At 48.3% G+C, this 70,534-nt stretch overlaps 1 protein-coding gene across 1 annotated transcript; it reads left to right on the forward strand.

Moving 5' to 3' along the window:
* The first annotated feature begins 9,977 nt into the window (after nucleotides 1-9,977).
* Nucleotides 9,978-34,557, forward strand: METRNL (meteorin like, glial cell differentiation regulator). Its single transcript, XM_027715708.2, has 4 exons — nucleotides 9,978-10,255; nucleotides 15,933-16,321; nucleotides 32,815-32,874; nucleotides 33,587-34,557. The coding sequence occupies exons 1-4, from the start codon at nucleotides 10,143-10,145 to the stop codon at nucleotides 33,901-33,903; spliced, it is 879 nt and encodes a 292-aa protein (XP_027571509.1). The 5' UTR covers nucleotides 9,978-10,142; the 3' UTR covers nucleotides 33,904-34,557.
* Nucleotides 34,558-70,534: the final 35,977 nt, after the last annotated feature.

Here is a 70,534-nt window from a genome sequence, read left to right on the forward strand (position 1 = left end):
CTAATTCTGTTTCAGTTCTGTTTAATTTTCAAGGCAAGACTGTTTTACATCTTCCTGTAAATGCCAGCTCTTCACACTCACCCTGGTTATGAAATTGAAAGTTCTTACAGGTTCATGCATCTTCAGTAAAACAGATTTAACAGCTTCATTAAAGTTAATAATACTGCTGCTAATACAAAGGCCAGTATAGTGAGCAGCTCACTCCCTTACAGCTGTACTGGCTGAGCGTTGTAAAAGAGAAGTAAAGATGTGATTCTTGTCAGAAAATTGACCAGATGTGAGCAGAGCAGAGGCAGGAAACTGTTCTCTTTCAGTGAAAAGCTGTTACTCCATCTTTATGTCCTTTCTTTGCTGAATGTAACTCAAAGGCCAGGGAGGCCTTTGAACAGCCTGACAAATATGCTGCTAACCTGGGGACCTCCAGCTCTCTGAGGAAAGGAGCCAACAGGCTGTTAAATGGTATCTGTGATGGCTTGTTACTGTCTTATCCAGCAGTGCCTGTGGCTCCTGGGCTGTGGGAGGGATGGAGGCAGAGCCTGGGTGTGGGATCATCTGCCCTGACAGGGACATCCTAGTGTTGGGCCACTGAGCCCAGCTGGAGGAAGAGTGGGATGCTGTGGGGAGCAGGAGGTGGTGGCACCACCGGGCCCCTGGGATTGCACAGCTCTGCTGCTTTTCCCTGGCTTCAGTGCAGCATTAAGGAAAGTATTCAGTGCAGCTTTCAGTGCAGGATCAGGCAACCTGAGAGGGAAAGTAAAGGAAGGTCTGGAGCCCTTTAGACCTCAGCAAATCTGTCTGTATAATGATATTTTCTATGGACATTATCAATTCACAATAATTTTCTGTGAATAAACTGACAATTTTGTCAAGTTTGTGTTTTCTAGGTAAGGTTGTGACATCTTCAGTGACATTATAGACAGAATTTGGCTATCAAAACTCTTTTAGGAATAGGCCTATGGAGACTACATTGTTGTGCTAGCAGGATAGAGGAGATGACAGTAAATTATTTGATTGTGTAGAGGCTCCCTGGTAACGTCATCCTGATGCCATTAGAGCCTGCAATAAACCACCATGCACAAAAGACTCTGCACCTCCCTCCCTGTGACAAAATCCTTACTCATCTACTTCTTGTTCTTTCCGTAATCAACCCAGTTACTTAACCTCCATCTAAACTTTCCCTTCCTAAATAAGGTACTACTTTTTTTTTTTTTCCCCTGCTGCAAGAGAGAAAGAAATTTTATTTCACCATCTGGGAAGCCAAGATCCTCATTTTGACGTCAAGTGAAAGCAACTAAAAATAGCCTTTTGCTAACACTGCTGCTTGTCCCTGCTGAGACAGAGTTCAAACACGTCCAGGTTTCCAGCTGCATTGATAGCTTTGGCCTAGAAGCAGATCCTGCAGGTATTTAAATACTGGGATACCTCTATATGCCAATGGGAAGCTTCATTTTGTTTTAAAACCTCCAGCTTCATAAAGTTGTGTTTGTTAGTTGGGCTCTCAGATTATTTCTGCAGCCAACAGCCCATGTGCCAGTTGTGGTTGTTGTGCACGTAAACTTGAACTCTGACATTTCATCCTGTTGCAGAGCCTTGGTATGTGCATTCCTTTATCTTCCCACCACCCCTGCAGTTGCTCTTCATTATTGTCAGTGCTTATTAGTTAGAAAAATCCATTCTGTTTTGTTAGGGCCAATTAACTGGTGGAGAGAGCAGCTCTTCGAGGGTCCCCACTAAGTGTGTATCACCAGCCATCATCCACTGATTCATTAAATAAACCTGAGCTCTGCTGCACTTCTCAAAGAAACAAATTCTTGTTTGTCAGTTGACCAACTTACAAAAACTCTTCAGACTTTTGAATATTTCAGTCTCTTATGACAATAACAGGGAAAAAAGACGTAGTGTAACAAATTACATGAGAGCTGTTCTCGTAATTACTTTATATGCATTTTCATGCATTTAGGAAGCTGTCTTCCTAAAGGCTAGGGAAGAAGAATACCAGGAGAGGAAACAGTCCTTGTGCTGCTTCAATATTGTGACTTGCAGCCTGTCTGAAAGCATAACAAAGCCTTGATTGTGCAAGTGCCCAGCTGATCCAACAAGCAATGAATGAGTGAGCAATGGTCAACAGTGAGGAGTGGATATCACAGAGTGCAATTCAAAAAGGTTGTAGTGCTGTGAAGTGAGGGAGGCATGAAATGAAATAGAACCACAGATACAAAGATCATCAACCATTTGGGTTAGTTCTGCTTTTTTTTTTCCCCTTGGAATGGTCCACCATTTTTGCCTAAAATAGGAAAAAATATGACTCTAAACTGGTAAGAGATAAGTCTTCCAGTATGGAAGGAAGGAATCTCATTCTTTCAGTCTAAATGAAGGACAATTTAAAAGTAGAATCTGACCTAAGTATGAATGAGCTCTCCAGAATTCTGCTTGGAAGACATGCCAGGTAGGATGAGACAGATCCCTGACAGGGAAGTACAAACTGTCAGATTTTCATGTCCATTCAAGCATTTGGGTTCACAAAAGGCCCAACCCAGTCTTGGCATCATGAGGCTGAGGAATAAAAGAATGAGAAAGTTTGATATGTAACAAGAGACCTCCTCCAGTTCTTCATGGGAACACAAGACTCTTGTGATATCAACAGTAGGGAGGGTTCCCTTTCCTTCAAAGTCTTTTTACCCTTGAGTGGATTTGGTTGGATTTTCAGCCAGAATCCTGTCTGAGAAAGCAGAAGATACATAGATATATGTATTACCCAGATAACAAAGTCCAAATTTAACACTTGGGGACTGCTTCAAGGACTTCCTCCAAAAGCATTAAAAGAAAGACTATGGCATCTTCTAAAAATATTAAAATCTATTCTGGCTTGATGGTGTTTCTGAGTCCTGATTTGCTGGTCATTACTGCCAGTTTTGTTAGATCATGTTAGCTTTTAGCTTCAACACGACCTGTTACCACACCTTCAGGCTTTCACGTTGTTTTTCTTTGCCACTGCTCTCACAAAAATACATTGGCAGAGCACCATGAATTGTGCGAATGGATTTTCAGAGTTCCTCGACTAAATTCAGCGCCATAATATAGAGAAATGACTTTTAGAAGGTCATGCATGGGGACTTTGACAGAGAACCTAACTTGCCTTTTCCTCAGCTCACTTAATCAGAGGAACATCTCTCTGCTCGGATTTGTTGGCACCTAAATGGGAGTGTGATCTGACCTAATAAGAGCCATGATAGTCAAAACATGCTTTGAACCAAAGAAAAAAGAAATAAATCAGAGTCTCTTTCAGCAGATGTATTATTTCTCATCTGGAAACTTTGCAAAACTGAAAGAGTCTCCTTTGAGCTTTGAGTGTCTTTGGAGGAGTTTTCTTGCTAAAAGGAACAGGGGGGATTCAGGTCCCTTTACTCCTTCCTGCAGATACATCTGCCCTGCAAACACTGCCACAAAGCAGCACAAAGGGCCCTGCTTTGTGGAGCAGCACAGATCTGATTTCATCATCTGATCCATTGTTTTTCCTTAAGCAAATATGTAATAATGTCGGAATTTATGGATTAGTGAGACAATCCCTGATCTGCTTTAATCAGTCGGTGCTGTTCCTCCCAGAGTGTCGCTGACAGGAGCACTGTGCAGACAGGCTGGGGACTTACAGAGAGCTCTTTTCATTTTTTCTGTTAATGCTGCAATATTTGGTAAGATATCACTCATCTAGTGAGTGATTGAATTTAAAAAGAAATGAAAATGTGTGTACTGTTAATAACTGGACAAACCTCGCTGCCCTTTTTCTACTAAATCTGCCATTGAATTCGGGGAGAAGTTTGTCATATAAAAACTACTCCATGAACCAGATCTGCCTCACAGGAGCTTGTCAGCTCTAAAAAATCCCTGCCACCAGATCTGAGGTTGATCTGGGCTCTGAAAAGCCCTGCTGTTGAAAATTGAGTGTGAAATTTAAAAATTATTAAGTTGAATTATTTACCTTGTTAGTTCATCATGTCTGCAAAAATATTCTCTCCCCTTCTGGTAACCTAGCAATGAATACACAGTGCACAATTATTTTTTCACAATTTGTAGGAGAGTTGCATTAAAATGCATGTCAGTGTCTTTATTTCATGACAGGCATGTAGAAAGCAACACTGCAAATGTTTGTTTACCCTGGCAGGGGCTGGATTTGTTTAGTGTAACTTGCATTAGTTTTGTCCAGATTCTGAAGCAGAAAGGAAAATATGTTCTTGTTTTCAGGTCAGTGTTACAAATATTCTCTTTAGCTTTGTTTTTACCATGAGAAGTGACTACTAATGGATTCGGATCTGTGTCCTCTGCTGTCAGATTCTCCCACCATGTACTGGAAATTTCTGAATCCATTTGAAAAGGTGATTGCACAGGCTGAGCCTTCAGGTTGCAGAGTGTAGGCAGGCTGGAGGAACTGGGGAAAATGAAAAACTAAGCCAGCCAAGAGGATACGCATCAAGATAAATATCAGCTTCACCAGTGGCATAAATTACGTTTTCTAAAACAGGAAATTAATGTTCATTAAATGGTAGAAATAAACAACTGGTCTTCTTGAAGAGTTCTCAGATTAAATTCTGTTTTCTGAGTGCTTCTTGGCAGACATTTTAAATACCTTGGTTATTGTGAAATGAAAAGAAAACACTAATTTTTGTGGATGAAATGCACAGGGCTATCCCCAAAGCAACAGTATGCTGAGGCCTCTTTAGAGTTTTTTGGTTTTGACTTCAGCTTTATCCAGTCTCAGTCGTGCAAGCAGGAGTTAATGCCTGTACTCCAGAGGAGTCTCTGGGCTTAGGCACTAAATCCTCTGCCTGGGTCCCCAGGTCCTGAGACAGCCTTGCTGTGTGGGATGGCAAATGAGCTGTGTTCCTTAGCCATCTTTTGTGCTTTGTGTTACCTTTTTGATCCTCTCAATAGGCTGCTTGGGTCCAGACATCGTTCCCTTCATTGCTTTTCAGTTTGATGTGCAAAGACTAAAATGCAAATTCCTGTCTGCACAGGCTGGGTTACTTGACAGTTCAAGGTGTTTGGGGGGTGAGGGGAAACACCAGAACCATGATTCTGTGGCCCTTGGCTGTGTGGTTTGGGAGAACGGTCCTTGATATCCAAAAGCCATGGGTTTAGCACTATCACAGAGAGGAGGTTTTATCCTTACTCCATCTTAAACCCCTTGGCCAAGATTACACCTCGCTCAGCCTCCCTAATCAGCAGGATTTTAGCTGGCTGAGGTATTTAAATAAAGTCGTGTAGCCAGGAGTGTAGTCTCTCTCTGGAGCCAGCATGGAGAGTCAATGGAGTTGCAGGTGATTCAGCTCTGATCTGGGCCAAGTTACCTTGTCGGGCAGAGGGGCTTCACCCCCCCCCTCCCGGGGGACAGGGCAGGAGAGCACACCTGACCTCCCTGCTTAAAGGTGTTAGTCCCGTGTTTTACCCCGCCCCATGTCTGTGAGATGGAAATAAAGACCATGAGAAGAAAGAGAAATTTATTTGCCAGCAACTTGAAAAAATAAAATAAAATAAAAATATTACACCTTGGCCACACTCCTGATTTGCCTTGAGTGTCGAAGTATTCCTGGTAAATGAGTCTCCCTCCTGCACGGAGCTTCCTTGTTTGCACAGTCCCCGTGCAGGGAGAGCCCATAGGTGTAACTCTAGGTACACCTACTGGTTTGGCCACAGCACAAGTCTGGGCATCTCCACCTTTTTTTTTTTTTTTTTTTTTTTTTTTTTTTTTATTTCTTTTGCTGTTATGTCTTGTAATTAGCCTGTGCCAATAACGATATAATTTTTTTTTCCCCCGAGATTTTATGCTTATCTGACAATTAAGACCGAAAGTACCTCGGTCTCACTTTGGTGCCTACAGCGAAATCCATCGATTTGGGTGGGAGCTGGTCGGGATCCCAACGCAAACATCCAGAGGCGGAAGCTGGATTGTGCGTGCGGCGGGAGCTGCCAGTTCAGTGGGAGCTGTTTGTGTCAGAGCTGCCTTGTGTCCAAGGCAGAGGGGCAGCTCCGCTCCCCGCCCCCTCTTCCAACACTTCTCAAACGCTGCCTCGCTCTTTAAAATGCGATCGCTGAATTGACACGGTTCCGTCAGGAATCCTGCTGTCCTACGGCTGGATTTCAGGCATATCCTAGCTTCTTCTAGGAAATATTTGCTCATTTTTCTTTCAATGTCTGTTGTTTGCTGTTGCATTCCAAAGGCCAAAACTTTTCCCTTTGAAACAAAAAAAAACAAAAAACAAAAACAAGAAAAGCAAGATGTGAGTAGTGGCGGTTTAGGAGTAGTAGGAACTATGCTCAGATCTTAGTACTGACAGAAGCACACAGGAATAAGCAGAAGGGTGCAATTATGGACAAGTGTATTTTCTTTACTAATTTTAATTTCATGAGAGCAAGTAACACGGTCCCCCCTCACCGCACACAAAGGTTTCCCACTGTCCATTCAGCTGCTGAACCTCTCCGTGTTTTGTTACTCTGCTCACTCCTGTCTGCCGGCTGGATTTACCTTACAAATACTATTTATTTCCTATTGCTCCTGTATTCATTGTCTATTGTCCTCTCTGTGGCTTGTTGGAATTCTTAGACCACTCTCTTCTCCCTCCTGCTTTGCCATGCATGCTGGTTAGCTATGGCTTTGCCTTCCCAGAAAATACCCTGCTTCTCCTCCTTCCCCCTCCTCCTTCAAAGTTTCAGATTTCCCTTGCTGGCAGGCAGCGAGGGGCTGCACACCACGCACCGGCCCTGGGCTCTGCTCTCTAACCACAGGACCTGATTCACCTCCTGCAAGCTGAGCAGCGTGAAAACAAATCAGCTGAGAGGGAGCTGCTTGGAAATTGCAAAACACGGGGACGCACGGCAAAACCAACCCACGGGCTGGGCAGTGACCAGCGCGGCTCTGCAGGAGTTTGCAGCTCTCCCATATATGTTCCCTTGAGGACAGCAAGGCTGAGCGAGACCTTTCAACAGATTAGCTCTGCCACGCTGTTTAAAGCAGCTCTGCATGTTCAGCTGAGATGTGCTTAACCCCAAATCCTGCGTCTGAAAGCGCCCTTCCTATGCCTTCTGGCTGGGTCCAAACTTGGCAGGGGGGTTTGTCCCTCATAATGTAAACACAGCAAGGCTTTGAAGAAAATCCAGACCTGAGCTTGAGCCCATCTCTAATCACCGTTTGGTTTTTTTTCCCCCCAAATCTGCACATTTGAGTACTGGAGCAAATTAGTCATCTCTCCTTCAACAGGTTCTTCTCCTGCTCTTTAAAGTCCTTAGAAGTCCTTTAAAATCACCGTTGTTTGTGCCTGGGTTTGTAGCCGTGACAAGCAAATATTTAAAGTGAATTTAGAAGGAAGTGGCTGAAATGACTATGTAGATCCTCATGTTTGAGTTGCTCCTTGAGGAAGGCAATGGAGCTTTATTGGGGTTCAAGTGTTTGAGTGTATGAAGCTGTTTCCAGAACCTGTATCTCCAGTCCTGCCACATTAGGTCAGAGTAGTAACTCAGCAGCTTCTGTTTTCACAGGAGTGTGAGCCTTTGCTGCAGAGGATTAATGTTTCCTTTAGACATTATACAATATTTTCCTCCCAGATTTCAGTAAAGTTCTGCTCTTTCTGAATTGTAAATGCAAAAAAAATTACTGTTCAGAATGTTCTCTCTTGAAAAGATGTTTGCTTTTCACAGCTCAAACAGAAAACAGCTCAGTGCATCCAAAAGCTGCCTCACCCTTTGAGCGTGTTCCCAGATCTCAGCCAAGAGCACTACTATGGAATAGCTGTGAGTAGCCGGAAGAGCATTGTGGGGATTGAGATGCAAATGAGCAAACCGAGCAGCCCCCTTCGCTGCAGAGGTTCCCTATCTCCTTCTGCCCCTCACTTTTGAACTGGGGGAGGCTTAACCTGGGCATTGCTCTGCAGCCACCAATCTTGGCTCTGCAGCCAAACCCCCTGGCTCTGCACCCGCAGTCCTTGGCCCTGTGGCCACAGCCCTGGGCTTTGCTCACTTGGAAGGCTCATCAGCTTGGGTAGGATGAAAACTGTGTCAGCACCATGAAGGCGTGGAGGACAGGAGGGGCTTTCAAAGCCCCCGTGTTGCCATTACTTTTCTGGGTCCCCAGAACTAAATGCCACTGCCTTTTCCCAGTTAAAAGGGGGAGAATGAAAGCCAGAGGTAGAAGCTGCTGCTAAACAGCACACTTTGTTCCCTATCTTAAAAGTTCCTAGTTTTCAGGCAGTTTCAAAAGTTCCAAAGTGTAATGTGAGCAGCTGCCTGGGCACTTGTTTGTTTTATCAAATGCAGGGAGTTCGAATATTGCAGAGGAAATCGGATTCAGTACGTTGGGGGGCATGCACACATAAACACCCAGAGGAATAAAGCAGTACGGTGTTTTCTCTGTATGCTTTTCTTTCCAGTATGAGGCAAGGAAGCAAAACATTTTAACAAAACCTCTGTCTAAAGAAATAATCAAGGCACTGAGCTCTAAAGCCTCTGTCACTGCACATGACCGGGAGAATGAGGCATTTTGCATTATTGCATGTTGTCATCACTTTGCTCAGTGTTGTCCCTCCGTGCTAATTACATGTTTACATGCATTGCATCATTTGGCAGAATTACTGTAATTATGCTAATGCTTCATAATCAACAGAACAGTACCTGTAATTTACAAAACAAAAAGGACATGAAAAGCTAAACCCACAAATGGAAAGGAATACACTGCATAGGATTTAATCCTCAGTGCAAGAGCATGCAGGAAGCACTCAGAGCTGGGATATCCTGTTTTAGCCATCGGATGCTCTCAGACAGCACCGGGGCACTTAGCAAGGTGTTTTAACAGGTACTAAGGAGGGCAACACACCGAAATGTGTGAACAGGGTGTAAATGTTTAATGCTCATCCATGAACTCTCACCTAGAAAAATCCGTGCAGTGCCCTTAAGAAAGCTGCATGTCAGACACTTGAAAGAACAACGGGAGACTAAGAAACTCAGTGATCTGGAAATATTTTAACCCCTCTCCTATCTGTGGATGTACAATATCAATCTCGACCCCCTTGTTGCTTCTTTGAAAGAAATATATGGCACCTGGCATATCAGAGCACAGTCTGTGTGCAGCTGGATCCTCTTCCCCCTGCCCCCAACCCCACATCTAGGGTTTGTTTTTCCCCATTTATGTTGTCCCGGGTAGTTTGGGCTTTGGGCTGATTCACCCCCTGCGCTTCCCTCACGTCCTGGAAGGCATTTCTTTGCCTCTGGTTTCTCGCAGAAGGGTCTCTGCCACCAAGGGTTAAGTATCCAAAGTCAACAGCGGAATAAACATGGACATTAAACGAGACAAGGAGTTATCCCTAGCGGTCATTAAGTGTTTGAAGAGTTATACAAATAGGATCGAGTACCAAGTGCTTCCTGGTAAGTGAAGGTTCCAGCAAAATTATCAGCCTCCATCCATCAGGAATTGTGTCCAGGTGGACATCCCACTGCAAGCAGAGTCACCTGCTGCAGTGCTGGAACCCACGGCTGCACCCCAGGGACAGGTGGTGGGTCACTGCGGGCACCTCCGGCTGCCCCCCCCCGGGATGGATGTGTGTCACTGGGGACACTCACGGATCCACCCCGGGACTGGATGCGGGTCGCTGCGGGCACCCACGGCCTCCCCCAGCGCAGAGGGCGCGTCTCAGTGACTTTCCCAACCAAACGAAACCCTTTGGTACCACGGGGCATCACCTCTTCCCCGGGCAGCCCGGGAGGGCCCAGGCAGGGCAGCAGCGGAGCGGGGTCTCCCCCCGGGCACCTACAGGGGGGCGAAGGGGCGAGCCCTGGACGGGCCGTGCCCGGGGGCGGCGGCGCTTCCCGATCCGGCGCCGCGTTTTGCCGGCGCAGCAAGTGCCGGAGGAGGAGGAGGAGGAGCGGCGGGGGGAGCCCGGGGGAGGAGGAGCCGGCGCTCGGCCGGGCCGCTCCCGCCCCTCAGCTGGGAGCCCGCAGCCAGCGGGTGCGAGCTGCAGAGCGGAGCGGGCGCCGCGCCGAGCCGGGATGCGGGAGCCGGGCATGGGGTAGCCGCGCTCCCCAACCATGTAGGCGAGCCCCGGGCGCTGCGCCCATCGCTCCCCGCCGCCTGCACCCCGCGATCGCTCCGGGCCGGGGGGACCATGCGGAGCGCCCCGCTCGCCGCGCTCCTGCCGCTGCTCCTGGGGCTGCGGCTGCTGCTGGGCGGCGGCGCCGCGGCTCAGTACTCCAGCGACCTGTGCAACTGGAAGGGGAGGTGAGGAGGGAGCCCAGCGGGGAGCGGGGGTTGCCGCGGCCATCGCCGCCCCCGCCCGGGGAAGAAGTTGGTGCCGAGCACAAAAGGGGGACCCTCCCGCTGCGGAGCGCGCAGGGGCTGCGGTGCCCGCCCGGGGCTCGGGGGAGGGAGCGGCGGAGAGAGGGCTGGGGGCGGCTCTGCCTCCTCCCCGGCGGGCAGCCGGACCCTCCGGGGGGAGGGATGGAGGAGCTGGGGCGGGATGGGCTCCCAGCGGCGGGATGGAGAGGCCGGGCGGACTGGGCTCCCCTCGGCCCGGCGGCGGGATGGAGGGGCTGGGAGGGGGAAGGCGGTGCCAAGTCCGCAGCAAAGAAGTTTCTCTCCCCGCGACCATCTTCCCCGCGGCCCCAGCGCCCGGCGGAGGCGGCAGGCGCGGGGCAGGGCCGGCTCCGGCCGCTCGGGCAGCCCCGGCTCCGCTCTGCCCGCGATGGGTGCACCTGCGGAGCGCTCCCGCCGCAGCCAGGGCGGCCCTCCCCGGAGCTCCTGCTGGCCCCCATCCCATCTTCTCCCTTCCCTTCGCGTCCCGCATTTCGCGCCGTAGCCCCCGGGGGTCCCTCCCTGCTCCCGGGCGCTCGTCCCGCGGAGATGATGATGATGATGATGAGCCCCGGGAGCGGGGGCTGGCACAGCGGCCGCGCTCCTGATTTATTCTAATTGCACCGGTTGAGAAACCTCTCCAGTTCTCAAGTGTTTATCTCCCAAATTATCTTTGCTTTAATTGTTTGTAATATGTTTAGCGTGTGTGGTTGGGTCTGTGACCTTCTCCACTCTTCATAGGTTTAAGAAAGCGACTCTGCTAAACCAGCAAGTGTTGCTGGGTCAGACTTACTTGAAGAATGAAACGGTTCAGTTCTAATATGTTGCTTAAATCTGACTTTCTGTAGCATAAAAGTTTGACCGACTTGTATCAGTAGGGTATTTTCGAGTAGGGACAATGTGGAGTGGGGAAACAGCTGGACTGACTTTCAACATCATAATTTCTTATCTGTCACTGTCTTAAGCATGCTTATGCTTGATATTTTACTTTTTTCCTGGACTTTTCTTGACAACTGATGCGTAGTTAATTGCAGTGAATCTACTTGAAGGCGAGTGTGTTTGATAGAGACTGAACCTTTTCGTTCTGTGGTAAAATCCTAATTGTATCATTTTGCTTTACCAGCCTCCCCCCACCAAAAAAACCAACCAACCAACAAACCCTGTGCCTGCTTTCATCCCTGAGCATCCCAGCTGCAGGTACTTACCTGGATCATACCACAAGTACCGCAGCATATTTTTTAAAAGAATAGTGACAAACCCCTGAAATCCTGTCCTGTTTGGCTCTTACTTTTGTCCTGTTCTCTTAGAGCAAGCAGTGACCACTCCTGTCACCTGAGCAGGGCTGGAATAAGCAATGACTTGAGTATCCACTAAGGAGGTGATGCTTGGGGTGGGGGCAAAATGAAATCTCATTTTCTGTAGCTGAGTTTGGGTGAACTGGCAATGCAAGCTCGGATTTACTCACCTGTTGCTCTCGTGAGCCAAAGTAGTGACGGCTTCATGATGATGCTGTTGGAATTGCAGAGAAGGAAGAGAGCACAGTTCAGCCTGGATGGTTTCACTTGTGTGAGAGAGTTCCAGAGTCCAGGTGGATTGGAGTCTTGGGAGGGGATAAAGTAACCCAGGCTGACTTTGGCCCTACTGGTAGCAAACAGGTGTTGTTAGAAATGCTGGCAGTCCTAAGGCCATTAAATATCATCTGCTTCCTCCTAAAAGAGTAGCAGCTAAGAAGGAAAGAAAGTGATTTGCTGTACCAGTAAATACCATCTAATTAAATATTTGTGTGGATACTAATAGCTATGTGGGTTAGAAAGGATTTTTTTTTTTTTTGTATGGAATGTAATATTTTGAAGTCGTGATGCTTTTTACCTTAACTGTTGGAAAATGCTGTGAATGCCAAACCATAGTCTTTCTTCCCACGTTGAAGTCCTAGGTTGTCTTGTGCTGGTGGATTTGAGAGTCATGTCATCTCCTACAGTAAACCTGAAGGCCTTTTCTCACCGTTATGTACAAGTCTATATTAGAAGAAACAATCTTAGAAACAGAATATTCTAGATATATATTTTTTTTTTCCTCATTAACTTATGGAAAAGTGATGAGCTTATACCCCTGAGCAGGATGAAGAGCTTCACTAGGATTCCTATAGCTCTCCCTCATGCTTCCAGGGAAATCTGATGCAATGCACAGCTTGACACCTGCAATTTAAGTGCACTCAATAGGCCACAGCAGCATCTTAATAAATAGCTTGGCAGAGAGCTTCCAGGAAAGCTTTGTCCAGGAGAAAGCAGAAACCTCTCTGTGCCGTGTGTCTGGTTATTACTTCTGCTGTAAGTTTAGGGTTTTGTGCTGCAATGACCTCTTGATGCTTTGGGCAAAAGTGGTTCAGTGACAGGCTGAGAATAAGCTGGGCTGGTGTGTTTGACTTTAGGCTGTAGAGAGAGAATTCAGCTCTGATGTGGCTGCTTTGTGTCCATTGATCTTGCCCTTGGTACTGGTGGATGCTCTAAGGAATTCTGGGTGCTCTCTAGGTTGTCATCTTTAATTAAAAACTCCAAGTTAGGATTAAAAGTTCCCTTCATTACTGCAGCATGCAGGGAGGACATGGGTACTTTTAGGGCTCTTCAACACATCTGTGATGGAATAAATAAATAAATAAATAGCTTTTTCCTTTAAATGACACCTGTAGCACATTGCAGCATAACAGCTCTGCAGCAGTAACAGGTCTTTCAGGGTAAACATAAGGGGTGGCTGAAGCCAGAAAGGGAGATGAGTGAGGAGACAGATGCAGTGATTCAGGATGTCCTCATGGATTGGTATGAGGAACTAGTGCTTGTTAAGTAAGTCCCAACAAACAGCAGAGATTTAAAAGGGGTGATGGATGGCTCATCCATCACTGCAACCATGAAACAGCTGCCTTGTCTCCTTGCCATATGATCTAAAAACCAAAAAACAAAACTCAAATGAGTTTGGGGGTGAAAAAAAAAGGCTCCTGGACCTCCATTACTGTATGGACATGGTGTGTGTGACGCCTGTCTAGTGAGAACTAAACCTGGTGTTAAACCATCCCTGCGTGGTGACCTGTCATTTTGACTCAAAGCAAAGCGACGGGTTTTACTGGATGATGGTGGTTGCTGTTAAGCAATGTGAACATGTATTTTGAAATCTGCTTAAGTTTTGAGTCATCCTTTATTATAAGGCTTAATGTGTACAGGTACTTGTGCTTGATGTATCTGTCTAATGGCATCACTGTTGCCTGTGGGATATAATTGGCTTTCAGAAGATAATTTCAGAGTCCACCCTGTTTTTTGTTTGAACAAAATTAATGCTAAGACTTTTTTTTTTTTTTCCTCTGGCAGAAATTCACTGCCTCAGTGTTGTTGGGATCACTTGCAACAGCAGTTTCACTGCATGAGTTCAGAGTTTTGCCCCTGGTATCTTCCTTCTGTTTAAGCACTCAGGCTGGAATGTGCCAGTATAAGTCCTGCAAAACCTCTGCAGCTTCTTTTGGTGTCTCGATGTGTGAGGGTAACTTTCTGCCCCTTTGCTGAGGGGTAAGCTTTACACTGTTTAATTTTACTTATTCACACCTTGCACATAAACAGACTTCTGTGTTTTCTGTTGAGTGGCATCATGTGTGTGCTGTGCTGAAAACTGATTTTGTGGACCAGATGTGGATTTACAGTCAACTTGAAATATCCCATTGCAAGTTAAGTTTCCTGAATGTGTTAAGTACTACTGAATTTGAGGGCAAGAGACTAAAGGTTAAAAACTCGTCCCTCTTTCCTCCTCATCTGTGTTCTTGATGTGGCTTTCAAGATTATTCAAAAGCACATGTTTGAAGGCTCTATTGTTATTAAATATGACTTTTTTCTTTCTGAGCTTCCTCATGTAACCTCTATCAAGTGGGTCACACCAACACTCACAATAATGAGTCACGTCAACAAGTAAATGCAAACCATATGTTGGGTTTTTTTCCCTTTTACACATTGCTTCTAGTTAGTTTCTAACTTGCTGACTTGAATTTAAAACCTGTTCAGCACCTGAATATATCTTTGGGATGAGGAACTGTGTATTTGGACGTTTCTGTTGAGGAACCAGAACTTGATGTCATCACTTGCACTACACCAAAATACGTTTTTGCCACAGGTTTCCTGTGTAACCTCAGACAAGTCACTTAATCCTTTTTAATCATTTTCCCCCCCCCCGTCTTGATTCATCTGCCTACAAGTGGGAATGTTGTGAAGCTTCCCAAAGTCCTGCAAAGCAGACCCATGAGCTGTGATGAAGAGTCTGGTTTTGGGTAGTGCTCTATAGGCACAGAATATAAGATGCTTATGTTTGAGAACTGGGTACACAGCGTAGGAGGAGAAACAAGCTTGGTGGTGAAGTGGTTTGCTCATACTCACTTTATAGGTTTGTGACAGGACAGGGACTGGGACCAAATGATTTTTGCCTAGTGGCCCAAATACTGCAGCCAATAAACCAGGCTTCCCACAACTTGCTCTTGTGACTGGAGTGCCTGCAGTGCCAGTGCTTTGAGTCACGTCAGGTAAAGAACTGGTGGGGTTGGTCCAGCAGCAGTGACGGGCAGCAAGGGTTGTTTAGAGCTGCCCTCAGCTTAGGCTATGGGCAAGCAAGCCATGGGGATTTATTAGTCATCCTGCTTGCCCACAGTGGTTTGCTCTCCTTTCACCAGCGGCTGGCCCTGAGACCCCCGTGTTGCTCTCCTGTCCCATCTCTGTGGTCTCTGTGAAACGGCTGTTGGGGTGTTAATTTTTACCCATGGTGCTGAGACTGATGGTGGCCCTGTGTCCCAGTGGTAGTAAATGGCCACATATTCCCTGTTTTGCTGAACACCCATAGCTGTGTGTCTGCTTGTAGCCCATTGGGGCTGGACAGTAAAGTGATGAGCTAAGTTTAAACCTCAGATTGGGAAGTAATGGGGGAACAAGTACCTACCAAAGAAAGCAGCACAGTTCAGTGCTTCCCCAGCTATGACTGGGGACTGCAGTGTCTTTTCTCCTGACCTCCCAGTTTGGAGCTTGGGGCTGCCCAGCTGGGCCGCAGGGTATCAGTAACACACAGAGCATAGCTTTGCTGCAGTTCACAGGGTGAGCTTGGCATCCCTCCCAGTTTCAGATCCATTGGGAATATAGACTTGGAAGGGGAACAAAGTACTTGGAAAAAGGTGGAGTCTGATCTGTGAAGCTGGAGAACGCGCTGGTTTGAGCCACCACCAGGAAGGATTTGGGGTGTACGTGTTTTGTTGGTATGCACCGAGTCATTTACCCCAGCTCAGCTGATGGGCAGTAACTGGGGCTGTAGTAATTTCATTGCTTTTGATCATGTGCTTATATCCTATTTAATTCTGAAGCCTATTACTAGTGGTTGGACTTATTCTTTTGGGAGATGATTTGAAGTTGTCCCATAAGAATAAAACTGAAGTGTTGCAAGAGACCTGCGTTGCTGAGCTGGATGAGCCAATGCTCGGTGCTGTCCTGGGCTTCCTGCGTTTGTTGATGTGGGTCTTTGAAGGTTTGAGGTTATGACAATCACGTTGCTGGCTCTGTCATTTCTCTAACTTTCTCTTTCTTTCTTCCCCCAGTGGCTTAACTCACGAGTCTCACAGGAAGGATGTTGAACAGGTCTACCTCCGCTGTTCCGAAGGGTCCATAGAGTGGATGTATCCCACGGGGGCACTCATAGTCAACCTGCGACCCAATATTTCACCTGCCTCTTACAAACATTTGACTGTTTGCATAAAGCCCTTCAAGGACTCTGCAGGAGCAAATATTTATTTGGAAAAAACTGGAGAACTGAAACTCTTGGTCCGAGACGGAGACCGCAGTCCCAGCAGAGTGTATTGCTTTGGCTACGACCAGGGGGGCCTGTTTGTGGAGGCCACTCCCCAGCAGGACATTAGCAGGAAGATCACAGGCTTCCAGTACGAATTGATGAGCAAGGGGATAGCAGCTGATTTGCACACAGCTTCTGGTGAGTTCCGGGGCATTGGTCATACTTCCACACACTGCCTTGGATGCAGAACAGATGGCAGAGCGAGCGAGTGGGAGAGTGGTCGGGGCTGAGCTTCGTGTGCTTTTAAGGACATGTTTTATAAACAGGCTGTTGAGGAAGACTTGATTTTTTTGTTTGTTTGTTTTTGTTTTGTTGTTTTTTTGGGGGGGCTGGTAGCATAGGCTGAATTGCAATAATTTGCTGAGGGCTACAATGTGAAGGATTTTCCCCTTGCAGGCATGGGGTGAGTCACAGGAGCTGGCTTTGCCCTACGCTGAACTCCAGCGTGAACTGGGCTTCCCAGCCTTGCTGTAACACTTTTCTAACTACTTTTTAACTCAGTTTTTAAGACCCCGCTGCATGTTTTGAATAATAAACATTTAAACAAGGAGGAACTCCTTTTCTGCGAGTTTTTTTTTTTCCCTTTGCAACTAGTGCTACTTGCTGACCTAATTATTGCTTTTTCTTTTTTAAACAAGGAAAATGGTGTGTTCCTTCCTCAGCTCTGTTTATTGCACTCTCCTGAGCATTACTGTGCCATGGCACTTCAACACCATGACAATACTTTTACAGGGCCAATGTCTTCTCTCCACCATTATGAAAAGCAAGTTTTGTAGGGAGGAGTTTTATTTATAGCTTATAGGTAGGAGGAGTGGACCAACTGAAAGAGCTTACTAACCTGTAAAGTCTGATACTAAATAGCATTTGGGAGCAATGGCTCTAAGCCTGAGCTAATTGTGCTGATCAACTGGATGACAGGGAGAAGGGAGAATTCCCTTTAGATAGCTGGTATCTGGTTCGTGCATCTCACCCATTCAGAATTGCCTCTAGCTTTTATCCCCAAAACTAAGGAGGGGAGATTCCCAGAATAGCCTGAGGAATAGCACATCTAGGGTAGTTTGTCTCAAATGACTACACAGGTTTCAAGGTTTAGGTATTTTAAGTGGGGAACCAGATTTGTGGTAACCAGATGATTTCTCCTTTGCAACGTGGGCTGCCCTCTCTCAAAAGAGTGAAGGGGAGGGGGAGAAGAGTCCTCACAGCACACTTGGGATGACTCAGCCCAGGGCCAAACCCTCGGTGAGGGAGGCTGAGCAGCCCCAGTTTGTAGGCTGGGCAGGTTCTGTGGTGCTGATGCTTTGCCCGAGATGCTGCTTGATAAGCGGTGGGGTGGTTAATTAAAGTGCAGCTCTATCTCCCAGGCTCTGCATCCCTCATCCTTCTCTGGGATAAGTGATTGCAGAACTGGTCCCATCCTCTCCCCTCCCCTGGCTCCCTTCCACAGCAGGACTCTGGCTCTGGGTGTTTGTGTATTTGTGCAGACTCGCTGCCCTGCCAGTGTTTGGATGTTGTCACGACAGCTTGGATGGGGCTTTATTTTTGTGCTGGACTGAGATGAGCAGTTCTAGGCTCAGTCAGACTGAGGCAGGGCCGATGCAGTAACCCCAGCAACTGATAGGTGGCGGCTTTGCCATTAAAACAGAAAAAGATAAACACAAATATTCCAAATTTTAAGTAATGTCTTCACTTTTGCCGTGTTCACAACTAGTAGCTTGTTATCGAGGGTTCTGCTCTGCTTCTACATCACACAAAGTGGGGTATCTCTGCAGAGCTGCTTTCCCAGTAAGATCATTTATGCAAAGATGAATATGCTCTGCAGAATGTCAGCTATGTAGTAAAATTCCATTGCAGGAGACATTAAAAACATTGTTTAATCAGTTATTTGGAGAATGTTCTCATTCAGTGCTTCTTTCTTTGACAGGCTATGGGGATGGAGACATGGGCAGGCTAGTGAGAAGTGACTCAAATTTACCAAGAAAAGTCATACTTCTTTTTTTCTGCAAAAAATTGAAATTGCTTTTGCATATAGTAAATGATATGAGAGAAACACTGCTTGTCACTGCTGGGTTTAGTCTGCACACAGGGTTTCTCCTGACCTTTGCTAACATCAAGAGGATTTGCTGCTGACATCCTTTACCAGCACACGCCAGCACAAACTACTGTGTTTTCAGAACTGAGTGCTCTTCTTTTCCACATAAAATCTTGGAGGTTTTTAAAGCTGATGGGAGTGTCTTTCAGAGACTTTCAGAAGTCTGACTGAGGACTGAATCCAATTACAGCCCTCCTCTTTGATAGGCACATTAAATCACTTTTTTGGTGACTGCTGTATTTTCGGCTGTAACAGACACTGGTTGAATTTCAGTGCTGTCTTATGAAACAATGTGGTAGGGAATCTGCTCCATGCTCTGTCTGTCTTGTTTGGCCAAAAGAAGCTTTTTAATAGTTCATCAGCAGAGCCTTCAGGGCAAACTGGGGATCTCTATTGTATTTTAAATTATTTCTCTTGCCTTTTTTTGGATCCCCAAACTCTGAGGAGGGGCTGTGGGGGGTTGAAAACACGATGCAAATGCCATACATGACTCTTTCCACTACTCATTTAGATGAGCACTTTTATTCTCCTATAAATATCTATATGTCTGGGGAAACTGCCAAATTGCTGCCTTGTGAGGCTTCCACAGAGCAATATATTTGAGGCTCTTTGCAGTTCGTGGACCTGCTTTCTTCTGGAGCTGCTTCTAGTTTTTCTGTGAAACCTCAGAAGAAATGCCCTTTACAGAGCTGTTCATTTGGAGGGGAAGTTTACAATCAATTCACTGAAATCACTGGAGATTTATCAGAGAGGAGGCTCAAGGCAGAGGCAAGTGCTGACCTTAAAGGAGTTGAAAACTGGGTTTAAGGTCCTGTATTTCTCTCTGACATTACCTCTGTCCCTTGGTCACAAACATAGCTTAAGGTGTTTTCTTGGCTGCTGCACGCTGGAAAAATGAGGCTGCTCCTGTCTCAGTTGCAGTTTGACAGAGTTCAGCAGAGCTGGCAGTAGGTGTGAAGAGATGACGAGGATGTGAGATGCTGTTGTAGGTGGGGGCTGAGATGTGCTGGGCAGAGGAAGCTGCAGGGCTTCATCTGGTGGCAAAGGACTGAAAATCACAAATACTGCATTATTTTCTTGTGACTGCAGAGTGGGGAGATGACTATCGTAAAAGACCCAGGTGTGGGGCTCAGTAATCCAGCCCTTTCCTTGTGCAATAACTACTTGCTAACAACTTCTCCCCACTTTCCCTAAATGCTGTGTTTGTTTCCTGGTGATAATTGTTGTACTCTGCCCTTGAGTTTACTCTCTCTTCCTAACCTGGCATCCCAGCTCTGATTAAAGGGTGTAAGTCATCTGTTTAATACTTTAATGACCTGTTGTGTCCTCGGAGTCCTGACATTGCAGGGTGCATCAACAAATCAACAATGCTTGGCAGGGTGCCTGTGGTTTAATTAGAAAACCTCAAGTTTTATTAGTTTACAGCCATTCTTTCCCACTTAATCAGGGTCTAGCAAATAATTCAGCAGGTTCTGAATTGGCCTTTCCCTTTTCTTGGGAAGGTTGAATGACACAGGGCAGTCTTACAGTTTTCCAGATCTTGGTGGTTTAACCCTTTTCATGGCTCTGATTCTGCCTTACCACATTTTCTTAAGATTCCCTAGCTGTAGGAAGTATTTGTAATATCCTGAGAGGTTTTAATTCAGATTGCTGACATTTGGTGTGGGAAGCTTTTTACTGTGATAGTAGCAATCAGAAAAGCACATTTCTGGAGGGTTGTTTCTTAAGCTGGAAAGAGGATCAAAGGCAAGCAGGGCTTGTCACCATCTAGTGGGAGTAGTCCCTAAGAAGGGTCACCTTGACAATTCAGGCATCTTGACGGGGTGTGTTCTCCTCTTGATACCCAAAGTGATAGGTGACTGAAAGTGCTTTTGTTTTCACCTGAGGTTTTGGGTTGCACCCCTGTATCACTGCCATCCACACTGATGGTCCATTAAGCAGCCAGGCTCTGAAGGTGTTTGCCCAACTGAAGAACTGAGCCACTGTGACATTTTGGCCTGAGGCCAGTTGAGAATCAGCAGAACCTGTTTAAGTTGTTGAATTCTGTTGATTCTGATCTTTTCTGCTTGAGCTGGAAGAAAATACTCGGAGTCTCTGCTATACTGGCAAGTAGACGGAGGTTTTGGCAAAAGTGTTGTTTGGCCATTACAATTCCTAGAAGTTTCCTGAAGGTGATGACCCACACGAACTTCTCAGCTGCAGTGGAGCATATGCCAGGTCCAGGTCTGCCTTGCAGCACAGCAGGCTGCTTGGATTAAACTCCTGTGGGAAGTGTGAAGGTCCCTTGAGAATCATTTGCTTTTTCAGTCCTTCAGCTTCTGCTCAGCTACTGTGAAACAAGAATCTGTAGGTTTGACCAAAGGTTGTGGAGGGGAAGGTGAATCCTCTTCCCCTGTCCCACCAAAGGACCTTTATTTTGTTACCTAAAGTCTGTGTTTCAAGAGTGTTGCATCAAGCTCTGGATCCAGCTTTGTGTAAGCTGTGTAGTTTGCTTTCCCCATTGCACTCATGGGGCTGTCTGTAATTTAGTTGTTAGAGCTCAGGAGGTAAATTCAAAGCCCTTTCATTACCCACCCGCTTTTGTGTAGCAAAGAAGTCAAACTTTAACAAAAATGTCCCTTTATCTTGATGGCATCTACTGACTTAGTGCAGCTTTAGTAGCTCTTTTATATATTTTCTTTATTAATGCTGGGTACCTGTCTGAGAATATTAATAGGTAGGAGGTACAGCACTCAGGTGGGTATCTGAAAAACAACGCAAAACTGGATAAATCCAGTTAAGTAATTAACAGTATTCAGCTATTTCCTGTATGCTGTTAATTCACTGGCCTGAGAAAACAGACTGGAAATTCAGAAAGCTCATAAGTATTTGGGCTATGCCAGTGTTTCTGCTAACAAATGGGTTTTTGAAGCACCCCTCTTAACTTTTGATCTTTATTGCAGTGTGGGTTTGGCAGAGGTGGAGCACCAATCTGCTGTATCTCTGCAGGTACCCTCCCAGAGAGAGCTCTTTTGTCATCCCAGCTCGTAGGATCCTAATCTCCCACTTTCCTCTGGTTGCTCCCAAATATCCACTTTATTTTTTTTTTTCTTTCTTGGAGGCTGAATGTGCTGCTCAGCTTTGTAACCTGAAGCAGCAGCTCATCGAATCACAGAATGGTTTGGATTCTAAGGGACCTTTAAAGACCATCTAGTCCAAACCCCTGCAATGAGCAGGGACATCTTTCACTAGACCAGGTTGCTCAGAGCCCCAGCCAAGCTGGCTTTGAATCTGTCCAGGTTGAGGGTATCCACCACCGCTCTGGGCAGCCTGTGCCAGTGTTATACCCTCACACTGGTGTGTTTTTCACTTCTTGTCAGAGTGGAAACCTCCTGGTTCCTGGGGGAACCGCAAGGAGGAAGGCGCGGTCGGTGCCCGCTGGGCTTGTTGCTGCCGTGGGCAGGAGAGGTGATGGAAAGGGGCACTTGGAACACTTAAACTGAAAGTCCCCGTGACCTTTATGCTTAGCACAGGTTCTGCTTGAGTCACTGTGACCATCTGAGATGTTGGCACCGCATTATGTGGCAGGGTGGGAGCACCCCTGGGTGCTGTGGGGTTGGCGGGGGGGTTTATTCTAACACACCCCATCTTGCTTGCTTTGTATGTTTTTTCCCCTTGTTTTCCACAGAGGATAAAACTCTCATACCTCTCAGGGTTAAGCAGTGTTAGGAGGGCTGGAACTAGATGGTTTAAAGTGCCTTCCAACCCAAACCATCCTGTGAGTCTATGATTTGCACAGAACAGGTTGATACCACACTCCTCCCATTGGGGTTTGCTGGTGAAATGCACAACGAGCAGCAGAGCAAAGCTGAGGGATCTGTCTATAAACCTGAGCACACCTTGCTGAGTGGCAGCTCAGGGAGGCTCACAGGTGCACCTAAAGGTTGCTGATTTAATTGCCTTTTCTCTCTCTCTAAAAGATCAGCAGCAAGTTTTAAGAGAAAAACATTGGAAAACAGCCTTTAATGCAGTTGTTCAAAATACACTTTAATTATCTGCCTTATAAGGGACCCTTCTGACACTCCTAGTTCAAGATACTTTATTTCCAAAAGGTTTTTTTCAGGAGGCTCTGCCACAGTAACTTTGTCTTTGCCATAGTAAAAGATGATACAAAACTTGGTGCAAAGTTAACTACAAAAGTATAAACAGCATTCCCTAATCCTATATGTATCTGAAAAAGCACAGTTAAAGCTAGTTTTTGAGGGCATATCACTGAACTGGATGTCATGGGTCAGCATCTAACTGCATCAGGCTGGCTGCTGTGTTACACTGCCTGGAGTGGGATTAATTTTGAGAAGCTGGAAACCTGCTCCAATTATTCATGTGCCTGAAGTGGTCAGGTTTGCAGTGAATGATTGACTGGGTGGGAGAGTTTGAGAGCAAAGTTTTAGAGTTTCTTCCTGTGTGAAGTGGTTTCAAAGTGCAGTTCTGATGCTCGGGGAATGCACACCCCCTTACCTCGTCCTAAATCGAGCAAGGGTGGTGTTTTAGGGACCTGAGACTCACTAAGGTGAAAAATATTAGACTGGGAAGTCTTCACCTTAAAAAAACCAACAAAATTGAAGGGTTGCCCTAATTTAATCTCTCCTTCCCCCAAGACACTGGCTTTGCCAGCATCTCCTCTGCCCCTGCTCGTCCTTTGATGTCGCCAGCACAGGAGCTGGTTTTGCAGTGGGCAGAGGAGGTGACAATGGGGCTGCAGTGATAAATACACAGCTGCAGGGGAGAGGGGGAAGAAAATAGCTTATTTTTGCTAGACTGGCCACGAATGCCGTTAGCTTATTTCTCAACTCAGTGGGCAGTCAAAAGCAATAAGCAGTCAGGTGTATTGTCCGGGCAGCTGGGGCTCCCTCGGCTCTGACCTTTCTGTACCGCCGAAGATGGTCCCACAAACAGAGCTGCAATCCTGCAGAGTTGCTTGGCAGTCTTTAATAAAGCTCTGTGCTTGCTCTGCAAAACTGTTTAGTTTGCTAATTCCTGAGGCTGTAGCTAAAGAAGGGATGGATGGGAGGGCGGGGGAAGTGCATTCCTCTTCCCACTTATTGAAACATGGGCCAAAGCTTTCCTGTCTTGGGGTCTTGATTTGCAGGACTGAAAACCTCTTTTACCTTAATCTGTGCTAGAAGCCAGAAAATATTCACTGTAATACTACACAGATACTTGGAAGACACTCTGGACCTAGAGCTGTGGTGGAGGTTTAATGCTTGGTGTTAAGAAGCTGCTGCTGTGTGACACACAGCCAGTTCAACTGTGCTGCTGGTTCAGATCTGTGGGAGGATTTTTTGGTATGGGTTGGATGGGCACCCTCTGACTCCTGTATGGGATTTGAGTCCTGCAATGGGCATAAACTCTGATTTTCTGTGTTGAAGCCCTGGGAGTCTTGTGGTGATCCTTAGTGCTGGGATGTGCACACGGAGCCTGGCCTGGCTTTCCATGGCATCAACATCCACCCAGATCACCCTTTGTTTGTACAGGATGCACCTCTGCCCCAGCAGAACTGTCAGTGGCCTTACACCAACTTCATCTATCTGCAAGTGGATGTGTGAAACTTAGGAGAAAAAACAAGTTCTTATGTAGAACAGGTGAATGCTCTTAATATGACCAAGAACTGTGTGCTGTTAAGTACGAAAAGGTGATATATTGTAAAGCTTTTCCTGTTACAAATGGGAGACCTGAAGTAACTTTTTTATAGGTTAACTGAACAATCTTACAACATCTAGGCTCTGGCTGTGTGAGGTGTAGCCCTTCCACAGCCCTTCTCAAAAATAGCCTGATCAAATAAACGTGGTTTTATAATGAAACCTGGCCTTGCTCCTTCAGAGCTCTCCCACATACCAAAAAGAATTTGATTTCTAGAAACAGGAAGGAGAAAGACCTGTGTGGATCTGAATGCATATACACTGTTTTTTCCTTCTTTTTATTTCTTTCTCTCTCTTTTTTTTTTTTTTTTAAAGGCACTTAATCTTTGATCTGTCATTACTCCACTCTCAGGGTTTAACTTTAACCAGCCACTTGTTACTTAATTCTATTCCCCTGCTCCATAGAAGTCATTAATGGACCGAACCGAAGGGGAGGGAGGGAGGGAAGGCTTTGTGTTCCTGGCAGGATTCCAGCCTGGCAGTAGGTGCTGGCTCCAGCCTCTCCTAAACCCCTGGCAGGGGCAGAGGGAAGTGCTTGGCTGCACTGTTTCCCCAGGGCATGGGAGTAAAAAACACCTCACATTTTCATTTTCTGCCTCACAAGCACTTGGTGACATCTCAGCTGAGTGCTGTGTTAGCTATTGGAGACAAAGCCAAACAGGACATCAAAAATTTTCCTTATAACTTTGTGTTTTCTGACTCGTGTGTGATTTTACGAGGCTTTGGAATGACATTTTCTTTAGAAGAAAGAAGAAATATTTTCGGAGTGTATTTTAGGAGGGGATGAGCCAAGCCATAAATCTCTGTGGGTTCTGAGTCAGTAGAATATTTGCTTTGGTGCTGTGCTATGGGGAGGTGGATGGGCAGCTCAGGGGTGCGATGCTGATACTGCCTGTGCTGGCAGGTTCTCCTGGGGTGACAGGGAGAGAGATCCTGCCCCAGCCCCTCTTCTGCTGGTCAGAGGGGATTAGAGGAGCCCCTCAACCGTCTGGAGGCACCTCTGACTTCCAGCAATTTGTCTGTCCTCATGTTTCCCATTCCTAATCCCCCTTGGGCAGCACTGGTAGGTTTGAGGAAGGAGAGAGGTATTTTCTGTGAGATAAACAAATAGAGCTACTTTTTTATGGCCTTATAGTGGTGTTTGGTGCATGACCAGCAGGAGACATTCCCAGCAGTTACCTTGCTGCCAGCTTTTCCCTTTAACTGCAGTTAGGGAGGGAGAGAGGGAAAGCAAAGGAGTGGCAGATGTGCACATGTGCTGCTGGCACAGGAACAGGGGCTGGTGCTGTTGCAGAGACACTTCTCCTTTGCTGGGCTCTGCTGCTGCAGTGCAGAGAGAGGAATTTAACTGGGCATCTGATCTGCTGAGTGAGGCTTTTTGGACACAACACATTGCAGATTTGACTGTAACAGAGGGTTTTTACAGAACTGTGATGCAATGGGTAAGAGTAGGAGCTGGGCTGGGAGCTGGCACTGATCCAGTCACTGCTACTCACCCCAGCTCTGGGGTTTGCCATGGAGGAGGAGGAGATGGGACAGAAAGAAGTGTCTTGAAGCCCTGTCACTTATCTTTTCTCCTGGGTTGATGCTACTTATGAATGGACCTGGAGGTAGAGTTTAATAATGGCTAATGCTGCTTGAATAAAAACGGCTATGTGGAGTTTTCATTCCTTCCCCCCCCCCCATTTTGTTTTAAATTTTAAACAAATGGCTGTTCGTGTTTCTAGCTGACCTTTCAGCTCATTTGTTAGAATGGGTGCTGCATCTTGGAACAGCAAAAAGGCACCAGCTCTGCAATCCCAAAGGATCCTTATGTGCTCTGTAGCTGCTGAGCCAAGTTTCAATTCGAAAGCCATTGCAAATGGAGCTTGCCTAGTACCAAATCTCTTCCTCACATTGTTTACACAAATAGTCCATCTTTGGTACTTAAGGACTTAAATACCCTCTTGGAAGACATTTCTGTGAAAAGATAAATTTCTAGTTTATGGTCTCTTGTCTTAACATTTCTCAGAACACAAAGGTCATCACATGCCTAATGGTGAGGTTCACAGTATGCTTTTTTTGTTCTTTCTTTGCAGGAAGGAAGTGGTATTAACTCAGTTGTCTTGGCACAGTCTATGCCACAGCCTACGAAAGTCTGCATTTCATTAAATTTAGTTGCAGGTTTAAATTGTTCTTGGCCAGTGTCTCTATTTTCAAGTTACTTCTGGAAACTTGTACATAAATGCAAGTTGAACTGAGTGTTAGAAACGAGCTAAGGCAAGGAATGGGAGTTGACACTTCCTTTTGTGAAGAGGTAAAATCACCAATATCCCTTCTGCACGTGGAGGGGTCAGGGGAGGATGTCCATTGTAGCACCATGATCTTGGTCCAGCTGCTCAGTCCATCTGTTCCTGTACCAGATCTAGGCTGTGTTGTGGCTGTAGAAGGGAATCTTTGAGTTCTGTGTCTGTGCTCATGGTCTTTGTTCTGAGCTGCCTCTTCTGCTCAGCACAGGGGCTCAGATTAACTTTCTAGCAAATATGGGGAAGGACACTTCTGCTTTTAGAGGACCACTAAACTCTCTCAGGATGTAATTTATAACATTAACCTTCTATTCATTGAAGAAGCACAATCTCTCATTGCAGCCTCCCAGCACTTAAAGAGGGCTTATAAAAACAAGGGGAGCGAGTTTTTATGTGAGCAGGCAGGACAAGGGGATATGGTTTTATGCTAAAAGAGGGAAGCTTTAGGTTAGGTGTTAGGAAGAAATGTTTTACTTGGAGGGTGGTGAGGCCCTGGCACAGGTTGCCCAGAGAAGCTGTGGCTGCCCCATCCCTAGAAGTGTTCAGGGCCTTGGATGGGGCTGAGAGCAACCTGGAAAATGTCCCTGTTCCTGGCAGGGGATGGAACCAAATAATCTTTAAGGTCCCTTCCAGCCCAAGCTGTTCATGATTCTGTGGAATTCTGACGCTTATTGATCCAGAGGACTGGGAGCAGCACAAGCCCAACTCTCCTGTTTGCTCCCTCGCTGGACATTTTCCTACTGACACGCTGGAAAAAGTGCAGTGCTTGCAGAAAGCCCTGTAATCCTACCCCATCCAAAGACAGGAAAACCTTGTAAAACCAAAGAGTGATGAGAGAGCTCCTCTGTGTGTTGTGACGGCGTCAGTAACTTCCAGCCCAGCTGTGGAGATGCTCAGTGTCATCTGGCCCCTCGCTGGGACTGCAGGTATTGTGTGAGATGCAGGTGTGCTGGGTGCAGCTCTGCTGGCCTCAGCTCCCAGCCAGCACTTCATCTTCAGTACGAGAGGCACTGACAGTGCAGATGCATTGATGTAGTTTGGGTGGTGTTTCGGTGCGGGGGTTGTGAGGGTTTTGAGGTTGAGTGTTGTTTTGGCTTGCTCAGGAAGAGCTTTCTGAGGGGGTGAGGAAAGTCGAGGTGTATCTAGAAAGGAGAAGACTAGTCACAGCCTGGTAAGCCAGAGTGGTTGTCAGATTCTTGCCCACCTCCACTGCAAAGCAGCAGGTATTTTTGTTTGGGATATAAGCTGCAAGAGGTTTGTTTCTTGGAAGAAATGTTGCTTCTTCAGAGAGGAAGCCCAGGCATACCTAGGGAGAAATAATTACAAGGATTTATTCCGCTTTATAATTAGTTAAAGTAGGATCAGGGCCAGATTTATTTTTTGTCTTGCTCATATGATGTTTGCCCTTAAACTTTTTTCTCCTGGATAAATCACTGGTCCAGTAATCAGTTGAGACATAGTCATTTCTGCTTAGGACTCAGAGAAATGATGGAGAAATGCACCATCACTGGAGAAACCACATGTCTATTTTTATAATCTGCTCTCAGAAGTCTGTACTGTGCATTTCCAGGAAGGAGACTCATCCTATGATGCCCTTTCCAGTAGGGTGCTGCCAGCAAGAGGTGCCAATTAGAGAGCTGCCAGCAAGAATTTGAAAGATGTGGGTGGGTTTCTTTGTTCCGTATGAACTAATGCTGATGTCAGTCTGAACTTCCATCCAAGAGATGTGGCTGGGACCCCACACCAGTACTGGAGGTGCTGCAGTACAGGCTTGGCTTAAATCAACCCGGGCTGCAACAAGACCCATCTGAATGTCTTGAAGAGAAAAGGCTACTTGTTTTAACCAAAAGATTTAAGCCTAGAACTAACAGAAAACAAGCTTCAACCCTGCCTGGGCCTCCTCTGTGGCTTTTGGTACTTAAAAGGTCTGATTGCTCTTCAAAGGGTTATTCAGAAGTACCAGCGTGTGGGTGATGTGTGCCACGGGCAACTGGAAGCTCAGATAAAGAGCTCAGTGTTTCCCTCCCCCACCATCCACACCTCCACCACACCGCAGGCACCCTCTCCTTCACAAAACCGAAGGGTATTCCTCGGTGCAGCGGTTTTCTGCAATTGCTTTGTGTTAAACATTTTCACTTCTGCTTAAAGGGTGTCTTCTCTTCCTGTGCTCGCTGCCGGCGCGGGGGGTGGGTGTTCAGCACAGCCCAACCGGGGACAGCGGGTGGAGAAGGGCTTTTGGGCTCACTAAGAGGAGTTTTGGGACAGAGCGCACAGACCTGCAGCCTGGCTCATCTGGTGTTCTTGAGAGATGAGGTTGTGGAGCGCATTGAGAAAATTAGGACAGGCAGAGGAGGCTTCTTGCTTATGGGTTGGAAGCTGGTTTAGGGGTAAGGTGAGGTCAGTCAGACCCATGGGTGGCTGTTGAAACACAAATGTTTCAAAAGAGGATCAGGCCCCTTCATGTGGTTTCTGTGACGCCTGCAGCCAGAGCCAGCACGTCTCGGTTGGATGTGTCCTGCAGGGAGCTGTCATCCTAAACCACAGCGATGGCCCTTCCATAACCCCCACCTCCTCCTCTCCAAGGAAAGGAGGGTTGCGTGCGAATGTCACAAACCAAAGGAGGAAGGACTGGAGCTGTGTGTGTGAGCTGAGACAGGACAGCAACACCACCCACCGCGCTCGAGGCAGAGATTTGTGCTAAACTGCAGCACTAAAGGTGCGCTTAAATCCATCCCCAGTATTGGAGAAAACCCTTTCTGGACACCCCAACTCTGATGCTGGCTGAGCTGGGCACCACCTGGGGCTCATGGCACCTCCTCAGGGCAGGTCCCTCTCTCTTCCTGAGTGTTTCTGCCTCCCTGAGGAGAGGTCCAAGAGAGGACCAGCAAAGTGTTTGACAAAGCTGTTGGCCAACAAGTGCAGTCTATTGTTAGCACCACCACGTCCTCCTCAGTAACATCAGGTTCAGAGGGCAAATCGCTCAAAGCAGCTGGGACATGACTGCTGGCTTGTGAGGAATGATGTAATTACATCTCCCTCTGCGGGGAGGTGAATAGAGAGGCCTTTGGAGGCACTGGACTGGGGGGGCGTGGAGGGAGAGGGCTGCCTCAGGTTACTTCAGGTCAGGATACTGTCAAAATCCATCAAAGGCATTCCCAGGAGAGTCGGCAGCCGACGTGCACAATGCAGGCTTTATGCCACCGGTGGTGGAGTTGAGTTATAGGCATCTGGGCTTTAGAGGGCTTCAATAAAATGTTGTTTTTCTCTCTCTCTTCCCCCCCCCCCCCTTCCCCTGCTGCTGTATGAATTAAGGCTCTTTGGCTTATCAAGTTAAAAGGAATTAGAGCAGCTGACGTTGATATTGTTGTTGTTGCAAGTTCATAGACTTGCTTTTGGACGCGAGAACCTGGGCAGCCCTCGAGATGTCCCCGGGGAGTCAGGATTGGGCAAACACAAACACAGCCGCCTTGTTTAGTAACCGGGCCTGTTTCCCCAGAAAATGAGCATCTTCACCTGCTGTGCACGACTGAAGTGCTTTTCCTGGTTTTCTTTTTTTAGTTATAAGGATGCTTCCCATCCTAGCCTGAGGTGTGTGTGTTGTTTTGACCCACAGGTGGAGGGAAGCACCTGCTGCCCGATCCAGAGGGAATGAGCTGAAACTGCTGCTCAAGTCCCAAACTTGTGCCATAAACACACAGGCTCCTTCCTGGCTGGGATTCAAAAGAAAGTGTAGGCATTGCCACCTCCTAAGGATTTTGTTTCTTTTATGAGCCTGGATAGGAATGAAGCTTTGATTGTAGCCAGTGGATGTTATTTGCTTTTTAATGGTCCATTTACCTCGGCAGTAATCCTTCACGACTGGCTTTCCATCTGTGCTTGCATACCTTGTTTTTGCCACTTGCGAGATCTATTTGATACTCTGTGAATGCAGATGTGGGAGTTGTTCCACAGAAGAGGATTTCTGGTCTTCATCTGTCTGGTGTTGCAGTGATGGGTGGTGGAAAATGGTTGTTAAAGCAGCTCACATGCCACCACACTGCTGTGAGTCAGCTGGATCTGAAGCAGGTTTTAAGCAATGATCTAGTGTGAGCAATGCCGAGCACTTTTAATTTCCTCTTGCATTTAAAAGGCTGCAGGATTTTGCCTTGGGTCCACAATTACAAGGATTTGATTCTGTGTATACATGGAGATTTGTTCATTTGATTTATTACAGTGTCAGTCTATTTAAATGGAAGGAACCACTTTTAAAGTATTCTGTTTTTCATCTTTTATGCTGTTGCTTGTGTTGCTCTCCTTTGGAGAACAGAAGTGCCTTACTCATCTTGGTGTTTTCAATTTTCCAGTGGGGTTGGATGAACTACAGAGATGTCTGGTCTAAACCAAGACTGTTTTCACTCAGACTTAAAAAGGCTGAGATGCCTTTTTATTATTAGGTCTTCGCAGAGCAAAATATCTGAAATCCAACTGGATTTTGAAGATGTCTGTCAGCTGTGCTTTGTTTTGGAGCTTCTATCCATGTGGAAATGCTGTAAGATTCACACAGGTTTGCAGATTCCCTCCATTTGATTAACCTCAGTCAGGTCTTGATTTGGACAGAGGGAGGCTGGGGAAGAGGGACATTTCCCCTGGATGGATTTGGTTGGTGCCATGAATGAAACAACTCCACAGTAGGATGTTTTGTGATTAATACACTAAAACTTGCCCAGAGAACTGGTGGAATCACCATTCCTGGAAGTGTTCAAATTACGTGTGGATGTGGCGCTTGTGGACATGGTTTAGTGGTGAGCACAGTGGTGCTGGGTTAGTGGTTGGACTCGATGAATTTAGAGGTCTTTTACAACCTAAATGATTCTGTTATTCTAGTAAAATTTTCTCTGTTGGGCATTTGGTCTCACCACTGATCAAAATCTCTTTGAGTCTGAAAGTTAAAATATCTTTAGCCTGAATTTATTCTGGTGCTCCATTTAGGTCCAGGCTTCATCTGGTTCTGCATTTCTCATTATATTGAATGTTTCCAAAAAAGAGAGCTGAAGTGGTATGTGGGGAAAGAAGGACAGGAAAGGCTGACCTTGTTTCTAAGGGCCCTGAAGGCATTCAGACAAAACAGAAATGCCAATTGATCCAGATGCTATTTTGCCTGTTCCTTGTCATTTTTTTTTGGAGCTTTTTAACCTCCTGGAATTATTCCTTCAAATACCCCTGCCCAGAAATGTGCATTTTACATTCCCTTTAATCCTATTAAACAGCGTGTTACACTGTGTATTAATCATCTGACTGGAGCAAATCTGGTGGATTTGGTTCAATAATCCTTCTTTCTGGATCACTGCTTTCCTGGGACCTTGGAAAAAATAAGAGATTTGCCATGTCTTATGTTAGAGTGGCTTGTGCTGACAGAGGAGCATCAGAGGCACCAGCTGCACGTTGTGTAGACAAGTTTAAATCTACTTCTTAGGGCAGTGGATAAACTTCTCTGGGAAGCAGGTGGGGATGAGAGGAAGGGCGTGACAATTTTGGGAATCTGGTAACTAAGTGTTTTCAGATGTTGAGGTTCAAAAACTGATTTTTTTTTTTAGGGGTGGGGAGAAGTGGGGTAGCTTCAGTTTGGGGTTTGATGGTGGAATGTGTGATGGAATCAGCTGCAGCTCCAGGGCTTCGCCTCATCTCCAGTGGAAGCCCTGCTCTGCTGTAGTTCTGTGCCTGTGCTGATCCAGGGTCTCCATTTTTCTGACTGATGTGCTGAGATGACACCAAGTGACAGACAAGGGCTCTGATCCTTGTGCCACCGTGGACAGGCTCACTGAGCATCCCCAGGCAGGGCAGACCTTGATAGTAAGCAAATTCCTGAACTCAACAGGGTATTATAGAAACATCTGTATTGCAACTACAGCACCTTCTCCTCAGAAATATCTGGCTGAGTACAAAGAGGAGCCACATTCTTGCATTGATTAGATTAGTGCAGATATCCAAATGTTTCCAGCAGTACAGGAAATGGTCTTTGTGCTGCTTGAGCTCGAGCAGATACCGAACAGATATTGGGCTCGAGTTTCCGCTTTGCCTCAACGCCCTCCAACACATGCATTGGGGTTTTTTCCTCCCCTCTTTGCCTCCCCCACTCTGTAACCTCCTGGATCTTTGATGTGGTGATGACTAAATGGCTGTGAAATAGCCCAACAACACTGGATAGAAACTATAAGAGAGAAGCTTTGCCATCAGAATATAAAACCCACACAATCTTACATTAAGCTTTTGAGAATGTTGAATTTACAGCAGAGCACCCTGCAAATGCACCCAGCATCAAAATATATTTTGCATAAGCACAGCGAGTGTGTGGGGTGTTTGCTACACAATATATCCCAGCAGGATTGGTAAAGAGAACCATATTCCTGCCTAGGTACAGAAACCTCATGGGGACTTTAGAGTCAGCCCCCACTTCTTGTAGTGGTATTGATGTCTTACAGGCCTTTAAACTGCTTGTCTCTGTGGTGTGTGTGTGTGGGTTGCCACATTTTTGGTTAATTTAAATGGCTTATTTATTTACTATTGTCTAGTCCTTTGCTAATTCTGACCCTTCCTCTCCAGCTCCCTGCCGACCATGCAGCGACACAGAGGTTCTCTTGGCTGTCTGCACTAGTGATTTTGGTGAGTTGTTGCTTCTCCCTGATGCCAGTGTGACATCCATAAACACCAATGGACACCTCCTTACCCTTGGCAACCTGCACTGGCAGTAAATGTGGTCTAAGGGAGTGCATGGAAGAGGGAGGAGGACGTGGTTTGAAGGACCTCAAAACCATCTACCATCTGCCCAGCTGGCACTTCCCCAGGGTGGACAGAGGGACCCAGCAACCACAATAAAAGTAGAAGTTCCAGGACTTGGGTGCATCTAGGAGAGGCCTTTACTTACTGCCCTACAGCGTTGGTTGACTGCTGACAAAAGACCAAAAGTTTCAATAATTGTCTGTGCTTCCCTTTTTAAAGGGGAAATTAATATTAGCTGGTATCTGTGATGGCTGGAGAACAGAAAGTAAGTTGTCAGGGAGCATTCAGCTTATATCTTATTGTTGGAACTCTTCATCATGATTAATGCTGTTTTTCTAATGCTGTTTTTCTAATGTGTTTATTTCTGTGTTTATATTTAATATATATGGGTGCCCTTTGCTGGGCAGGTTACAAATATAAACTATAACAAATGCAAATATATACTGGAGGTTACTGGATAATCTCGACTCTAAAAATAACAAAGGACCAAAACTGGGGCTTCCGTGGTGAAGTCAGTCCCCCTGGTTGTACAGGGCTGAGTTTGGATGAGAGTTTTCCAGAGTAATTAATCCTTAAATATTTTCTCTGTTTCCAGTGATCAGAGGCTCCATTCAAAACGTAACGAACGAGGCAGAAGAGCAGGAATCCATCATTCATGTTGGTGTCAACAAACTGTACAGGCAGAAGAGCAAAGTCTTTCAGCTGACAGGGGAGAGTGGGAACTGGAGAGGACAAATAAAGACCTTGCTGGAGTGTGGGGTGAAGCCAGGAGATGGAGATTTCCTTTTCACGGGACGTATGCACTTTGGGGAGGCCAGGTTAGGCTGTGCCCCTCGTTTCAAAGACTTCCAAAGGATGTACAAAGAGGCAAAAGACAAAGGGCTGAACCCATGTGAAATTGGCCCAGATTGAACCCCCCTGTTTGGCTGAAGGTCGCTTTTAGCGCTTGGCCAGGAATATTTCCTGGTCACAGTGAGAACTCTGAAGAAAACTGGGAACTGAGAGGCTGGACAGATCTGGAGGGCAGGAGAGACCCCACAGGACACCCACAACCTGCTCATAGACTAATGGAAGCAACAGAGGTACGAGCTCAGAAGGCTGCCAAGCAAGCAAGGCTGGATTTTTAACCAATCTTGTCCGTATGAATTAAGTTATTATATTTTTTTAGTGACTTCCTTAGGAAAACAAACAAACAAAAAACTCCCACGTCTTAATAAAAAAAACCCAAATGAAAGCCAAGATGCCTTTGTATCTTTTTAATACTAATTTTTAAAAATGTCTTAAGCTGATGTAGCATTTGGTATGGCGTATTCTGTATAAATGGCCGAGAATGTGATAGAGCACGGTAAAACATCTTAACATGGATGCTTTGTAAAAAGCTTGGTGTACAATTCAAAGTTGTTTCTTATGACAGAAATTTATGGAGCCAAACTCTTATGTGTGTGTGTGTGTTCTTTTTTTTTTTTTATTTGAAAGAATGTACAATCGCCGCCTGCAATTTTTTTTTTTTTGGTCCAGGCTGGCAAATTCTTTCCATTCCAGAGAAATAAAGGTCCCTGGATTTGACACATGCTGTTTAAAATCTTTATTTTTTTCCTCCTCTGTAAGGCTGATCTCGGCCAGTCCAGATGTGCTCAGACATCAGCTCTGGGCTGCTCGCTTGTTTTGTGGCTTCTCTGAGCAGAACCAGAGTTCCTGTGAGGCTTTAGAAACCACAGTGTTTTTCAAAGGGGAAGCAGGAGCTATTTTTGGAGATTTTTAGACATGTGTCCAGGCAAGGCTTTAAGTGTTCTTCTCTCTGATGCCGATGGCGTTATTTTGGGAACGGCTCCAAAGAGCAGGCTGCCCCTTCATGTTCAGCTTGAAGCTTTCATTTGTGCTGGCTGGCAGCTTGGCACGAAGGGTTCGTGCCTGTGAGTCCCAGGGGACAGGACCAGGCCACCTTATGAAAAATAAGCACTTTAATACGGGTGGGCCACTCCTGTGGGAGGTACAGGAGCTCTCCCGCCCTGTTCATTCCCACTGTTCCCCATAGCCTGCAATGCCTCACTCTTATGGTGCCTTCACAGGGATTTTAACCTCTTGCCCATGTTTGTTCTTCAGCACTTTCTACTGCTCCAACTTTTGTTTTAGGCCGTCAGGTTCTTGCAATAAAAAGTTTCCACTTAGTGACTCTTTCTACCTCATCCCTCATCTCTCCTTCATGTGACTGGGTTCTGAGGCTCAGGGAGGGCTTCTGGAGCAGCTCAGGGGATGCAGGAAGGTCTGAGGTGGATGGGATGGATGGGGTAAGTGTTCCATGACACTTATCAGGGGTAAAAAACGCAGGGTTGTACCAAAATATTGTCCTGTAGCGAGACCAAAATCCCTCTGCAAGTGTTTCTGCAGACTCTTCTCAGCAGAATTCATTCTGTGGGCCTGTGGGAGAAGAAGAGTTTCTTTTAGCTGTGCTAACCTGATCCTAAAAGGCTCCAGGACGCTGTGACTATTTCAGCAAAGACCTCTAAACCCCATTTAGCACCCACCTATCTGCTGCTTTGACCCCAACTGCCTTCCAGCCTCCTGTAAGCAAAGCCCCAAACCCAGCAGCCTGTTCTCTGCAGTTCAAGGTTCCCCCCATTCTAACTGGGGTTTTAAGAGAAGTGGGCCAGGACCAGTAAGGGGTAAAATGGTTCACTCCTTGTCTTCAGCCTGCCCCAACCCCTCTCTGTGGCCTTGCTTCCACTTCAGGGATCTCGACCCAGCCTTTTGTAGGCTTTTAAAAATGATTTTGTGGTTTAGTGCTGAGATAACTCCCGAGCACATCTGAGGGGGTGTTTCAGAAGCCCTGTACCTCACCTCTCCTCTCCTGTGTTTCATAGGCTTTTTCCAGCACAAAGTGAGTGCTGGCAGAATGAGGAGAGAAGAACAACATGTTCCTGGAATTGCCTCCAACCTGCCCACTCTCCTCTTCCTCTGTGAGGCCGCGTGAGTGAGGGGAAGAGGCCGAATTAAATATTCAGCCAGTGTTTGGGAGGACAGTGCAAGCAAAATACAAAGTCAGGGAGGCTTTGGCCCTGGAGTTCCACCTTTGGCTGCAGTTTGATTTTTATGGCAGTTTAAATTTTTTGTAGACTTTTTTTTTTTTTTTAAATACCCTTTGCACCACACTTGGAGCCAAAGCCACTGCATTGGTGTCCCTTTTTACTGCAGTGGCTGGTTTGCCTGCCTTCCCCCACCTCCACTGGTGTTAGTCCCTGTTCCCAGCTGCCTGGAAATCCTTGGCAAGAGAGGAAATATCACCCTGCAGATTTTTGCTCTGCCTCAGCTCCACAACTTGCTGAGTTGCAGTGCTGGATGCTCCGGAGCTGCTACGTGTCCGTCGCACCGACCGCGCTTGCACGTCCACAGCTTCAGAGCCTCGGAGGGAGTGCCTGGATGAGCCATAGCTTTGCTCAGAGCCATAGCTTTGATCAAAGTGGCAATAAGGACTTGCTCTGCAGCTTTCCCCTTGTCCCTGCCTTGAGCCTGACTCCCCTGCAGCACCACAGCTCGGCTGATGTGTGTCATCCCCAGCCACTCATCCTTAATTGCAGGACTCGCTCCGGCCCCAGGACCTGGTGCCACGTCTCCCAATAGCCAGGTGTGCTTTGTACAGAGGGAGGTTAATGGAGGGATTCCACCCACTGCCCTAAAATCCAGTTCCCAAAGGCTCACCCTTAAGTCTTTGAAAGACGATTACAGCTTGACCTGTCTGGCAGCAGAGTCAGGGATGGAAGGGACAGATTAAAAATGACTCTGCTCACATGTGCTGACTCCACTGTAATGAAGAGCAAATGGCATATTGATGCAGTGTTATGTGAGGACATGCTTGTTGCCACCTAATGAAGGGCCTTGGCTGAAGGTGACTCAGGACAGAGGTGGAGCAGGTGCTTGCAAAGCATTGCTCTTCTTACCACTGCAGCTCTCTGAAGATGAAGGGCTTTCTCTTGATACCTAATTAACATAATTGAGTTCCTCTTAAAAGCAACAGACCGACTTATCTGTTCCTAAGGAAGCAGAACTAATGAACTTGAATTGCCACTGTTAGACTCCCCTCCACTTGAGCAACACTACCCATAAATAGGCACGAGGCATCTGCTGTGTTCTTGCCTCTGATAAGTGTGTGGTTTGGGCTGTTGGTGAAAACACTTTCCATGGTAACCCTCTACTTCTCTGATTTTCCACGAGCCCACTGGTGAACTAAGTCACCGCCCAGGTATGAGCCATGCAGAGCCTGCTGTGGTGACAAATAAGTGGGTTGGGAAAATTGTGTGGGTATCTACAGGGTCTGTTTGAGGTCTATCAGATGCTGCCTGCCTGGGGGAAAGTTTGCCTTCTTCATCCTGTGGAGAGACAGGGTCATCTCTTCTCCAAACACCACAACCTCAGTGCTGCATGTGGAGAGAGCAGGGTTGCCACACTTGGTTTGCCTCCAGCTGGGCCAGAGGATTTGGATTAGATCACCTGCTTGCTTCTCTTTCAGGACCAACAGGCCATTTCCCCCCAAGCTGTGCTGATACTCTTTGCCTCTTCCACGTAAAGCAAAGCCCCACTGCAGGGATTTGTGATCCCCACAGCCTGCCCCTGGTGATGTCTCATCCCACCCTCAGGCCAGCTGGCTGTAAGATCAGAGACATCTATAGGCAGCTTTTCATCAAGCTCTTTGCTGTTGCTGCCACCTTCTCCCAGCTCTGCTGTCCCACTCCTCGCTGGTGATCCCTGTCTCCATGCTGAGAGCTGCTTTAGCTCCAACCCGCTGCTGCCCTCTTCTCCCAATGAGAAGAGCTGTGTGAGAGCAGTGGGGAGAGGGTGAGACAAAAGAAAGGGCAGTTTTCAATAGTTATTCACCTGATCTAAAGAAATATGTCTCATCTTTTATTCCTCTCCCTGTTCCCAGCAGGAGAGGAGGTGTAGATAAAGAAGAACTTCTCCTCAGTGTGGCTCAGCCTGTGCTCTGCAGGAGGGGACTACCCTGATTTATCCACTGTGGGATAAATTGGGGCACATTGTGGCCTGGTTCTCTCTGCAGCAGCTTCTCCCCACTCTAAGGACACATATGGGTTGTGGGGGAGGACACTGTGGTCACATTCAAGCTAAAGAGTAGCCAAGCTGTTTGCACCTTGAACACCAGCATCAATGGGTTCTTCAGCACAGACAGAGACCTTGCTTGGTGCTGTGCTGCTTGAAATGAGAGGGGGAAGGACATGATTTGAAGTGAGTCACGTGGCAGGAGGCAGGAGAGGTGATCTGGCTCGTGCATCAAGCTCCTCTGAGCGTCCAGGAGTGTTCCCTGCCCGAGGAGGAGGCTGGGCAGCAGGGACATGCTGTGGTGCAATGCACCAGGTGTTTCCTGCCTACCTTTGAAGTGTGACAGGACTTGTACGAGCTCCAAACCTGACCAGCTGACGTGGTGCAATACCTCTGAGGGAGATAGGAGCTCTCCTGCTCATCCTCAACTTAATTAAATGGTACTTACTTCTGGAACTGGAAAAGTCTCTTAGTGATGCGTGTCAGAGGTGCTGGGTGAGTGGTAAACAAGGTTAGCAACACTGGGACCAGCTGCTCCAGCAGATAGCAAATTAAAAACCAAATTAGTTGATAAGTAAACCAGAAAAACATCAGAAAGGAAGCACGTGCAAGTCTCTGAGAGGGGTTGGAAGCTATACAGAGCCAAAGAAATGTGCAGAAATATCTTGACAGCAGCAAGATTCAGGCCTGGAAGAGTTGGGCTGCTGAGTTTAGGGAGAAGAAATTAAATTTCTCCTTTCCAGCTTGACAGAAGTGATTCCCCTTCCTGCTGCAAGGGGCCAGCCCTCTCTTTGTTTGGCTGATTTTGGTCCTCCTTTTAGTGAGGATCAGCCAGTCTTAGCTGTCATGGTCTGGGTGCTCAACAAAGAAGGAGCCTTTTCCAGCCAATCCTTTCTCCTTCACCATCAGTCTTTGCCTCAGAGCTTTGCTAAAAGTCATGAAGGGACAGATACCATGACTAACCCTGACCATTCTCCTCCTCCTCCCTTTCCAACAGCAGTGGCCCTATGAAATTCATTTTGGAGTGTCACATGCACCTGCCTCAGCATCATCCAAACGCCTTCATTTTGCCCCACTCAGCATTTGGAAATGTCTGCTCAAGGCTGGGCAGAAAACATGGAATTTCTCCCTTGTGTTCCTCCCCAGCATCCATAGGAGCATCCATGGAGACACCCAGCTAGAGCTACTTGACAGTGGTGGGGAGAAGGGAAAACAAAAGAAAGGGCAATTTTTAATAGTTATCTGACCTGCTTTAAAGAAACGTGTCTCATCTTTTAGTCCTCTCCCTGTTCCCAGCAGAGGAGGTGCAGAACTTCCAAATCTAATGATCTGGAGGAAGCTGTGGTGGGCAGTCTCTGCATGCACGAGGATTCACAGAGCCTCAGAGGGGCCCAGCTCAGAGAAGGGGTTCTGAAGAGGCAGACAGGCCGTTTCTGGGATGCTGAGGGCCTGCCTGTGTCTGTGGAACACAGTAAAGGGAGCACCAGCAGCAACTACAGCTGAAGGGGCTTCAGCTGGGGCCCCACTTGCCTCCTTTCCCCAGCTGAAGCATGTTGAGCTGAGGCTGCTGCAGGACAGGGGTGGTCTATAACCCATTTAACAGCTGTCCTCTCAGCCTTGCTCTGTGCTGGTCCTGGTGTGTGTTGCTGTGAGCTTTCGCAGAGGGTTTGTGGGTGACCCCTTGGTCCTTGTACAGAGTTAACTGTCCCTGAGCAGTGGCTGCTCCTGTGTTTGAGGTCCCCAGCCTGCAAAGCCTCACATGTGTTCTCTGTGTGTGCAGGCTGACGTGGTGCTGCCAGGGCAAGGATGGGGCTGCCAGCAGTGCTGAGAGGGAGAGGAGAGGAGGAGTGTTGGCTTGTGCTCACAGCAGAGCTGACTCAGGGCTTTCTCCCCAGGGCTGGGTGCTGACTCAGCTGCTTTGCCTTTTACTGGCTTTCTCTGGAAACCAGAGGCATCTCCTGGGGCTCAGAGGCCATCATAGTGCAGCAGGAGTCAGCATTAATTGGTTTTGGGAGAGTCACGCCTTGACTGTTTTGGGGCAACAGCCAAGTTCAGTAAGAGCCTCAGGACTGCTTCTGGGTGTGTTTTGCACTCCTGCTGGGGAGCACGTGCTGTCCATCCCGGGCTAATTCCTGGGGTGAGTGTGTGCTGCAGCAATACTGCTTCTGCTGCTGTGTCCCCCCATTGCAGGGGTGAATCAGGGCAGGAAGGCTCCTCCTCCAGCTGGCAGAGCCTCACTGGAGTGTTTTTCCATGGTGTTACTCATGCGTATGTCAGAAAATACCCACTGCTATGGAGGAGGCTGGGTGAGGCTGTGATGAGCCTCTGGGTTGCAAAAAGCCCTATGGAGGTGTTGTCTCCTGCTGGCAGTGGGGCCACGCTGGGATCACAGCACCTGAGACTTGGCCCTGCCCTGCACAGCCAGTGGCTGGGTGGTTGGAAGTGCTGAGCTGGGCTGTGTGGAACAGCTTGTGCATGTAATGAGGATCTACCTGTGTGTCCAATCTACCAGAGGGCTCTCCAGGTAACAGCAGTGTGTGGGGTGCTGGGAGAGGCTCCATCTCCATTGCAGCAGGTCACACCTCTGGGACCCACGGCAGCATGTTGCTCATGGGCAGTGGCATGTCAGGGTGTGCAGAGCCAGTTCTCTCAGCCCCTGGCCCACATCCTGCAGTATTAGTGAGCTGGGAGTCAAAAGTGGGGATCCCCCTTGGGTCTGCTGCCTCTCATTGGTCTCCAGAGAGGTCCCTTTGAGATTTCCTACCCTGACATCTGAGATGATGTAGGAGCCTGCTCCAGCCAAAGAGGTGTTGAGCTCAGAAGCTTTGCTGCCAATTCCATGCTGTCCTGAAAGGTGGATGGCTTCTTCCAGCAGCTCCATGGACTCCTCTCCATGTGGGAATCTGAAGCCATCAGGCTGAATCCTTCTTGGTCCTGACTGCTCCTGTGATAAACATGTTTATTGCACTTGAAATGAGCTGAGGGAGCTTTGGGACAGGCTGGAAGGAGAGCCCTGCTGCCAAGGTGGTGAGGGCATTATTGACTGCATGGAAACCTGCTCAAATTCCTTAGGAAAATGGCAGAGATGACAAAAGGGTGGATGAGGTGCCATCCCTGCATGTGTGGGGAGCCGGGACAGGTGCCCACCCAGGCACTGTGGTGGTTGTGGAGGGGTTGCCCCATCACCAACCGGTTCCTCTGGTTCCTTTGGGAAGCATCAGACTGAGTTGGAGTCAAACTGGTTTGTGCAGAAGCTTTATTTGCCTGGAGAGGAAAAAACAATAATAATTAAAAAAAAAAATCAGTTCAGTCGCCTCAGCCCAGAGTTGTGTTTTTAAAGGGAGTGATGTGGGGGAGAAGGTCTTGGGCATCCCCCGCACTGCTCTTGTGCTGTCGCCAGGCTGGAGCCTGCCCTGGAGCTGAATTACTCTGTGGTTTTTGGAGAAGACAAATGGGGACTCGAGTGAGACACAAACAAACACATCTTTCATTGTGATCTGAAGGCGGCGGTTCCCGGAGCCGTGTGTCGGCTGGAGCTGACAGTGTGCTGGTGACACGGCCTGCCTGTGCATCCCTGGCTGATGGGAGGGGCAAATTCGGGCATGGACACATCTCAGGAACAGATTTCAGCATGGACATGAACTCATTGGGGCTCGAGCTGCTGCTGATATAAGCAACAATAGCAATAGCCCAAACCCTGTGTAATGTTGGCTGGGGCATCTAAGCCAAGCTTGCCTTGCCCTTGGGCTTTTTCCTTCTCACTATGCAGTGTTAACACTCTTCCTTGGGTTGTTCTTAATCTGCTTATTCCAGAGAAATCCTATCTGCCTATTACTCTGCCCCAAATGCAAAAAGACTTTGTGTCTTTTCCAGGGTGGAAAAAATGCTTTCAAAATCCCCTGCAAATACTGTTGCCCTGCAATGTTTTTTTTTTTTAATCCCCTAGGGGATGTTTTAGTCTGAATTTCTGTCAGTGTTTGGGGGGGAGTGGTCACAGGGACATCCCAACCTGAATGGTGGTGGATACTAGAGAGCTGGGTATGAATGGTGGATTTTGGACAAGGAAGACCTGGGCTGGTCAGCCTGGCTCAGGCACTGACTGTCTTCAGCCATGGTCAGTGAGGATCTGCCCCTGTCTGGGCTCATCTGTTCAACCATCCCTTAGCTCTGAAAGGAGACAAACTGCCTTCTGCTGACCCGTGGGTGCGAATGCCTTCTTATGCCACGAGTGTAAACACTGCAGGACTGGCTCCTGGGGGTCAGAGGGTCTAGTATGTGTATTCATCGTGCTTAAAAGACTTTTAAAAGCAGCTACACTTTGGCTTTTATTTCACTTTTTTCCACTGCTTCCAAAGCCTCTCAGGAGGGATGAGCTCAGCTCTGAGCCAGGCCAGCTGTGACTGCCCACCTTTGCAGGGTTGTTTTGGCTCACTGCCTTATCTCTCTTGTGACACCACGTGCCCTTTCCTTCCCACTTCATGGTGCAGGGCCCTCTCTGAGCAGGGAATGGGCCATGATATTAAGCAAGTCCTGTGTAAGCCCTGTGTAAGCAGCCTGGTTTTGGGGAACTGCTGCAGAGGCAGCAGAAGTGAAGCTGGGTGGAAAAACCCCTCTGTGCTTGTTGAACTTCCAAACCCCATGCAGCCTTAGCTCAGGATCCAAAATTAAACCATCGTTCCCCTCAAAGCCAAAGGTAGCAGAATATCTGACACTTGGAAATATCAGGGGTCAAATCTGATGTGCTGTGGCACCGTTCACTGGCAGTAGAGATGGGCAGTGACTGCCATGACTCGATGGGCACTGTCTGCTCTCACTCAGGCTGCACCTCTGGTTGGGGCAGCACTCCCTGTGGTTGACTTTTGTCTCAGTGTTTCCCTTTCCCTGTCTCCAGGCTGGCATTGCTCTGCACACCTGAGCTGATGTGCCCTGCCTGGGTCCTCACCCAAAGCCTTTGGGGACTCCCTTTGACAGTATGGCCATTCTTGGCAGATGAGCTGGGCTGGGGGTGAGCACAGATCAGGCATTTAATTTTTGCCTATCAGATCCCTGTGGGTCAGGAAACCTGATTCAAAAGCACCACAAGGTCAGCTCAGAGGGTCTGTGCTGTGCATCCCACAGCCTTCACACTGTGGACATGCTTCATGGTGGGGTGAGTAGATCCTTGTCCACACATGAGCTGTGTCTGCTCTTGATATGCCCTGCCTGGATCCTCCTGGGCATGCTGGAGAGCTTTCTTGGTTTCCATGTGTTATGGAAAGAAAAAAAGAAAATTCCAGGCTGTCATTCAGAGATAAGCAATGGGACAAGTGGAGCACGGACAGACAAGGGAGGGGCACACCATTGACCCGAGTGCTTTGCTCCCCACAACCAGTCCAACTGGCTGCCTCTCTAGGGGACACCAAGGACCAGCAGAGGGGTGCTGGTGGCCCCTGCTCTGGTCTGACATGAGATGTGGGTTTAAACCCTGAGGATTAAACCACATGACCTGTCCATATAATCCCCAGGGTGATGATGTTGTTTGTAGTTATGGGGAGCTGCAGAGGACTGGGCTAGTGAGGAGCAGAACCCACAGCTCCTTAGTGCTGCCTGGGCTGGGAAGGCTGAGAATCACCCTCTGGGGGTGTTTGATGGCAGTAACTTGCTGATATGAGGGTCAGCAAGTACCAAAGTGCTGCTTATCCACAAAATGGAGCCTGGGCTGCCCCCAGTTGGCCCCTGAGCAGGACAGACTGACCCTGCTCATATCCAGAGGAAAATTGCCCGGAGTAAATCCTGCAGGTTGCAGGGTTGCTGTTGTTTAGATGGATGTGAGATAGTTCAGCCTGGAGCCGAGTTCAGCCCTGGGCTCTGCAAGTTAAGGGCATATAAATGCTGCTGAAGAGTTAATGGGAAACAGAGTGTGGAGGAAAATAAAGAAAGACCTTTTGAGGTCTCAGCTGCTCAGGGTAATATTTGGGTTTGGTGACTCTCCGTATCTTAGAGATGGGAATGCAGCAAAGCTCTTTCAGTCCAGAGTATACATGGAGCCCGACAAGATTGTGGGCTAATATCAACAAACCTTTTGGAAAAGCAGATCCTGTCTGCTTCAGCAAAGCCGCAGTGTTATTTTTCTTTCAACAAATGTATTGAGACAATAATAATGCTGTGCAGATTGGTCGTCCCTGGCCTACATGATTTATTAGGAAACAGAAACAATTGCAGTTGCTGAAAAAAACCCAAGCTTTGGATGTGGATTTTTTTTTTTTTTTTTTTTTTTTTTTTTTTTTTTTTTTTTTTTTTTTTTTTTTTTTTTTTTTTTTTTTTTTTTTTTTTTTTTTTTTTTTTACTTTTTCTTCTTTTTCTTTTCTTTTTTTTCCCCTTGAATTCCTCATGAACTAAAAAAGGGCCACCTAGTCTGGTCCCAAGAGAGGGGTTGCCTCCCTGCTTGCATTTCTTACCAGACCACCAACCCTGGGCTTGCTGCTTAAATAATTCTGTGCTGGGGAGGAGAGGGGAGTGAAACTCTGCTGGGGGAGAGGCTGGAAGAAGGTGATACAGCCATGGAATAACATTCCCAGGCAGGGAAGCAGAGCAGGTCTGGAGGAGGAGACCTGCAATCTGTTTCTAGCTGTCGGTGACCCGGGGACAAGTTGCTTCCTCTCTCTGAGCCTCCCTTCCCCTCTATTTATCCTGTTTATTTAGTACTAAAGCCACTAAGAGTGGTGCTGCTGGCTGTGTGTGCTGCACCAGGTCCTCAGCCCCATTTGTACCTGCAGGTACAATGGAAGCACAATCAGCAGTGGTGGCACATCACACTCTGGCATTGGTGGCATTGGCTCCTGCCCTCAGCTCAAGCAGAGAATGCTTTTGCTTCAGAAAGGTTTTATTCACTCTCACGATCAGTGACAGGACTCGAGGAAACAGTATAAAGCTGAGTCAGAGGAGGCTGAGGCTGGATCTCAGCAAAAGGTTCTTCCCCCAGAGGCTGGTTGGGCACTGACCAGGCTCCCCAGGGCCGTGGGCACAGCACCAAGGCTGCCAGAGCTCCAGGAGGGTTTGGACAATCCTCTCAGTCACATGGTGGGATTGTTGGGGTGTCCTATGCAGGGCCAGGAGTTGAACTCAATCCTGATGGGTCTCTTCCAACTCAGGATATTATGTTTGTCTCCTCAGCCAGTAGCACCCATGAGAAGGGGCAGGCAGGGCAGGCAGCTCCCCACTGCCGGACCTTTCCCCTCACCACTCAGGTGAGCTGTCTGGTTTACAGAGGGGAGCACCACACTCTCTCTGGTGGGTGCCCCAGGCAGCCATACCCTCCTTGTCCCCACTGTGCTGTTCCACACCTTCCCAGCCTGCCTTTGCCTGTGATGGGGCAGACGAGCTGTTTCTCTGAGGGCCAGCTCTCCTGGGGACCATGGATGTGGGGTGCTTCTCCATCCAGGCGCAGCATCCCCAGGGCAGTGGGATGCAGCCTTTTTGTAGTGAGAGGTTTCCTGACCTCCCTGGCCCGCTGGCAGCCCCCCAAAGCTCCAGGGGAGCTGCTGGGGGCCGTGTCCTCCCTCCAGGCCCAGCTGCTGTGTGCGGTCATCGCTCAGGCCGCCTGCCCGGGCGGGGGCGGATGGATGGCACTGGCCATGGAGCTGGAGGAGCTCACTGGCCTTGATGAGAGGCGGCTGGAATACGAGGCTGCTCCTCCACCATGCTGCTCCTGATGAGTGAGGGTTCAGTTTGGGGAGCTGCTCACACACCCCCCCAAACACCCCATGGGGATGAAGGAGGGCTGACCCCACCCAACCTCAGGCGGTCCCGCTTGCACCCACATCACCTGCACATCAGCTTTGCTCTGTTTTCTAGAAAAAAAACCCCATGGGTTTGGTTAATACAGTCTAAGGGGCTCCCTCTCAGCTCACCAAAGCGTCTCTGACTGCTTTTCTGAGGCAGCAGGACCAGGTGCTTTGGCAGAGAGTGCCGACCGGGCGTCCGTGCGAGTAAGTGATATCATCAGGGTTTGCTTTGCCTTCAGAAATGACTAAACAGATTTTCTCTGGTTTCCAGTTGACCCCGTGGCTCCCTGTCGATGATGGGAGCAGGCTGTTTAGGTTGGAGTTAATGCTGCCCTTACCAGCCCCGAATCAACCTCAAAAGCTGGAGATGGATTCAGCAGGTAGAGGGAGGGGGAAAAGCTGCATCCACTGCACCCAGCCCTCACCGGTATTAAATCAGGGATTGCTGGGAATCATCTCTGATTCATTCTCCAGCTGAAACACAAGTATTTCACATTTGTCTGAAAGGATTAAGTTTTTCAAGCTCCTGCCCTTCTGGCTGAATGTTTTCCTCGGAGGGCTTAGTTAGTCTCAGCTCCCAATTTTAAAGAAAGACTGGGGGATTGGGAGTGATTTTCCTTTGTGGTCTTTCTGTTTCATGCCTGGAGTCAGCACAAAAAGGAGTCAGTGCAAATTAGCTATATTTGATTACTGCAGGGGGCTAGAGGAGCCCTGGGTAATTGCTGCATTGGGTTCCTTTTCTCTTGGGTTTCACTGACATTTTGGATAGTAAATGAGCTGTTCCTTTCCCCTACAGATGTTTTCTGTTGGTCATAGTTGGGGAGAGACCGTAGATGCTAAATCCATGTGCTTCATTTGTGGTTTTTCTAGGCTTGTTTAAATCAGAGCGGGGCACAGGGCTTGCTTGGCTCTGGATGCTCCTGCCATTGGGGTGGGCGACAGCGGGGGTCCCTTGTTGGAGGGGGTCACTTGGAGTGGCTCTGGGAGTGCAGCCTTCACTCCCTCCCTCCCTGCTTGTGTAAGAAAGGAGGCAGAGAAAAAGTGCCAGGTCCCTTCCCTCCCCATCCCAGCTTAAGCACAGCCTGGCTGGATGAGCACGGAGGGCTCATGCCAGAGGGGTCCCGGGAGGAATGACTTGGATCCGGCTGTAACCAGCCACCCAGCTCGCTTTCCACCCCCAACCCCCTCCTGTCAGCATTGGAAAACTGCAGGCATGGGGCCATGGCACTGAGATGAAAAGCCTCGCAGGTGCACAGTGTCCTCCCTGGCTGCTGGGCTCCTCTGGAGCTGGGAGTGGGTTGGAACAGGGCTGTGCTGTGGGGTCAGGGCTGCCTGTGCTCTCACTTCGCTTGCAAGAGTCAAACCTACACATCTGCCATGGCCTTGAGCTCTGCTTCACCCCTGGATCAACACTGTTAGACACCAGCCAAACCTGTGCTCCAGGATGAGGGAAGGGAAATTCAGCTCTTTGCGCTGGCTCTGGGACAATTTGTCTCTTAATCCGGGCATATACACATGTTTTGGAATGTCACAGGGTATTTCTGGGTTCCCAGGCTTTTCCTGAGCTTCTGCCAGCTGCCTCCACCAACCATCAATGCTCAAGGACATAGACAAGGTCTAAGCATCACTTGCATTTTTGGGAGTAATGTTGTGTCAAAATTGCCTACAGGTTTGTCTTGGCTCCTTGGAGAAGGTGCATCATCTTCCTTGGTCCTCTCTGAAGACAAAGGAGCAACCAAAAGTATATGAGGCATAAAGGATCTCTGTACAAGGTCTGGATTCCTCTGCACCAGGACACAAAGGAGGAGGAGAATCCACAAGATCTCAAGAACTTTAAATACTGGAGTTTTATAATAAAGCCTACATTTTACTGAACAATCACCAAGTGTGACTCACTCTGCCTTTGCTTTGGGCTGGTACACTTGGGATGGAGAGTCAGGCTATTGCAATGATGTGGTGGTTTGCCCAAACCCAGGAGCCTTCCCAAGCTGCCGCCACTCTCACACACGTTTTTGAGAAGGCAGCAGCCTGCAGAGGCTCTATGTCCTGAAGTTCTGGGTGCTGCACAGCTTTGAGACCCTCAGCCAGACTGGAGGGGCCTTAAACCCCAAAACAAGCCAGTGGGGACACAAGGAGTCTTTGAAGCTCCCCCAGTCTGCCCAAGCAGCAGGGTGGGGTTGTGAACCTTGTCTGTCATTCTCTGTGAGAATGTTGCTTTTACAATTAAAACCCACGCAAACCCCCAGTCCCTGCTACCGCTTGTGTTACCCCAGCGAGATATCTGACATTTGAGACACAACGGGAAGTCAAAGAATGTGAGGAATTTGGTGACTCAACACAGAGTTTATTATGCCAGCCCCACCGTTTAAGCCCATGTAATGTAAAATTGTTTTACGGCACGCAGCGCAGTTCTGTGGGTTAATTTATAAGCAAACAATAATTATTCAAATAGAGACTTTTTTTTTTTCTGGGCCTACATAAACTTGTTATCTGTTTGGCAGCGGGGGATGCTGCAGAGAAACCCACATTTACATTTTTTGAGTTGATGCTCTTTGCTTTTCCTGGAGCAGCTCAATGGTGCATTGACTACGAGGGCTCACTACTGAACTTGACCTGGGAGTGGCATGGAGATAAGCCAAATGTTAAGAGAAAAGGAGCCCTTTGTGAGGAGATGCCAGTATATTAGGTCTCACTTTTAGGTCACACACTTGTTAGGGGTTCCTTCAAAGTGATGGATTCTTCTGCTAAAATTTAATGATGTCCGTTAAATCACAGGGTCATGAACTAGTGCATGTGCTGAAAATGGTTTGCCAAGGGACCATGAAGACAAGGCCTTGTGTCAGGAGACTTCCAAAGCAAATTGGATTTTCCACACAGCAATGGCTGCGTTTGAAGGTCTGTCAGTGGCCTGTAAAATTCTCCACCAGTGATAACAAGACAGAATTGCCAAGCGCTGAAGCAATGCCACGAGCATTATAGAACAAATCACTCCCCTCTCAGGACATAATAGCTTCTTGATCATCAGTCAAAGAAAGAATTATCCTAACCAGCAAACGGGCTGGGGAAGCTGCTCCTGCTCTTCCAGGAGATTATCCCAGAGCTCCTGGGTTAAATCTGCTGTGGGGAGCTTGGGGGTTCCTGAGAGCCTCAGTCTGCAGCTGAGCAGTTGGGCAGGTGGATTTTAGGTTGGTACAGAAAAGGATGAAACAACTAGATGTCAAATTGTATTCCTGAGCAGCCCTCTGGGGTCATCCAGCCCCGCTGCTGTCCAGCCCCAGGACAGGCCCCGCTCAGGTGTGTCTGTGCTGAAGGAAAGGTGGACCACTTGGGAGACACTGTGTTTCTCTCCCTGCCTTCACATACTAGGGAAGTTCATTTTCCCTCTCTTTCCAATTCTGTTAATTCAAATTGATTTTACAAGTAATCAGGCTAAGGAAAGCTGCTGGGAATGCAGCCTGAATTCCTACTGAATCCACAGAATACCTGCCTGCATTGTTGTTGCTGGTCTCAAGGCTGGTTTCCATCCAGTCTCTCACCAGTTTGGCTGAAGCTGTTTGGAGGCAAACTGCCCCTGTGCTGCCAGTGTTCTGTACTTCGTTGTGCCCTCCTGAGCTGCAGATTGTGTTGCCACCTCTGAAAGCAGAGGGAAGTCAAGCCCCGTGTTTGTCTGGCCCCGACCTTTCAGCTGAGATCTCCACCCCAAAGAGGGGCAGTTTCTGATTTCTCACCAAGGGAAGCTGCAGTCAGACAAACAAATATCAGAGCATTTAGACAAATGAATGGCAGATCTCTTGGAAAGCCAGGAGCTCCTTCCTGGGCCAACCACGTGGGCACTGCTGCTCTCGGGCCAAAGCTGGACCAGGGAATGCATTGGTCACACACATGCTGACCACTGGCTTCTCCAGCCTGAGCCTGGATTGAGTGATGGAGGAGGCACTTCTGGTTCCACCCAGTCTCTGAAGGATTTGATATATTGTACTGCCAAAAGAAAACAGCATAAATCATCCCTGAGTGTGGAGCTGTCTGGCGCCATTGGAGGGAAAGCGCAGTGAGGGTGGAGCAAGAGGACACAGGGGTGATTGCTGCCTTGGGCTGGAGGGGTACAAAAATCCCCTCCGAGCTGCCTCCAGCCCAGTAAAGCCTGGGAGGTGGGTGGCTCTGTCACGGCCACGCCAAGTGATTTCTTGGAAGAGAGGGTGCCTGGGGACTGCTTCTGGGGTGATGCTGCATGGAGCCCAGGATGGCCTAGGGCTTTATCCTCTTTCCAGTGAGATGTGTGTGCATGTTTACGAAATCTAACTCCCTGGGTGATGTCATGACACGATGAGAAACTGGGTAATAAATTAAATAAAAAAAAAAAAATAGACCCCACTGTGGGTCAGATGATGGCAATAAATTCAGATAACAGTTCATCAGTGCCTCTTCCCTTGTTCTTGTATGTGTATGCATTTTTATTTCCAGTTGGGAGAAGAGCTGGTGAGAAGCAGCTGGTTTTTATTTGTTCTCCATCCACATCTGATTAGATAGTCCTCCTTCTGCCCACTGAGACGTGCTCGGGAACTCTCCCAGCCTCTCTGTTCACTCGTTTTCTGGGGCATCAAGGATTTTGGGACTGTTGGAGCTTTGTTTCACAAGCTGACAGCATTGCAGATGTACAAAGGGCTCCTTCATGATCACGGGGCTCAGGTCCCACCGGGCCAGAGGGCACGGCCAGACCCTGCAGTGGGGCTGTCTATGAGGTGCTATGGTTTGGGCCTGGGAAGGCAGCAGTGGGGATGTGTTTTTCTCCCTGACATTAGGCTATTAATTTGTTTTCAGGCAGCTTTGGGGCTCTGCAGCTCAGGAGGAGGGGAGTTACCCTCCAAGCTCCGTGAATGTGTTCACCACCAAGGCTGATGGGGAGGGGGCTGTGCAGCAAAGAGGAAAGTGCCTTGTGGTTTTGGACCAGTGGGAGAGGAGAACCTGATGGTTATATGGGTAGTGTGGGAGGGGGGCAGAAACCAAGGTGAAGGAAGGGGCATGTGTACCCTGAATTTATTGCTTACTAAAAGCTAAACAAGGAAAATGGTGAATGGCTTGTTGACACCAGTATGGAAAGTCCCATCAGCTCCACTGAACTTCAGATCCAACCTTTCCAGACCAAACCCATAAGGTTTTTTCACATTGTGCTACTGGAGGACTCTTCCAAGAGAGCATTTTGCAGGCAGTTGTCTTCTTTCAGGAGACACTTATGAGTGTTTTGCTCAGGGCAAGAAGACTGTTCTGGTCCTGTCCTGCCTCTGCCTTCCCTTCCCCTTGCTACACAACTGGTTGGCAAGATTTAGATGCCTGGTCCTTCTCTTACCCTTAGTGCAGACACAAAGCACCAGCAAGGGTGGCTGCTCACGGACAGATGAGCTCCTCACTGAAACAAAACTTTGAACTGGAGACTCCTCTGGTCAGCAGCCCTCCCTGAGCACCAGGGAAAGGACAGGTAGGCTTATCTGAGCCTGAGAACTTTTGCTTTTTTCCTTTGCTAGGTGGGAAGGGGATCTCCCCTGGCAAGTCTGAAGCCGTGGTGTCGAGCTCCCAGTGCTGTGCCCGGGCAAGTCCCGGCCGCGCTCCCTGTCATGTGCTGAGCGGGGAAGGTGCAGCTCACGTAACCCTCACCTGTTCATCCACGGGGTGAGGGGCTCTGTGGCAGTGCCTCAGGTCCCCAGGTGAACACCTGACAGTGCCAGGTTTGCTCCTGTGAGTGGGGATTGCAGAGCCCCCGAAGCCGACATTCCTGGGGAAGAGGAAGGGGATGTGACCCTCCTGTGTGTCAAAAGCAAACATAGAAATAATAAGGTGGGAAACGTTCTTGAACTCATCCCAGAAACAAGTTTTCTTCGGGTCAGCTCAAATTCCTGGCAAAAATTCGCAGCTGATTTTATTCCAAGGTTGTTTCCCCATTCCCTTTAATCCATGCAGCTCACATGCTAAAAGCCACGGAGACAATTCGACCCCATCAAGGGGTCAGCCAGTGTCCATGTGCCCCTCGGGTGTGTGCCGAGCCCCGGAGGTTTCCACGCCGAGGGGAGGGGGAGGGGGGATTTGCCCTGCCCAGGTGCTGGGGATGACACAGCACTTGGCCCACGTTGCTGCTGCCCTGGCCTGCAGTGACCGTGTTGATGCAAAACCTCCATCTGACTCTGTATCAACAAGTTCAGTTTCGAAAAGAGGGAATAACTTGTTTTATTTTACCAACGCTTTGTGAGATAGGGAGGTTTCCGGATAGGATCTGCAACGCTCAGGTTCAGGTATCAGCTGCATAATTTCCTGTGTTATTTCAACACTCTTGTCTTTTTCCTTTTTTTTTTTTTTTTTTTTTATGAGCTTCTTTGCATACTGGATAAGTCTTATATAAGCATATGTTGGGTTGGAAATTTTTTTTTTTTTTCCAAGTATTTTTTTTGGCAGGGAACTCCTGGCACATGATACAGCACTCAGAGCCATCAACCGTAGCTGTGATACAGATGTTCATTGCCTGCATAATCTTTCTCATATCAAGCAATTACCCCAGGCCAATTTCTTTATTTTAAGCACCTTGTTGTGGGAACGGAGCTGTAAATGCATAAATTGCTGAGTTCCCAATACCTGTTTACAGTAGACAAACAAAAAATTCAGCACAGGGCCCTGGTGAAAATCAAACATGAGGGGTGTTTTAGATAAGAAAGGACAGCCACTAACTGAGAGTTTAAAAGAAAAAAACCCTCCCTCTCAAAAGATACACTGGAGGAGTGCCAATAGCACATAGCTGCGTGGAGACTAAATAAAACCAGGTGAGTTTCCTGCCATTGTGGAGTATCAAATGTGATTTCCATTTGTGATGGACGTGTTGTTTCTGCCAAGATCATCTGCAGGTTTTCATTTTAGGACTTATTATTTTTGTTGGCCTAATATAGAGCTACAGCCCGGAGTGCTAAAAGGGAATGTTACAGCAATGACATTCACAGCAGATGAGGAAAAATGCTCTTTTCAGAATGAAAGGCTCTTCCTGGGAGAAGACTCTTCTATCAGCAGAGTAGGTCTTAGGATTGCTTTGAATGCAAAATAAATGGGATAATCCGATGAGAAGTGATGCATTAGCACTGATCCTCACTGCAGAGCCACCAGGTAACATCCTTCCCAATTAAGAATCTGGCTCGGTCCAAAAATATCATTCAAAAGCTAGGTGTGAACAGGAGATGTAGATCAGGCTGCTCTGCACTTCTGAAGCGATACAGGGAGGCTGGCAGGCTGCCCTACAACAGAAACAAACAGTCAGAGAGGGTTTGTGCAGGGATGTGCAGGGTGGAGCAGAGCTGGACAGGCCCTCCTGCAGCCTCAGGGTGTTGGGACAGGGGGATCTGCCCCGGGTCTCCTTTGCCACGTGAGCTGAGCTCCCCATTTTATTCTTCTCCCGCTCAGGAGCCTCAGGAACTCAGTGCAGTCACACCCCGAGGCTGTGCCCAGTGACCGTGGGGACATGTTCGTGGGGACGTGGTCAGGAGTGCACCAGTCCAGTCGTGAAGTTCATGCTAAGTGAGCATCACGTGCGCAGGAAATTTGGGAGCAGCCCTTTGCTGTGGCTTGGAGTGCACCGAGTTCACTTGAGTGAACGCTCAGGGGCTTGCCTGGAGCGAGGCCTGAAGGGGATCCACTTACAGGAATAACAAGAATATGCAGTAAAAATAGTTAATGCTAATGATGTTCTGAAAGGGGTATTAAACTTGCTGCTTCAAGGCTAAGCAATCTGTGGCTCTAAGAGGCCAGAATCAAATATAACTTGCTGGAAAATGAGTCCAGAACTGCTACTGGATCAGGTGGTGGGAGCCCTGAGACATAACGGTCTCCTGGAATCATGGATTTGGCATTCTTCAGCCTTTTGCAGATGGACTGGAGCTGATTTCTGAGCAGCAGTTGTTTACTTACAAAAATGTCACATAACTGAATCAAAACTTTCTTGTAAGAGATCTTTTACAACAGAGGGCTTAAAGAAGGGCAGCCTCCTGCAAAATCCATATCCATTTTGGAAAAGTTGCAGGCATCTACATGCTCTGTGCCTCCTGCTTGAGGTATGAATTTCTCCTCTAATAAAATAAGTCATTAAAATCTCGCTTGGGTGCCCATGGACTAGGGAAGATAGAGGGGGAGGGAAGTACAGATATGACAACCCATCATGGTCCTTCCAGCTGCCCAGCTGCCACGGAGTGGTCACAGCAAGCAGCTACTGGATGTACTGGGGCAATGGTTATGGGCTGGAATGAAAAAAATTTTGGGAGCACCCACCTGTCATTTGCAGGTAGGTGAGTGCACTTGTTATTCAGTCCTGTGCCTCAAAGGGCACGTGAGGCACCTGAGCCAGACCTGGCCACATTCCCAGTGGTGTGAACTGAGATGTTGGGATCCAGCCTGTGCCTCGGGAGCACGGCCCTGAGGGGTGTGGTGTGTGAAGGTGCCTCACTCAGTGGGAACACGGGGGGCTTTGACTTGTCTCTGTGGAGCAGAAGACCCGAATATTTCCTGAACGTTCTCATCCTGTCACAGGGATTTTGCCGAGGCTGAGGTCATCCCACACAGAGGTGATACTGCCACTGACATCCTGCTGGGCAGTTTCTTTCCCTGAAAAGCCAAGTTTCCTGACTGAGCCATGTCCACATGCCATTTTTTGGCTCCAGCAGAAGAAGCTCTGACCAACCCATTCTGTCTGCTCACCACGTCCACCTTCTGGGAGTCACTACTTCTGATCCAACTAGTTTGTTCCATTTTTCCCTAGCCCAGTGTCTGGTGGGACATTGGGGTTGGGGTTGGCCAAGGGGAAAGGGGTCATCCCAGAAGAGCCATGGTTGCAGAAGGGGCTGAAACTGTGCTTTCTACCTACCCCTGCACATCTGGGTCCTTGGCATCCTCCCACCAGCCCCTTGCTGGGCCCAGGATCAAGAGGGATTATTAAGGTATTTGCTCACTATTCTGAAGTTATTCAGTTGTTTCTGGAATAGCTGAGTTTGAGCTGGGATTTTGTAGGGATTTTGCAAGAGCCTCTGTAATGGACAGAAGTTGTTCACTACTCAGAAATTCTCCAGTGGTCCAGGGAAGGTTCTTCTGTCAACTATTGTTGATGGTGTTGATTAACACCACCTCTTCCCTTTGACAGATCGTGCTGCTCTGTTCCAGAACTTCCATTTACAGGAGTCTCTGGCAGCCTGCTGCTTCCCAGATAGAAAATCCAACAAGCAGTCTGTTCCTTCTCCTCACCAGATTCATAATGTCATTTCTTTAGAGCCAGGATCTCATCTGTTGCTCAACCTTGGTGTAAGTTTGCAGATTTCTTTCTCCAGTTCTTCCCCAAACCATTCTTTTCTGCACTTATTGTTGGGACATGTGTAAAGATTCACTATGCTTTTTTCCTAAAGAGATAGAAGGGAATAGGTGCATTTGGAAATGTGGGCCTGATGGGTCTGACTTTGATTTTTTTTTCATTTCCCCTGAAAGAAAAGAACTATGAGGAAGGTTCAAAGCCAGGGGCAGGTTCAATGCAGGCTGAGCCTGCTGGAATCCAAAGGTAAAACATGCATAGCTCTCCCTCAGAGGAAGCAGAATTCATTTCAGGAAAGAAATGAATGAATGTAGAGCAAGGATGAATTTGGCTTCTTGTGCCACAGGAATGCAAGAAATTGTGCAGCAAAAGAAAGCCAGACAATGCAAACCTCGCATAAATCTGGGGAGACATTTAACCCAAAGTACTTGCTGACCTTCAGAGATGCTTCCCTTCATCTCACCAGTATTTTATTCTTCTTAATCCCAGCCCCACCACTGGCAAATCTTCAGAGAAGTCAGTTCTTGCACAAACAGGAAAGCAGACTCCCTTCCCACTAATTTAGGTGGTGTTTCCAGACCATGGCCAGAGGACACGGGGGCAGGGAGGTGTGTTTGCCTCCAGGACCAGGTTTGAGGATGGTCTGGAAGAGATTAATTTCCCAGGTGGGCAGATCTAGCCCTTCCTCTGTGTCAAATTCAGAGCCAGAGCAGGGGTGAATTCAGAAACTTCATCTGGTTGTCCTATGGAGAACTGATTTATGGTCCTGAGGGCTTCACCCCACACCACACATCCAGGAGTGTCTGAGGATTGGACCCTTTTACTGATCCCCCTGGACTGTATTTCTCAGAGACCGTGTGGGATGTAACTCAGTCCCATTTCAATTTAATGAAGTTAAACACAATGCTGTTAAACACAATGGTATCTGGGACCACCCAACCCGAATCTCCTCCCTCTCCCGTGACTGTCACAACTCCAGCAGCAGGATCTGAGATCATCCAAGCACCTGGGACCTTGAGGTTCACCACTGCCTTTGATCTTGTCTTCCCCAGCTCAGATGTAAATTGGGAGAGGCCACACCAGAGGCAGCAGGGAAAGGTGAACTTGTTTCACTTCTGCAGGTTGGACGAGCAGGACAAGAAGATGATTTTAGGCAAACAAGCAGCTCTTGGGGATGGTGGGAGGACAAAGGCTGGAAGGAGTTGATAGGGACTGAGGTGGGATGGCAGTGGAGGGGAGAGTGATTAGGGGGATCCTTTCCAAGAGCAGCTAAAGTGTTCTAGGTCCTTCTACAGCACTTTGCCAAACAGGGACAAAAAGGAGACGAAGCAAAAAGGAACATCTGCTGCCCTCACACAGTCGAGCTGGAAAACTGGGCAAGCTGGAATATCTCGGAGGTTGTTTTTTCATGTAAAGCCCGGACAATTAGACTGTGCCATCCTATTTCTATGGTGAGGCAGAAACCAGAGCTCATGAACCAGAGCTCATGTGCTGGAAAAGCTGAGAAAGGCACCAGTAGTGCAACCTTGTTAGGCTGAGGTGAGTTAAGTGGTGAAGGGGGCCCAGCACAGGCGCTGGGGTCTGGCTGTCAGAGGGCACCCTGCAGGGGCTGGGGTAGGGGGGCTGCACTCCAGAGCAGGGCAGAGCACGTGTTAACAGGGTATGGTGGGAAAGAGCCCTTTCCAGTGTGGCTGACCTTGACCAGTTCAGTGAGAGTAAGCACTGGAATTACAACAAAGAATTGGTCCTGATGGACCAGAAAAGCCTTTGGACATATTTTTTTTCCATGGAAGGCCAGTTGGAACCCATTATAACCCAGAGTACATCTCCTAGGTGTAGGGCTTGCTGCTATTGTGCAGATACATTATTCCTTTAATAAAGGCAGATGAACACAAGGAATGTGTCTGTTTAATCTTTGTCTTGTATAACCTGTGAAGAGTGAAATGGAAAAATGCTCAGCTGGTGTTTCGGGCCAGGAGATTTTCTCCACGTGGATCTGGTGCACACACCCAGCCCTGACACCCTTCCAAGAATCCCTGTCTGAGTCCTGGAATAAAACTCCAGCCTTTCCCTGCTGGGAGAGGCCAATTGAAGACCCAGAACACGCGGCCTTTGCTGTTCACATTTCCAGGTTCTGAATCATTTCCTCCACTCCTGTAGCCATCTCTCCCCATCTGGGTTTGGGCCTGTCCAGCTCTCTGATCCCTTCACTTCCTGAGCTGTGCAGGCTTTGGATGCTGCCCTGGCTGTGCTGCTGTGGCCGGAGATGAGTCCCTGGTGGGCTGCCAGCAGGAGCATCCCTTGGCACTGCGGATTTGGGAGGAGTCAGCTGCTGTTGCTGGATCCCTTGGGGCAGGGTAGGTGAAGGTTGTCCAGAGGGCCATCATGCACAGCCTCATCTGGGAGGAGAACAGACAGAAATATCTTCCCCCAGTGCTGGGTTTATCCCAGGGTGACCCCCCCAGTGGCGTGTAGGATCTCCCTGACCCTGGGATACCTCCTCCCACTGCTCCCAGTCTCATGAGATGGACAAAGCTCTGGGTTCAGGGATTGATGGGAGGGAGAAAGGTGGGACAAGAAAAATCCCTCAGCAAGGGGTGAGTGTTGGCCTGGTCCAGGAAAGGGGGTTGCCCCCAACACTTGCATGGCTGGCAATGTTTGTGCTGCTGGAATACAGACTGTGAGTGACTTGGGCAGGGATTTATTTGCTTCCTTCCAAGTCCTTTCCTCTGCTCACACCCTTGAGAGCTGTGAGGGCAGTGCATGCACACATCCTGCAGACCCAAAAATACTCCTGCTGATGCCTGGAGGAAGAACTATCTTCTACAATTGATCAGCTGCCAGAAATCCTCTTCAGCTTCTCTGGCTTCTCTCTCCCTGTTGCCCAGCATCCTGGATGTACTTGGGAGCTATTGCACCTGGGTCTTCACCAGACATAAACAATCAGACCTTTGAGAATTGAGGTATCTGAGGAGCCAACCTGTCCTTGATTGAGAAGAAGGTGTTTACACGGGGGGAAGTGAAAACAACAAGCAAAAAGCCGAAATCACAGATTTCAGGGAAGTCTGTCATTAACACCTCGGGGTTGACTGGCAGTAATTAACAGAGTGGCACAGCCACACTGCCGGGTTAGAGGTGAAAAACAGGTTGAGAAGGGGAAACTGAAACACACACTCACTCCTTGGAACCGTTATGTGCCATGTGTGGGGCAGGAGGTGCCCGCTCCTGCCTGGCAGGACCTGCAAGGCCCAGCCTATCACCCAGAGCAGCCACAGCACCCCCAGTCCCCGGGCCAAGAGCTATTTTGGCTTGGCCAAAACAAATGGCAGTTTCCCCTCTCTCTGCAAGTTTTAAAACATAGGTTGTCATGTGGAGGAAATTGTGCACGACGATGATGAATGGTTGTGAAATACCATTTGCCAGAAGTATTTCTGGATTCTGCAATTTAGTTGCAAATTACAGAACACCGAACGCAGCCTTTACGGGGAGGATAAACCCCACCTTCCCCCTGCTGTACTGTGGATGTATATGACTGTACCCCTCTTTTTCTTCACCCACCTCACTCCACCCAGACATTTTTAGCTCCGGGGCATTTTCAGAAGACGACATTCGGGCTCTGAGAGCCGGGTCCTCGCTGGGCTGAGCTGTGGCAGAGGAGCTGTGACAGCTCACATCTGCCGGCGGTCTGGCCCCACACCCCTCCGGAGCTATTTCAGGATGAGCAAAACGGAGTGGTTGGAAATTGTGGGTTCGTTCAGCAGGCTTGGCTGCCGTGCTGGATGGCGCTGCAGTAGGCATAGCAACAGGAAAGGAATGTTCCCTGTAAAAAGATAACGGTGCTTTGCCGGGGACGTGGAGCAGTAAAGTTTGTTAAAGCAATCAGTACGTGTCATAATGTTTATTTAACTGAGAGCAGGGACGATGGAAAAGCAGCGCAGCTGTGGAGGAGCCCAAGAGTGCTAAGGAGAGGGATGGGGAGCGTAGATTTAGTAGCTGTCTTCCCTTGAAAAAGAAAACAAGCTGTGCTATCAGGCAGTGGATGGGGCAGATAGTGGGAGAGCACACAAGGTAGCTGCTGACTGCTGGCTCTTCTGTAGGGGTGAGGTTGGAGTTTTATTATCTGAGGTTCACTTTCAGGTTAACAGCTTTGAGGATGTGGTTGCAACTCTAAAGGGAACAAATTTTAATTCTTTTCTAAACATAAGCTATTTGTGTTTGAAGGCAGATAACCTTTTTGGCTGTGCTATTTGCCAGTGGTAGAAAGAAAGGCTGGAGCAGCAGAGTGATGCTTGAATTCCTCCTGCAAATAAAAGGGGAGAACTTGACACCGCAGAGTCAATGTGGGGCCAAATTCTGTTTTAGCCCATTTCCTGGGGAGCCCTTGAAAAGAGCAGCTCTGGTGTGACTCCTTCTGTAGGAGGCCAGAGCAGGGCAGAAATAGGACTTTTGGTAATTCATACAGCAGTAGATGAAATCAAATACTCAGCCTAGTGCTCTGGCAGGGGGATCTGTGAGGCTGCAGAGCAGTGCCAGGGGATCTGGGAAACTCACTGGGCTTGCTGTAAGGGACAGACTTCCCCTGCTCCACCTCCTGTAAAAAAAAAAGGCAAAAAGTTTTTCTCCATTTTTTTGACAGAAATTAAAATTGCTTTTGGTCAAGATCACAAATTATGTGGGTTTGGGGGTTTTGCTTTTCTTACAAAAATTCAAATCTGTTTTGGGAAGCACAAGCCTTTCCTTCACTCTGGAAATTGCATTTTAATTGAAGGCAACGTTTTCTGTCAATAAGGGGAAAATATTGCCTCAGTTGTTCTTGGGCCATCTGACACTTCATCAGCCAAAGTACTTGCAATATGCTGAGCAGAAACAGGGCTGTGCTGGCTGCCCAGGCACGAGCCATCCTCTTCCCCATCCAGCTCTCTGTGTCCGTGTGTGGGTGAAGCCTTGCAGAGCACCCCCCGTCTCAGACACAGGACAGGGGCTGCTCCAAACCTCCTCTGCTCCTTCCTCAAAATATACAGCCCCTGTGAGAGCCACCACTCAGCTCTGCCTTCCCAGGGGAGCTGGCACATATGTGTTTCCTCCGGGGATCTGCTGGAGCAGCTCTGTAAGTGTTCACTGCTTTTCCCCTGCTCCTCTCCCTGCCGGCTCAGCCGCTATCTCTGTAACAAATTCCAGGCTTCCCGGTCGCCCTGCAGAAAAAAACCCCATAAAGCCCATTTCAGAGCCCAAATTGCCCATAATTTACATGCCTCTCCTCACTTTGAAAGGAAAGAAGGCTGATGATAACATCGGGAGTGACAGAAGTGGTATCTGTTGCTAATTACAAGCTGACATTATGGTCAAGCAGAGCCATGGGCCCCATCAAAAGCTTATTCAAAGTTGCTTTTCTCCCACTTCAAACACAGGCTGGACACAATGCTAGGCATTTTCCACCTTCAGAAGGAGCAATCCCTCTGAACTGGCCTGGCAGCTCCTTCCTCAGGAGAAAAATTGCTCAAAGAAGCAGCAGAGGTTCCGACAGCCTGGTCTTCACATGGATGGAGCTGATCCTTTAATGATGAAATTTGTTCATCTTTCACAGACAAAAACAATGGCCATTTTGATTTCCAAACCACCTTCTCCTTCCTAGGTTCTTCCAAGCTGTCCCAAGGGCTCCCCTGGGAATGGTCACCACAGTCAGGTGGTCAAGTGAGGCATGACAAAGTGCAGTGGGGACCTCAGGTTGCTCCACGTTGGAGCTGTACAGTGGGAGAGCTGCTGCCACCATGCACAACCCAGAGTGACGAGCAGGGAGCTCTGGTCTGTCACTTTTCCCAAGTAAAAAGTGATGGACGGAGAGAAAGTGGCCTCAAGTTGCACCAGGGGAGGTTTAGATTTGATGTCAGGAAAAAATTCTTCATGGAAAGAGCTGTCAAGTGCTGGAACAGGCTGCTGAGGGCAGCGATGGAGTCACCATCCCTGGAGGGATTTAAAAGATGTGTAGATGTGGCACCTGGGGACACGGGTTAGTGGTGGGCTTGGCTAATGGTTGGACTCGATGATCTTAGGGGTCATTTCCAACCTAAATGACTCTGTGATTCCTGTGCCCTGTGGGACCTCTGGCAAATCCCATTAAAAGTGGTGATTAAAATCCCATTAAATCTTCCAGCTGTGCTTTCCGGGCTTTGCCACGGCCTGAACTGAATTCCTTCTTTCATCCTAAGGACAAACACTCAGTTGTCCCACGGAGTCATGTCTCTGGTATAACCTTCTGTGTTTTCCTGCAGCCATTGGCCATGGCTGGACGCTGCTGTGTAGGCAGCAAAAATGCATCCTGACCACATTTTCACAGTGCCATTACATGGTGCTCCATGGAGCTCCCTTGGGACTTTTCTCCATTATCTACTGTGCAAAAAATGTCTTCATCCCCAGTCCACGAAAAGTGGGACCAAAAATAAGGCTTAGGAGACACAGCAGTCCATGAACAAAGAGATTCTGCACTGCAAGCCTGGTTCTTGTGAGAGCTAAAAGGGTTTCCAACCAAAATGAGGAGCAGGGGCAACACGGAGAGTTCTCTGCACCTTCCCTGGAGGGGGGTCAATAAACCTCCTTGTAGAGAGATGGCTGATCTGAATTTTAATGCATTGATTCTATTTCTTACGTTCCTTGAAAACAAACTCCTTGGAGCATATCTCAGTGCCACCCTCAGCCCCCAAGCCTGCCTGGTGGCATCCCCACAAAGGGGGATTGTGTGTCACATCTCAGTGGTTTGAACTCTGCCAGTAGGTGGAACCTGTGAAGTTTTTGCAGCCCCAGTGCCCTATAAGGATCAAACAAACCTCTGGCACCTCCTCAGAAAGGTGCCACACAGGCTGGGAAAGGTGGTTGCATCAGGGATTTGGATGCCAAAGCTGAAAGCCGGGCAGAGGCTGTGCTGTTAAATTGAAAGGTGGGAAAGAGCTCTTGTTTTCTGGTGATGGAGAGGAGCTCATTGGTGCAAACCTCCAGAGGTGCTGGTCTGCAGTCCTGGCAAACAGGGCTTGCCATCACAGCAGAGAGAGGCATGGCAGGGTGGGCTCCCTGCAAGTGCCAAACACTCCTGGGGGCCTCTTCCAGTTGCAGGGGAGTCACTCGACAAGCCTGAGGCAGATCTGTTGTGATATTTGCTTGGTTTATGCAATCCACAATTCGTGGCTCATTGGCAGCTGCTCTGTGTGGACAAACCTTGCCCTTGCAGAGGCACATGGGTGGCACTTGCTGCATTGGGTTTGGCTGGCACAAGTCACACATTAGCTCTTTATGTCCTCCAACTCAAACATGCAAACTGGTGACTCGGGTGAACTCCACCCTGGGAGCTTTTGCCAGAACAGTAATGTCAGACGGGGTGTGGAGCCTTGGATTTCTTTGGTGGCATTTCCAGACAGACCAAGGGCTCTGGCAGACAGCTCACTGCAGATGTTGAAGCCTTTGCTTTCCTTGGGGACCTCATCCGACCCTGCAGCAGGATTTCTGTCCCTTGGCTGCCCCTCATCTCCAGCACTCAGCAAGGAGGGTGGCTGGCACAGCTGTGCCCAGTTTGAGCAGGAGCAGCTCAGGGGCAAACACGAGGCCCCTCCAGCTTTGGGGGAAATGTCTCCAGGCTGTGGGGCAGTAACACAGAGCAGGTGTGTGTCTTTGTGCTTTAAGTTGTTGCAGCTGTTGAGTTGGTATAAATGAGCAGGAGCTGGAATGCTCCAGCTGAATTGTCCCAGAGACCTTTGCTAGAGGAGTGTGTTTAGTTTGCTGACCTGGTGCAAGCTGTAGGTAGGACTAGCAAGCACTTTCTGGAGAAAATTCCACCTAAGTTTATCACTGTGGTCCTGCCATGCTGGTGTTGCTCTGGAGTCATCTGTGATGTGGTGAGAAGGTGCTGCCATTCAGGGCAGGTGGGACTGAGGTGGGAGCCCACTGCTCTCCTTCAGGTCTGTAAAATGAATTAAGACACCTCCTCTGCAAGTTCATCCCTGCTTCCTCACTGTGAAGAGGTGCTGCTGGTGAGTGCCTGGGGAGGGGGTTTGTTGGGGGCCTGGCAGGGTCCTGCGGTGCTGGGGGTGTTTGGAGGGTGGTGGGTCCATGGCTTGGGGTGAGAGAAGCTGATAGAATTTTCAGAGGAGAACTAGTAAGGCAGAGATTTAATGGAAGTAATCAAATGTACTTGGCTTGAGAGCAGCCAGGCCTGGGGCTGCCTTCTTCGAGGGTGCTGGTTTTCAAAGGTGCAGTTTAATCCATGTGAGAGCTGCCTGTGTGGGGAGGGTTAGAGCTGTGCTGGGGGTGAAATGGGCACCCTGGAATAGCTTCCCTTTGCCTGTGGGTTTGTTTCCCCTGAAGCTGTGGGATAAAAGGGAAAATTCAGGCAGATAAGAATAATGTACTTGAGTACTTTGTTTTTGTTTTTATGTTTTGTTTACTTGCTGCTTGAACTTGTGACTTGCCAAGTACTGAAAATCCTGACATTTTCCTAGAATGTGGCCAGTGTGAAGTAGCTCTTCCTGTTCTGTCGTTCCTTAGCCCAGGGCCCTGCTGTGGGTAACGGGAAGAGGCAGGAGCAGGAAATAAAGGTTCATGGTCACCTCTTACCTGATTTAGGGCTGGAGGGGGAGAATGTGGGTGAGGACAGCGAGCTTTGCAAGGCAGCAGCTGCCCTTTGCTGGCTTTGTGGAAGTGTTTGTCCACATGTACTACAGACCAAAGCAAAACCCAGAGGTCTGGAGGTCTCTGCAGTCACCCCTGTGAGAAAGAAAGCAGAAGACATGAGTGTTTGCTCTTTACTGGGTGATCTCTGGAAGCAAATCCTTTTTTCTGCCTCTAAAGCACTTTTTAACATGTACCAAACTTGTGTTCCCTCTGTTCCTTTTGGGAAGCCAATGGTGACCTGAGGCACCTGCAATAGAAATTTTGAGTGCCCAAAGAAGGGCAATGAAAATGATGAAGGCTCTGGAGAACAAGTCCTGAGAGGAGACTGAGGGAGCTGGGGTTGTTTGTCCTGGAGAATAGGAGGCCACCTAAAAGGAGGTTGTAATGAGGTGTGAACTGGTGTCTTTTCTCAGGTAGCAAGAAACAACACAAGAAGAAACAGCCTCAGGTTGCTCCGGGGGAAGTTTAGATTGGATATAAAGGAAAATATCTTCATGAAAAGGGCTGCCAGCATTGGAACAGGCTGCCCAGGGAAGTGGTGGAGTCTCCACCTCTGGAGGAGTTTAAAAGACATGTAGGTGTGGCACATGGAGATATGGCCTAGTGCTGGGTTAGTGGTTGGACTCTGTGATATTGAGACTCTCTTCCACCCTAAATGATTCTGTAATTCTAAAGGTAAAGACTAATGGACAAGTTTGCTGTCCTGGGATTTGGCAGCTCCCTCCCTCCACAAAGCATCCAACTGTATGGGGAAAAACTGGGGATGTTTTGGGTTGACCTGAACAACTCATGAGTGCTCAGTGTTCAGCCCCACAGTGGAAGTGGAATGTCTAGGACTGGTGGATGCTCAGGAAAAATCCCTGGCAGAGGGATGTACGTGGCTGGAGCTGCTCCCCGTGGCTGCAGGGATGGTTGTCCTTCCCATTGAGAGAGTTGTCACACACTTCATGGGGTGGACACAAGCTCCCAGGGAGTTCTGGCAGTACCAGTCCCTTGGTCTTCCTTGGCTTCACAGAAGGGCTGTGGTGCAGGTCTCTGCAGGTCATTCCCTCTCTGACCACACACACAGTTCTCAGCCAGCCCTCACCCCGTGGCAGCAGATCCTGGAACACACACGTGTGTGTTCCTGCTCTGCCTGGAGCTGTGCTGGAAGCTCGGCATGGGATGGGCCACACTCTGCTCAGGGAGGGCTGGCCCAGGCTGGAGCTCATTCTGCAGCAGTGCAGAGATGCAACACCTCGACAAGGCGAGAGGTGTCAAACTGTAAAACCCTGTGACTGACTGAGGGTTGCAGCAGAAGCTGCTGCTCTGCCCACATGGGCTCGCTCTACAGCATGAGATGCTGCAGCCAACTCCGGCAACTGGGAGCTGAGAAAAGCTCTTCTCAGCTCTGTTTTTGACTTGGTGGCTGAGCCAGAGGGATGGGCTGGGCCTTGGTTAGCCTGGTTTTAGATTGGGGGAGATGCCACACAGCAAAAGGCTGTGTCAGCCCCTTCCTGGCAGGCTGTGGTGCCTCTGCCTCGGGGTGCTTTGAGGAGAGTGATGCATTTCACAGGCTGTGAGTGGGGCTGCTGTGGTGCAGGATGGGTCTCTTCCAGTCCAGGTGATTTGAATGGCTCTGTTTTATGTCCCAAAATGTATCTCTAGCTGTGGTTTATCCCTTCCCTGCCCTAACCCCATCCAGCTCGTGAGGCTGGGAATTTTGCTCTGTGAACATCTTTGGATGTTTGAGAAAGCTGAAATGTCAGATTGACCTTTCGAGGTTTTTCTTTTCTCGAGGAAGAAGGTTTCTATACAATTCATGCCATGAATCAATCCAAAGGGGTGCATTTTTCTACACCAGTTAAATAAAAGATCATTAAACCTAACAAATGTTTCCCAGCTTGCCTGCACTTTCACTCAGTATTCAGCTATAAATATGACCTGTGCTTATGACAACATAAACAACTTGCTCCTCAAAAGCAGGACAGACTATATACCTCTCTTCTTTTTATTTTTAAGCTGCCCAAGAAATATATACACACATTCCTAATATGTTTACTTAAGCAGGAAACAGACGAATAGTTTAAGATAATGTTTCAGCCTATTGTGAGTTATATGTGCTGCAAAGATTGTTTCCTTTATGTAGTAATTTTTCAAACACAGAGAGAAAAAGCTGAAAAATCTTGTCAATTCCTTAATTGTAGGAAAGATCTGCAGGAATTTCTACTGCAGGAGTTTCCCTCTCAAAGTGACATTTGAGACCACTGATAAGGGGAAAAGGAGATTAAGTAGTCCTAATTCTTTTCATGTACTATGGAGACTAATTCCTCTTGCTCTCAGCATCATGTCCAGCTAACTGGCTCGCTGCTGATTTCCCCTGTTTGTGGGGAGATCTGAGGGGTGATACGAGTTTGAAGGCCTAGAGAAGGAGGGGATCAGTTTAGAGAAGGAAGATGCTTAATTTGTAGGCAAACTTATTCTGGATTTGGTCACATCCTAAGATTCTGCTGGGCTTTTTTTCCCCCCCCTCCACTCAGATATCTTTTGGTTGACATCACCAGTGGAATGAGACATCAGAGTGGCTTTAAAATGCTACAGAATTTGAGTGCTGGCAGCTGATGAAGCCTCATCTCTGGCAGGGTGACCAGTGGTCTGCAGGCACAGCTGAGGGAGACCAGCAGGAACCTTTCTGGGTCATGTGGGCAAAGGCTGGTTGAAGCTTCTCCATCTATGAAAACCACCACACTGGGGGTGTGACTGAGAGCACAAATGATCTCTTGTGCTCAAGTCAGCCTGCAAGGGACAGTGAGACTTGGGAGTTGTCCCACATGTGCTTGTTCCTGGCTGGAGGGATGAGTCTCCATTGCCACATCCTTCCCATGGCTGTGCAAGGTCCAGGGCAATCCTCCTCCCATCCCTGTGATGCTGTTTTGTGCCTCCCAGGGTGGGAGAAATCCCCCCCATAGGTTTCTGAGGGTTCTGCTCCACCCCAGCCCTGGGCACAGCCCCTTGCCCTGCCCCTGCCTGCAGCGACGGCCAAGGTGAGGCCTTCGTGCCAAAAATTGCAAGATGCAAACCAGCCAACAGGCAGCTCCTTGCAGCCAAATTCTGCCCCCGGTAGAACTTTATTTTTGTCTCCAGGCCGGTCAGGAAAATAACTTAGCCTTTTGTGCACCCGGGTGGGTGGGGGAGCGCCCGGGGCTCTCGCTGGGTGCTGGGAGCAGGGGGAAGAAAGACAAACTGTTTAACTTGCAGGATGCTTGGATAGGCTGCAAATAGCTTGGCTGGTGCATATTCTTTCTTCTCCTCACCCCCTGCGTGTCTCCCCTGGTGCCATGGGAACACCGAGGGACCACCGTCTGTGCCCATGGCAACGCCCCTCGGGTGTCATCCCCCTCAGCCCCTGGTGCTGAGCGGGGCTGTTGTGGTGGCTGGAGACCACAATGAAGGTAAAGAGGAGAAGCTTGGGACTCCTGGTGTCAGGAGTAAATTAAAGCTGGGTGAAGAATGAGGATCTGATGGTGGTTTCCCCAGCCTGGGATCCTGTCTCGAGTCAATGGGGACACTCAAAGCCTGAGGAGCAGCTTTGTGGGGTGTCCTAAATCTGATAGACAGCTCTCTGATAGGCAGATAAAAGGCAAGGATATATAAGGAAATAATTGTGATGGGGCTGGAGTCTAATTAAAATGGTGGTTGTTGGTCAAAAGTGAAAAGTGCAGCCTGAGAAAAGGCACATGTGAGCAAACAGACAGGAGGAACTCTGACCCTCCAGCTGAGAGGGGAAAGGGGGGTGGTGGCTGGCTCTGTTGTCTTTCAGGGCCTGGAGGGTTCCTGAAGGTTTATGGGCAGGACCATGCAACCTACAGCTCACCCCTTTGGAGCAGGTTCTTCCTTGGAGTCCTCCAGCAGTGTGTGGAGGTTCCTGCTCAGACCTACCTCTGGTGAGCAGGAAATGTGTGCTTTGGGTGAGTTCTCCAGTGCCCAGCATGGTCCATGGGGTGCAGATGCTGTGGCTGAGGTCAGTGGGATTAGAGATGCTCCAAAGGGCTGCAGAGTTTGCTTGCCCAGCTCTGTGGATGGAGCCCTTTTGGGTTGCTGCTCTTACATCTTCCTTAGGACATGTTGATCCCTCAGTGCAGGGACATCTGAACTGCTCCTGCAAGGGCTGACCCCAGCCTGAGGCACCTCATGAAATGTCCCAGGCCTCTACTCCCACCCAAACACCATCCAAAGTTAGAGAAGTGCTTTATCCATGTCCCTGGCACGCCAGCACTCTGGGTGTAAAGTGATGCAGAGTCATTTTTCAGTGCCTTGATGTGGTGTGAGCACAGCAGTGGGTGCAGGGACCCCGACTGGGCTGGCACAGCTGCCATGCACTGTCCCCCAGAGGGGGGCATGGTGGGAGCTGCAAGGGATGGGGGGCATGTCCTGCCCCCCACTCCCTCAGCTCTGACCCTGCCAAGGGCCTGGGGCTGCTCTCGGGAGCCGAGTAAGTGACACCGGGAGCAGCAACTGCACAGCCACTCTCATTAGGGCTGTTTGTTTTTCACAGTGAACTGTGTGTCACACTGAAAACTGATACTGCAGAGGGAAAACAGTGTCCTTTCTACCCCCACCCCTCCCATGGAAAAGAAGGGGCAGCATATATTTACTTGTGAAGAGATATGGGCGACTTGGTGACATAATAAAGGAGTCATTAAAGAAGCAAAAATTCCCAAGTAGGGGGGGGAAAAAGTAAAGGTTTTATAATTTTCATTGCATTTTGCTTTCACTAAGCAGAGATATAAACCCAGCAGTAAGGGATGTGTCCCTGAGGTGCCCAAAGGGGCTTGTGACTGAGTGGAGGAGGTGGCACAGACAGCACAGAGTTGAGTCTGGCCATGCTGGTGTGGGGATGAGTAACCTGCACTGAGTAACAACTCAGCTGTTGACTGACAGCCTTGTAATCCCGTGGAATTGCCACTGAATGGACAGAGACCTTGAGATCCAAACCTCCTGATCCTTACAGGACCATGAGAGCTGGCAAAAGAAGTTTTACAAGAAACGGGCCGTCTCTGAAGGTTTCTGGTGCCTCGTGCTGCTCCTCTGACTGGTGTTAGGAAAGGGCAGGGGTTGTGACACTGGAAACTGCTGGTAGCCCTGTTTGCATTTCCTTCTTCTCTTGTCAATGCACTGAGTGGAGCTTTGTGTGGAGTCCTCCTGTATTCAAGCCAGATGTTGTGCAACAACTGTACCAGGACAAACTGAAAGGGAGATAAAATTAATCACAGGAGTGACCTGCAACAAGCTGAATTGACTTTGTTGAGCTGTACTTTTCCCAAAGGATAGATGTGTCCAGCACCCTGGCATAGTGAGGCAGGGCAGTGTGTGTGTCTTTACATATCTGTGTCTTTTTTTTGCATTTACTTTACGCCTGTCTTGTGCCCACATCCATTGGGTTAAGTGCAGCATGTCTGCAGTCAATGACAAAGCTCAAAGGGAGCTCCAAGCATTTGCCCTCTGTTCTTGTTTTGGTTTATCTAATTCACTCTAAAAGGCTATTTTGGTTGAATTTCCCTCTCCATGCTCTACCTACCCTCTCCTCTGCTGCTTCTGTCTGCCTGTGCTCAGAGGTGCTGCCAGCACTATCTTGGAAAGGAGCTGGAGCCAGTGCTCTGGTGAATTATCTTGTGTTTGTTCAGTGTAAAACACTGCACTGTTTCCAGCTGTATTGCTGTTCTTGGCTTGGAATTTTCTTGCTGTTTTCTAGCTTGAACCCAAGCCCTGGTTCACTGGCTACTGCAGCAATCTGCCCATGCACAGCTCAGTGCTGCCAGACTGATGGGGACCTTGGCCATGCCAGAGGGCTGCAAAGTGGGTCTTTCGTGTTTAATTGTGACTTGGACTAGAAGGGACACATGATTTTGGTCAGATGGCCGAGCTAGAGTGGCAAGGGAGTGGTGGATGAGACTTTGTCATGTGCTCTTGGCTCTGCAATGGGCATCCTGTGCACGTGTGCCGTGCTTCGGTGCCCACGGTGGAAGGCAGGGTGAGGATAACCCTGATCTCTTGTGTAAGAACCACTCAACAGTGAAGGGATTATTTCTCAGCAGTGTTAGAACCAGTGTAAAGCAATCTTTTTCATTTTCCATTGTTTTTTTGCCTTTATTTTTCCCCCCAAAGCTTGTAATGTTCTACGCGAGTATAAACGCACAGAGACTGTGTTTAAATATCAGGCTCTGCAGCTCCCAAAACAAACCATAAATCCACACCTTGATGTGGGGTCAATAAGTCAGTCACATCTGGATTTCAAATGTGTTTTGAAACCTAGTAAAGGAACAAATTATAGGGAAAATGTGCTGTCCATGGGCTGGGCAGAGCCATGTCCAGCCCAGCAGAGCTCTGCAGATGGAGGGGCTCAAGGAAGGAAAACCACTTGGTTTCTCACATCCAGAATCTAAGTATAAGGCACTTGGTGTGACTCTCCTACTGGTCTTTACAGAGGGAGGAATGAGAGCCCAGATGAGAAAAACATCAGGAGGGGAGAAAAAAATGCTTGGCTTAGGTTAGGTAAGGGAAAACTGCAATAAGAAAGGACTCTGCTGTGGCAGCAGCTGATGCAGCCTGGTATCCAGCCTGGAAGAGGATTATGGGTTGTTTCTGGCACCTGGTTGTTAAAATGCTGGATTTTTTTCCATGGAAACAGTTGCTACTGACTGTCCCATTCACGGGTTATTTTACTCATTCATTAGTTCCAGGTGAACCCAGGTTTTTCTGTAGCAGCTGGCAAGAATTG

This window comes from Pipra filicauda, unplaced genomic scaffold (assembly GCF_003945595.2).
Source record: "Pipra filicauda isolate LSUMZ 115617 unplaced genomic scaffold, ASM394559v2 scaffold80_size11013439_pilon, whole genome shotgun sequence".
In the NCBI taxonomy this organism is placed as follows: Eukaryota; Metazoa; Chordata; class Aves; order Passeriformes; family Pipridae; genus Pipra; species Pipra filicauda.

Bases quoted from the DNA above. Each gene is read 5' to 3' on its own strand.
- METRNL (XM_027715708.2), top strand. From the start codon at position 10,143: ATGCGGAGCGCCCCGCTCGCCGCGCTCCTGCCGCTGCTCCTGGGGCTG. The intron at 10,256-15,932 runs GTGAGGAGGGAG...TTCTTCCCCCAG, and splicing joins CTGTGCAACTGGAAGGGGAG to TGGCTTAACTCACGAGTCTC. The intron at 32,875-33,586 runs GTGAGTTGTTGC...CTCTGTTTCCAG, and splicing joins TGTCTGCACTAGTGATTTTG to TGATCAGAGGCTCCATTCAA.